General features: G+C 33.4%; 11 protein-coding genes across 13 annotated transcripts; 9 read left to right on the forward strand and 2 right to left on the reverse strand.

Moving 5' to 3' along the window:
* Window positions 1-4528: 4528 nt before the first annotated feature.
* On the forward strand, window positions 4529-5387 carry LOC100810644 (pathogenesis-related protein 10). Its single transcript, XM_003546294.4, has 2 exons — window positions 4529-4709; window positions 5095-5387. Exons 1-2 carry the CDS (start codon window positions 4529-4531, stop codon window positions 5385-5387), a joined length of 474 nt encoding a protein of 157 aa, XP_003546342.1.
* Window positions 5388-9754: 4367 nt separating this feature from the next.
* LOC100811185 (protein LlR18B) lies at window positions 9755-11557 on the forward strand. Its single transcript, XM_006597654.4, has 2 exons — window positions 9755-10035; window positions 11007-11557. Exons 1-2 carry the CDS (start codon window positions 9855-9857, stop codon window positions 11288-11290), a joined length of 465 nt encoding a protein of 154 aa, XP_006597717.1. The 5' UTR covers window positions 9755-9854; the 3' UTR covers window positions 11291-11557.
* Window positions 11558-12957: 1400 nt separating this feature from the next.
* LOC100812065 (major strawberry allergen Fra a 1.06) lies at window positions 12958-13827 on the forward strand. The gene is made up of 2 exons (XM_003546297.5): window positions 12958-13260; window positions 13415-13827. The coding sequence occupies exons 1-2, from the start codon at window positions 12963-12965 to the stop codon at window positions 13699-13701; spliced, it is 585 nt and encodes a 194-aa protein (XP_003546345.2). The 5' UTR covers window positions 12958-12962; the 3' UTR covers window positions 13702-13827.
* An 8364-nt stretch (window positions 13828-22191) lies between these two features.
* LOC100776973 (major pollen allergen Bet v 1-M/N) lies at window positions 22192-23547 on the forward strand. Its single transcript, XM_014767861.2, has 2 exons — window positions 22192-22494; window positions 23074-23547. The coding sequence occupies exons 1-2, from the start codon at window positions 22311-22313 to the stop codon at window positions 23265-23267; spliced, it is 378 nt and encodes a 125-aa protein (XP_014623347.1). The 5' UTR covers window positions 22192-22310; the 3' UTR covers window positions 23268-23547.
* A 1249-nt stretch (window positions 23548-24796) lies between these two features.
* Window positions 24797-29269, reverse strand: LOC100813502 (melanoma-associated antigen 10-like). Its single transcript, NM_001254351.2, has 7 exons — window positions 29102-29269; window positions 28949-28997; window positions 28594-28840; window positions 26448-26600; window positions 26101-26206; window positions 25870-25984; window positions 24797-25156 (listed from the first exon to the last, which is right to left on the reverse strand). Exons 2-7 carry the CDS (start codon window positions 28994-28996, stop codon window positions 25121-25123), a joined length of 705 nt encoding a protein of 234 aa, NP_001241280.1. The 5' UTR covers window position 28997; window positions 29102-29269; the 3' UTR covers window positions 24797-25120.
* A 5099-nt stretch (window positions 29270-34368) lies between these two features.
* On the forward strand, window positions 34369-35093 carry LOC100814044 (uncharacterized). Its single transcript, XM_003546301.5, has one exon. The coding sequence runs from the start codon at window positions 34692-34694 to the stop codon at window positions 34962-34964; it is 273 nt and encodes a 90-aa protein (XP_003546349.1). The 5' UTR covers window positions 34369-34691; the 3' UTR covers window positions 34965-35093.
* A 2202-nt stretch (window positions 35094-37295) lies between these two features.
* LOC100814569 (MLP-like protein 34) lies at window positions 37296-39885 on the forward strand. Its single transcript, XM_003546302.5, has 4 exons — window positions 37296-37576; window positions 38061-38375; window positions 38828-38989; window positions 39464-39885. Exons 1-4 carry the CDS (start codon window positions 37393-37395, stop codon window positions 39760-39762), a joined length of 960 nt encoding a protein of 319 aa, XP_003546350.1. The 5' UTR covers window positions 37296-37392; the 3' UTR covers window positions 39763-39885.
* Window positions 39886-41104: 1219 nt separating this feature from the next.
* Window positions 41105-42072, forward strand: LOC100815099 (major allergen Pru ar 1). The gene is made up of 2 exons (XM_014767629.1): window positions 41105-41288; window positions 41774-42072. Exons 1-2 carry the CDS (start codon window positions 41105-41107, stop codon window positions 42070-42072), a joined length of 483 nt encoding a protein of 160 aa, XP_014623115.1.
* Window positions 42073-45901: 3829 nt separating this feature from the next.
* LOC100306656 (SRPBCC domain-containing protein) lies at window positions 45902-46880 on the forward strand. The gene is made up of 2 exons (NM_001251335.2): window positions 45902-46207; window positions 46331-46880. The coding sequence occupies exons 1-2, from the start codon at window positions 46024-46026 to the stop codon at window positions 46627-46629; spliced, it is 483 nt and encodes a 160-aa protein (NP_001238264.1). The 5' UTR covers window positions 45902-46023; the 3' UTR covers window positions 46630-46880.
* Window positions 46881-50625: 3745 nt separating this feature from the next.
* LOC121173524 (uncharacterized) lies at window positions 50626-51180 on the forward strand. Its single transcript, XM_041009566.1, has one exon. It carries the CDS (start codon window positions 50626-50628, stop codon window positions 51178-51180), a length of 555 nt encoding a protein of 184 aa, XP_040865500.1.
* Window positions 51181-65471: 14291 nt separating this feature from the next.
* Window positions 65472-68893, reverse strand: LOC100777503 (probable polygalacturonase). Of its 3 annotated transcripts, none has more exons than XM_006597656.4 (6): window positions 68200-68893; window positions 67358-67722; window positions 67093-67213; window positions 66822-66996; window positions 66651-66721; window positions 65472-66521 (listed from the first exon to the last, which is right to left on the reverse strand). In XM_006597656.4, exons 1-6 carry the CDS (start codon window positions 68207-68209, stop codon window positions 65848-65850), a joined length of 1416 nt encoding a protein of 471 aa, XP_006597719.1. In that variant the 5' UTR covers window positions 68210-68893; the 3' UTR covers window positions 65472-65847. The 3 variants fall into 3 exon arrangements, with proteins under 3 accessions (XP_006597719.1, XP_006597720.1, XP_040865966.1); XM_006597657.4 differs by having other exon boundaries at window positions 67358-67669; window positions 68204-68564; XM_041010032.1 differs by lacking the exon at window positions 68200-68893 and adding an exon at window positions 68032-68127.
* Between the last annotated feature and the right edge of the window lie 1518 nt (window positions 68894-70411).

Below are 70411 nucleotides of genomic sequence, written 5' to 3' on the forward strand. Positions count from 1 at the left end.
TATTATAGCATCCTTTTTAATATATATATATATATATATATATATATATATAAATCATGATCCGTTGACAAAAATAATTTTTTCGTCAAATATAATTTTAAAACGAATTTCCAAACATACCTTTAATTAGAAGTTGATGTATCTTTACTATAAAAAATGTGAGTTCTTAACTGAAGTTTGAAAGAATGCTGCTATGTTACGTTTTAGTCCCTTGACTACATTCTTTAACTTGCATATCATTTTCTTCTTACCTCTTTATTTCCTTTTTATTATATTATTTATTTCCTTTTTATTATATTATTTATCAGTACTATCATTTTCTTTTTCTATATTTTCTCTTACTCTCTTTTCACTCAATTGCACACTTATTTTCACTCAATTGCACACTTATCAGGGTGCACATTTATCACCACTTTTACTTCTTCACCAAACCAGCACACATGAGCAGTGCACGGAACCCTAAACGGAATCACGTTTTGTTAGAACAAAAAAGAATGTGGATGAAAGTTTGAAAAAAAAAAGAAAAAAAGACTTCAAGTTCCACATCGCTCAGGATAAACACTTGAATAGTGTTTCACTCCCTATATATAGAGAGCTCATTTCTTCATTTTTCCTTACCCCAGTTGAGAAGCATTTCCTCAACTTTTCTTTCTCCCTCTCATATTTCAGCCGATGCATTTTCGGCAAACTTCTCCCTCTTTCTTTCTGTCGCTCTAAAATTACGGTTGACTATAATAGTGACTTTTTAAGTCATATTTTCGGTTGGCTATAAGAGTGACTTTTCAAGTCATATTTTTTGGTTGACTATTAGAGTGACTTTTCAAGTCATATTTTTCGGTTGGCTATTAGAGTGACTTTTCAAGTCATATTTTCGGTTGGCTGTTAGAGTGACTTTTCAAGTCATATTTTCGGGTGGCTTTAGAGTGACTTTTCAAGTCATACAAGTGGGTGTAATTCTAGAAAAGGTTCCCTCAGTGCAGTGGAAATCTTATACAGTGATCTGAGCTGTTTTATCCTGGGGACGTCGTTGTTGATAGTCTGCTTGCACAATTTTTGGCAGTGCCATGAAACGTCTTAAAGAAAGCGACATTGTCCGTGACTCAGCCAGTAATTTTTTCGGTTTGCCATAAACTATTGTTCCAACAATTTTAAGACGTTTCGGTTCTGTTATGGCTACCGTAGATATTACTGGCTCGAACAACAATGACCTCAACAAACCTTTTAGGTTTGAAGGATATCATTTCAAACGTTGGAAACAAAAGATGATGTTTTCTATGAAAAAAGTTGTCTATGTTTTGAACACTGATATTCCAGTGATGTCTAAAGATGTTGAGAAGGAAGTGAAGGATAAAATGACTATGGAATTAGCTCTTTGGAATGAAAATGATTACCTATGCAATAATTTCATTCTGAATGGGTTAGCTGATGATCTCTATGATTATTATAGCCTATATAAGTTTGCCAAATTAGTTTGGCTGGCTTTGGAAAAGAAGTATGATACTGAGGAAGCTGGAACTAAAAAGTATGCTGTTAGCCGCTACCTCAAGTATCAAACGACTAATGATAATCAGTAGAGTCTCAATCCCATGAGATACAGAAAATTGCTCAAGAGTCATACATAGCTGTGATAACTAAGATTAATATGATTGGAGGATCAGATGGATGGTGGGTAGACACTGGCGCCTCTCGCCATGTCTACTATGATCGTGTTATGATTAAAACATACACGAATGTTGAAAATAAGATAAGAAAGTGTTGCTGAGAGATTCTCACACCACTACTGTTGCTGGAACTGGAGATGTTGAACTGAAGTTTACCTCTGGAAAGACTTTGATTCTCAAATATGTGATGCATACTCCAGAGATGAGAAAGAATCTGGTTTCTGATTTTCTTTTAAATTAAGGAATAGTGGGGGTACTTCATCTAGTCATCTTTCTGCTATTAATAGTGAAAATCTTGCACAACCAGAATCAGATATAGAGCCTCGAAGAGGTAAGAGAGCAAGAATTGCTAAAGATTATGGGCCCGATTATATGGCTTATACATTAGAGGAGGATCCATCAAACCTCCAAGAAGCTTTGTCTTCTTTGGATGCTGACTTGTGGCAAGAAGCCATTAATAATGAGATGGATTCTTTAGAATCTAACAAGACATGGCATTTAGTAGACTTACCTCCTGGCTGCAAATCAATTAGATGTGAAATCATTGTTGTGTAACAACTTTGATATGAAAGACCTCGGAGAAGTAAGTGTAATCCTTGGTATTAAGATTACTAGGTCAAAAGAGGGAATTTCTCTGGATCAATCTCACTACATTGAGAAGATCTTAAAGAAATATGACTACTTTGACTGTAAACCTGGTAGTACACCATATGATCCAAGTGTAAAACTGTTTAAGAACACTGGTGAAGGTATACGACAAACTTAGTACGCAAGTATCATTGGCAGCCTTAGGTATGCCACTGATTGTACTAGACCCGACATAGCCTATGTTGTGGGATTATTATGCAGGTTTACCAGTAGACCTAGTATGGAGCACTGACACGCTATTGAAAGGGTAATGAGGTACCTTAAAAGAACCATAAACCTTGGATTACATTATAAAAGGTTTCCCGCTATACTTGAAGGATACAACGATGCAGATTGGAACACTCTTTTAGATTATTCCAAAGCAACCAGCGACTATATATTTAACATAGCTGGTGGGGCTGTTTCTTGGAAGTCAAAGAAACAGACTATCTTAGCTCAGTCCACTATGGAATCTGAGATGATAGCACTAGCAACTGCCAATGAGGAAGCAAGTTGGCTGAGAAGCTTACTTGCAGAGATTCCGTTATGGAAAAGATCGATATCAGCTGTGTTGATCCATTGTGATAGTACCGTGGCTATTGAAAAAAAATTGAGAACCGTTATTACAATGGTAAGAAACGACAGATACGTTGTAAGCACAGTACTGTTAGAGAATTACTCTCAACAGGAGCTGTTAGAGTGGATCACGTACGCACTGATGGTAATTTAGCAGATCCTTTGACGAAAGGATTAGCTAGAGAGAAAGTCCATAACACTTCTAAAAGAATGAGACTATTGCCCTTACTGCGATGATCATTCATGATGGTAACCCGACCTAAATGACTGGAGATCCCAAGAACTAGGTTCAATGGGTAATAACAAGTTATGAAGTGATATAAGATGAATATGCTGTTATAAGTGAAAGCAGCATGATTCCTGAAGTAACAAGAGGATGAGTTATGAAAAAAAATTGTAATTCTTAATGAGATCTATACTCTATGTTGAGTGGAGTACCTAGGCTACAGGAGTACTCTTGATAGACTCACCTATGTGAATGTTGAAGTGAGGGCTACTTCATATGAAATTTTGGGCAAAAATTTCTAGAGCATTCACTATACCGGGATAGACGTGCATGACCTTTAACGCACGGGCTTTATAGAATACACCTATGAAAAGGTTGTGTGTCGTTTGATGTCGGAGATAGAGTTCAAGACTTCGAGTCACTCTAGTAAAATCTGAATCTTACTCACTATGCAAAGGTTCAAGTTGTATGACACCTTTGTTTATGCACAATTTTATGAAATTCTCGAAAATCTTCTTTTCAAATTTCAAGTGGCGGATTGTTAGAACAAAGGAGAATGTGGATGAAAGTTTGAAAAAAAGAAAGAAAAAAAAAAAGAAGAAAAAAAGGCTTCAAGTCCCACATCGCTCAGGATAAACACTTGAATAGCGTTTCACTCCCTATATATAGAGAACTCATTTCTTCATTTTTCCTTGCCCCAGTTGAGAAACATTTCCTCAACTTTTCTTTCTCCCTCCCATATTTCAGCCGATGCATTTCCGGTAAACTTCTCCCTCTTTCTTTCTGTCGCTCTAAAATTACGGTTGGCTATAATAGTGACTTTTTAAGTCATATTTTCGGTTGGATATAAGAGTGACTTTTCAAGTCATATTTTTTGGTTGGCTATTAGAGTGACTTTTCTAGTCATATTTTCGATTGGCTATAATAGTGACTTTTCAAATCATATTTTTCGGTTGGCTATTAGAGTGACTTTTCAAGTCATATTTTCGGTTGGCTGTTAGAGTGACTTTTCAAGTCATATTTTCGGGTGGCTTTAGAGTGACTTTTCAAGTCATACAAGAGGGTGTAATTCTAGAAAAGGTTCCCTTAGTGCAGTGGAAATCTTATACAGTGATCTAGGCTGTTTTATCCTGGGGATGTCGTGGTTGATAGTCTGCTTGCACAATTTTTGACAGTGCCACGAAACGTCTTAAAGAAAGCGATATTGTCCGTGACTCAGCCAGTAATTTTTTCGGTTTGCCATAAACTATTGTTCCAACACGTTTGCACCTAACCGGCACAGATGATCAGTGCATGCAGGCCACCCCAGACTGTTTTATAATGTCTACCCTATTCACAACTCAGAAACCACACTGAAAGCAACCAACATCAAACACTTTCTCACAACCGCATCACTAGTCCTCTGTGTTGATTTTCCACAACCATCATCATCATCATCATGGGTGTTGTTACTCACGAATACGACACCCCTGCCGATGTGCCTCCTACTAGGCTTTTCAAAGCCATGACACTAGATTTCCATAATCTCTTTCCAAAGATTGTGGATAGCATCCACGGTGTTGTATTCATAGAAGGAAGTGGTGGTCCTGGAACCATCAAGAAGATGACCATCATAGAAGGCCAGTAATTGAATGCTACCTTTTTCAATTAATTACACATAATATTTTATAAATACTTGGTCGACACTTATCATTTCTCTCTTTATATCTTTCTGTGTCACATTATGTTATTTATCATATTTATATTTTTTTTCTTCGTATTATGTGTTTATAATCAATGTTTTAAAAAACGTCCCACAATCGTGATTTGGACCACAACATCAAGGTGTTTTATCTGGGATTGCATCAGTCATATTTGTCTGTACTTTATTGCAATATCAACAAACTGATGAAATCGCAATAATACTATTGCGACCAATATTTAAAACCTTAATTATAATACATAGTACAAATTAATGAAATTAGTCATGATTTTAATTAGATGAATTAATGGGTGCATATGCAGGTGACAAAACAAAGTATGTGCTGCACAGAGTTGATGCAATTGATGAGGCAGCCTATGTATATAACTTCAGCATAATCGGGGGCACTGCCTTGGCTGACACATTGGAGAAGGTTTCATTTGAAAGCAAATTGGTGGAAGGCTCAAATGGAGGATCCATTAGGAAGGTACATGTCCAATTTTTCACCAAAGGCAATGCTACATTTAGTGAAGAGGAGGTGAAAGCTAACCAAGCCAAGGTCGAAGGGCTTGTAAAGCTTGTTGAAGGGTACCTTTTGGCAAATCCTGATTACTGAAGGTCTTTCTTGTTAGTAATTAAGAGCTTGGCTATGGTGCAAAGTAATAAGCTAGCCTTGATGGATCTGCAAGCTCAGCACCAAGGCTTTCTTCTTCTATGATATCTTTTATTTATTTTTGTTCTTTATTAAAACATGGGCAATTAATCATAGATTAATAATTTAATAGTTTTTTTTTTAACTTTCTTCAGCTTTTGACTAATACATATGTCCTTTGCATTTGCTGCAAATTGATGTGTTGCCGCTTGCGAGTTGGGTAGAAGATAAGCTATAACATAAGACAGACAAAAAGAAACAAAGAAATTAAGGATATAATTATTCAAGTTATTGCTAATGGTTTAGTGAGAAAAAATTAGAAAATTAAAATTCGGATTGATAATTCACTGTCATATGGGACTGATTGGAGCTAATGGGATGCTGGGAAAATTTATCTGAAAATAGAGAAGAAGGTTGAACAAATTAATGCAAGAAAATTTAAAGATTATTTTAATAATCTTGTTATTGGTGTAAAATATTCATTAATTTTATTGGTATCTAATTTTTATTGTCCTTCTTTGTTAAGATTTTTTTTCTTATTTACAATTTTTTACAATTTTTTCATCTATAAAACTTAGTCTCAAAATTTAATTTTATTTAAGAAAACAGAGTTCACTAATTCAATCTAAACTAACGACTTGATGCTAAAAATTTGAAGACTTAAGTACTAATTAGCAATTAGGAACCCAAATAACTAATTTAAATTAAGAAAAAAATACAAACAATGATTAATTATTAATTTTTCATCTAATGACACTGTGTTAAAGGTTTTTTTTTGTAATTAAAAGGTTTTTAGATCATTTATAATAAATTTTACAAAAACGAATATGCAAAATGTAACTTAAATGAAGCTAGTTTTAACTAAAAAACCTTAGATAAATTCTAAGAGGGGGTATTTATAATGTTTTAAATTTTAAAATTCTAAAATTCTAAATATATTATTTTTATTTAAATTCTTTGAAATAATTTTTTTTAATTTACTTAGTATTTTTAGAAATTTTATGAACAAAATAAGACTTATTTTTGTGCAAAATTTGAATAAAGGGAAAATTGTTATCTAACATTTAGAAAATTCTATTATAAAACTAAAGTAATATATTTGAATGATATTTATAAATTTTTCTAGAATTAAGAGTTATTAGAGTTATTTGAATTAAATATTCATATTCTAGTATTTTACTTCTATTAAGGGTAAAATGATCATTTTATATTATAAATGATTTTTAAAATTTTGGAAAATTTTTTTAGGGGTTTAAAATGGCAACATTTTTCTTCAATAACACTTTTAAAGTGGAATTTGATCAGTTGAATTTATTATGTATTTTCTAATTTTAATAGTTTTATGAATATGGATATTTTTGTAAATTCCAAATTTTATATAAAGTAAATTTCAAAATTTAATATTCATAGAAAATGTTTAATTATAGTTAAATGAAATTATTTAAGTTTAAAAGTGAAAATAACTTGCATAAAATTTAATAAGGTATGTTATTTGTCAAAGAAAAAATGATTGAACGTTGGAAAGAAGAGTGACAACGAAATTTTTCAAGGAAAATTTTCGAAGTGTTGAAACCTTGATTAAGAGGTGGTAAAAATTTGCTTGTACACTATGGAGGGCTATAATGAGGTGTATAACATTCCGTTTTTTCACTCACTCTCTCTCTCTCTCTATAATCATTAAATATTTTATTTTGTTAATTTTAATTAAATAATTAATTTGGGAAAAGTGGTTGGGCCTAGGTACGGGTTTTATGAGTAAAAATGTTTTTAAAGCCTTTCATGTTGGGCCTTAGTCCCTTGCATCTATTGCTTGTCATGGAAAGCTTCTTTCAAGTTAAGGGAGGAGTGATTCCGAGTGAGATTGTCTCGCTCATGGGTATGACTATGGTGGTGCGTCACAGGGTTAGTTCTAGACCACAATTTAGTTGTGTATGTTTAGGTTTTGATTTGTATATTCGGAAGCACTTTTTTTATTAGTGTTGTGATTTGATTATATGAATTTTTGGTTGTGTTATGTTTTTCTTCTTTTGTTCCAATTAGGATTTTTTTTATGGGTTATGAAGGATTGTGTGTGGGCTGGGAGTTATTGAATCAATTGAATGTTAGGGATGTAGTAAAAGTGTTTTAGAATTTTTTTTCGATGTTTAAAAGGCGTGGGACCCATGAAAAACCTTCCCATTTGCAATCTTATGTTTCTACAAAATTGTGTAGGTTTCACAATGGCCATGTGAGAATGTACTTCAGTTAACATTCTTTGCAGTTGGATACGCTAAGAGACAAAACATTTAACTAGGAATCCGAGTTATATGAATAGCGAATGTGAAATCAACGGAAAAAAAACATGCTTTAGGTTGCCAATTTTGAAACTTTGCCGTCCTTGAACTCTTGGTGCTTTTGCTTTAGCTTTCCATCTTTTCTGTCTTATCTTCATATGTCACAACTTCTTCAATCTTAATGTGTAACATGATGCATCAAGTCGAAAATATATTAAAATTGAATTATATACATCATCTTAATTTTTTTCCCTTATTAAAAAATTAATATTTCAGAAAAATTAATAGTATGGAGAATATTTTTCTTATTAATGTGTTATTTTTTAATTAAGTGTGTATTTGGTTTAATGTTAAAGAAATAATTTTGAATTTTTGTATACATTTTTACATATTTGAATTCCTACAAAAGAATAATTCAGACTTAATTTTAGATTGAAATAACTTTGAATAGTTGCACTAGATCCAAAATTGTATATTGAATTTTACTCTCAACTTAATTTTATAATAAAATATTTACATATAAACCACATCACAAAATCAATTTTACAAAATTAATTTTGACAAAATCCATTCAAACACAACTAAAAGATAAGAAACAAGACATGAAGGGGGAATCTGAATTTGATCCATTAAAGCACTCTATGAATAAGGTTAATGTGCTAAGGACATCTAATTTTATATAGTATGATTTCGTTGTCGGTAAATATACTAGTACAAAAGTTTATTGTCTATACGTGAACAGTTTATTTATAAATTTTTTCTCGTCAATTTCGCGATGACTAAGTCAAAGTTCGATGAAAGCTTAGGTCCATTGATAAAAAATAAAAAAGGAATTGCGAATTTGCGAAAATTGATTTGCTTTTTTTTAAAAAAAATATAAAACTATTTATTTTATCAAAAAAAATTTTTTTAGAAAAAAATTTGAAACAAATGAACCCATTATTATATATTCACATTTCAAATATTAATTTAAGTAAGTTTTATTTATGTATATATCTTTAATTTAATCTAAATTAATTTAGATTGGTTAACTAATCCAACTACTTTTATAACGAGAGAATAATTCTTAGGATATTTTAATTTTTTAATTTTTAAGCGTCGGTGACATCGAACTTTTTAAATCATTTTGGATATTAAAATTAGTTCTAAATATACCTATCATTTAGTGGATCAATCGCTTCAATTAATCCATCGGGTGTTGTCTTTAAGCTGTTTGAATCTTAAAGTCCAATTTCCAGTTTAAAGTTTTGGTGCTACTCTTTAATCTGAATTAAAGTCTTACTTTAATAATCTTCATAGTAAATCTTTATATTAAAATTTAATATAAATTACGAAAAATAAAATTTTAATTTTAAAAGCCCACAAAAAATTACATCTAAGTATTTCATTTTCATTAGACGTTTGATTTGTCTCAACTACTTGCGCTGGATTATTCTCTTAATCTCGTTGGGCGCTTGATTTCATCGAACTCCACCAAACGAAGCTTAGTTTGGTGAATTCTGCTTAAATTTGAGTTTGGACATTTTATGGTTCAATCACTCTGATATTTGACTTTCTGGTAAGATTATGATACAAGCCCACAAGCATTGATCTTTTATATAGAAATTAAACATTATTAATTGAATTACACTCATTTGAAAAATGAGTTGAGTTTGGTATCTTACACCATGTGGAAGCCTATATTCTCCTTAAACATCTTTTTGCAACACAAACGTCATCAACGCACTATTGTTAATTTATAGATGAAAAATTATACGTGGACCCTATGGTTAGTTTTTAAGTATTAAAAAAAGCTTCATTATTGTTAGCCTTTAGTTTAACTTAGATGAATTTTATTAAGATATTCTTCTCTTTTTGACTAATTCTTAGTCTTCATTTCCCGGCCAATCCCATTAAAAATTTGCCAAATACGACACAAGGATTGACACGTTAATTAATAAACATCACGATCATCACCAACCCACACCACAGTGAACTTGTTCAGCTAACTAAGTAGCATTTATGAGTAAGAATTGTAGGTTGTGTGGCTATAAATACCATCCCTCCCTATGCCATAAACCGCATCACAAACTAATTAAAGTGTGTTATATTATTCATATACCACTCTCCTTATCTTGTAGTATTAGTTAATTTGCATTCTTTTGTTTCTCTATCGATCATGGGTGTTTTTGCTTACGATGAAGAAAACTCCTCCACCGTGGCTCCGGTTACTCTCTACAAAGCTCTGACGAAAGATGCCGACACCATCATCCCAAAGATTATTGGTGCCATCCAAAGTATTGAAATTGTTGAAGGAAATGGAGGACCCGGAACCGTCAAGAAGATAACCGCTAATGAAGGTCAGTGTATATATATATACTTTTTTTTTTTATATATCAGTGATCGCATTAAAATTTAAACCTATGATCTTAGACATATTATTTTAATTTCCTACAACTATATTAGTGAGTTAGGTCAGTTTATGTATATATATCAGAGGCATAATATTCGGTGAGTTAATCTTAAGTATGCAGTCACACTAGAATGATTTTATTAATATAATATTAATTATTCGTTTTAATTATGTGTTAACTTGTTTCTTGCTCATATATACTTTTAGCTTAAAATATTTGTATAAATATATAGCGAGAGGAGTCTATTTTGATTATGCATGAATTTAAATATATTTTGATATTTTATTATAATAATATGATCAAACTAATTCTTATGTAAGGATATGCACGATTTCTTAGTTTTACATAAAATCAAAATAAATTTAATTAATTCTTAATCAATTATATATATTAAATTCAAAATTAAGTTTTTATGTTGTCAAAACTAGTCTCGAACTAGCTTCTAAATAAAAATGATTTCTAAAAGTTCAATTTTAAAATTAAATCTTGTTAAAGATAAACTGAATTTAAAATCTATTTTAATCAAAACTATTTTTATAATCAATTAATTGAACTACTTATTATGTTTGATTTAAATTTTTTGTTTTTGTTTTCAATTAGCTTACGTTATCAGATATTTTTAAATTTAATTTAAGGTTTGTTTGAATAAACTTTTATCAAAAACTTATAAGAAAAGAATTTTTTTTAAAAAAATATGAAATAAATTATTTCATAAGCTAAAATTAATTTTTACTTCAAATAATTTCTAGAAATTTTTTCATATTAACTTATTCAAAATTTTATTTTTAATAAAGGGTCAGTTAAATTTTTGAACCCATATATGCTGAATGGAACAAGCTGATCATGATAAATAATATTTTTTAACTTTTTTTATAGGTCAACTCGTCCTGTTCTGCTATTAACGTGTCTTTAAGTAGGATATATGTTAATAGCAAGACGAGATGCAATCGACGAGGCTAACTTGGTATACGACTACAGCATAGTGGGAGGGACGGGGTTGCATGAAAGTTTGGAGAAAGTTACATTCCAGACAAAGGTGGCTCCTGGCCCTGATGGTAATGGCTCCATCGCCAAGGCCACTCTCACATTCCACACCAAAGGTGTTGCACCCCTCTCAGATGCAGTGCGTGATGAGACAAAGGCCAGGGGTGCTGGAATTTTCAAGGCCATTGAGGGCTACGTTTTGGCAAATCCTGCTTAATGATTCATGCCAAATAATAATTATATAAAGCTTATCTGGTTGTTGGAGTTCATTAATTTGTATCATGTGGCTTGTTCGGTTTTTAATTCATTTCCTTGTGAGTTGTGAGCAAGTGTCGGTTTTATATATAAGTAACATTTTTGAAGTGTTACTATTATGTCGGTGAATTTGGTTGAGTATACGTATGAGCATCTACGTGTGTTCTGTGTTGGTGTTGACGTCTTTCGTCATTTGTATTCTGTAATAAATATATTACTATAATCGAAAGGCATTGAATCTTAGTATATTGCATTTTCTCTTTCTGCTAATATATTTTGGGCCGAGCAGATTATGCATTTAATTTGCTCCACAAAGAAATTCAACTATCTAGCTATGTTCCCAACTGTGCAACCAGCTATTCAATTCAGCAACCTCCAACTACACATGCATATTTATCATCTTGATATTTTGTTATTAAAAGATAAGAAAAATTGTACAAAAATATTTGATGGACATCTATTAATCTATCTAATACCTAGAGAGAAAGATAAAAATAAGAAAAAAAAATATAAATATAATAGGATTTATAATTTGACATGAAGAAAGATAAAGAAAAATAAAAATATTAATAAAATATTTAAACTTTAAAAAATATTTGTGTATCACTATTCAAAATTGTATGGAGAAGAGTTTTGTGTATATATCATCCAAAACTATATATCTATTATTTTCTTCGGTCTATCCTTTTCCTTTTTCTCAAGAAATGACTGTATTTGATAATTCAAGACTACTGATATGTTTATGGTCTATCTAATCTAGGATGGAAATCACATGTTCCCGGAACTTGTCTCCATCATGTCTTAGATTATAGTGAGGTGGCAATTTAATTGAGATGACATTTTTTGATTGGTGGAACATGATTGAGAGACACTAAATTTCCGTCCAAGCATTTAATTTATACGTGATATGTACTCGAGTTTTTTAATTAACGAAAAAATACAAATAACATATATTGCATCATGTTACCTAAAATTTTACTTAAAAGAAATTCTGCCCTTTATCACTTGGAATAATAAATATTGACCAGGCATATTCCTTTTATCATGTTATAATAGGAAAGTATATATAGACAATTTAATTACTATAATTCATTAGTATTTTTGTAAGATATATTAAACTTGAATTTCCCCCATAAACGTACATGTGTAAAAGATCAAAGAACATCCAGATGTCTTGGTTTCACAAGAGAGAATAGCCATATTTTACGGAGTATTATTTCATTTTTTTAATATATATATATATATATATATATAAAAGAAGTTTAATTGACCTGATTTGGACACGTAGCATTTCCCCCAAAAAACAAAAGCATAATCTCTTAATCATTGATACAAGATAGACTTTACTGTATATTATAAATAAATATACGTGTACTATGTATATCAGCTTATATATGCACTACGAACTTTGATTCATAGATAAAGAAGGCATTAAACAATTTGACAAGTCATCTAGAAGGGCCTGGTTCCTTCTAAAGGTCGCCTCATTTAATTTGACTGTTTAATTAATTTATTCATTACATCGGCAGATTATTTTTAAAGTATTCAGACGTATTAATAATTAATTGAACATTGAGTTTGCGTATTAATTAGGGGAACTTCCAAGTTCCCAGTAACCCGGCAACGCCTATAAAATGCCATATCCACAGTCCACAAACTCACTCAATCAGAGCAAATTAAGCAATTTACAAACCCTAGTTCTCGTATATATTCTTCTTCTTTGCATCAATCCTTTGTCTCAAATTAAAATCATGGGAATTGTCACTACTGAATGCGAGCAAGTTTGTGCCGTGGCTCCTGCAAGGCTATACAAAGCCATGGCCTTCGATTTTAACAATGTTATGCCAAAAGCTATCCCAAATTTTGTTAAGAGTGCTGAAATCATTGGAGACGGAGGGCCGGGATCTATTAAGAAGCTCGTTCTTGTTAACGGTAAATTAAGTTTAATTTTGAAATTAAATTTATATTAATTTTATAGATGGAACAATTAGTCATTTTATGATTGTTTTCTAACTCATGGTGCCATGTGTTTGAGCTTATACCAATTAATAGAATGTGATAATTTATGGTTTATGAATTGGACTAGGATATGTGAATCAAAAGGTGGATGTGGTGGACGAAGAAAATTATGTGTACCACTACACGGTAGATGAAGGCAGTGTTTTATCAGATCTATTGGAGAAGGTGTGTTATGAGTATAAATTGGTGGCAAGTCTTGATGGAGGAGGATGCATCATCAAATCTACAGTCAAATATTACACCAAAGACGATACACAACTCTCAGAAGAGTTTTTGAAGGATAACAAGGAAAAATCTGCTGCGTTCACCAAGGCTGTTGTGGATTATCTTCTAGCTAATCCCAATTACAACTAAAACATGTTGATTGTGGTGCTTACGTTATGTGTTCTCTCAGTTGTCATGCATGTAGCTTCAATTACTAGTAGCTATTTGTGTGTATACATCATAATGAATAATATCGATCAAGACGCTTATTTGTGACATGATAATTGGTTATTGTTGTTGAAAAACTTTTTCTTGTCTCTAATATTCGTTACAGTTGATAATTTGTTAGTGGGGGTTAATTTAGGAAACTGAAAATAAATCTAAAATATGTCTATTCTGTTCTTTTATAATTGTGTAATACCAATCTATTTTTCTAGGATAATTGTATAATAATTAATAAGGAAATATGCAAATACAATAGACCCTATTTATTTTTTAGAAAAGTCACCTCACAACAACCAAAGAATGTACAAGAAAGGGAAAGGTGAGGAGGAAAGACAATCAATTTCCAGAGTCAAGAAAAGAATAAAGAATGCGAGAAAGACATCAAAATTTATATCATGAATATAAAAGTCTTTAACCCTTTATCATTAAAATATTAAAGATATTTCTTTTTTGAATTGAACTCTAGAAATAGAAATACAACACGTCTACACCTTATGGATTTATGATGATTGTTTTTGTCACAATATGATCAAACGCTACTCTTTTATGTCAAATGGTCCTTGTTGCTCCTCTTTTTTTTTTCACTTTATTTGAGTGATGTGATATGGAAAGAGGATACCTGTAAAAGATACTATGACGTTCAAGTAAGGATTCGATTTAAAGTAATAAATACGGATAATAAAATGTGCATTCAATGAATAGTGGTTTTTACCTAGGGCTCTATCCTTTTTATACCAACCTTATTGGGCCTTGAACCTTGGGCTTGTGTGCACTAATTACCATCTAGGTAATTTGTCCTCTAAGCAGGATTAGGTGCCTTAATCCTATGATTATTAGTAAATGTGACAATTGCCTCGTGCGGGTCCAAATAGGTACTTGGCTACCATGGCCTAATACTTATTCGGTATGTTGCTTTGGTCTCTTATGGGGTCGAATAGATACTCGGTGTCCTATCTAGTATACGTTCCCCCAAGCTTTTTTTAGTCTATGATGACCGAGAAGGACAAATTAGTTAAAAGGTTAGTTACATTAGTTAGGAAGTTGGTTACTCTGATTAGCTTTATAAGCTCTATTGTACCCTTGTAAAATGATCTATCTCATTTTAATACAATTCTATTTTTAAGTTTTGTAATTTTTTTCTAATTCTCTCTTCTCTCTTGAGCTCAATCATGTTTACTAAATACTAACAGTATAAAATGGACAGAGTGGTGTTGATCAATCTGATTATCTCACACATCATAACATGCAGAAAACTTGAAACAAAAGTATTTGGTGGAACTGATTTTCATGCATCATAGACTTCTTTAAGTGTTTTGAAACTGATTTTCATTTGGAAGGAACAATTTTATCTTAATAATCAGCAACTTTTTGATATCTACAAATGCTTGCAGTCAGATATGGAAATAACTAACCCAGTAAGGTCACCCAAGTAGTGAGAGTAATCAATATTTTGCACAAGGTATCAAAATTTGTTGTCGCAGATACACAATCCCAAATAACTTGTTACCCACAAACCAATTCATGGTTTTGTACATAAACCAACGAAATATGCTTCACTCCTTGTGGAAGCTTCATTTCAACCAAAGCCAATTTCTCATTAAGAAGCTAAAACATAAGGTTCTACACATGCACTTGTCCAAAAGCTAAAACTAACTTATGATAAACCTAATAAGAAAGTAGAAAATGAAACACAGAGAAAAATCAAAGAGAGGAAAAAAGAAACCTTACAAGATGAGAAGGCTAGGGTTTCGTTTGGCCTTCGAGGATGATTACAGGGTTTATTATAACTGCTCGAGCCTCTCACAAATAGTGGCCAAATATGTTTCACCTTTGAGTCACGGGGTGTGCCGGCCGGCGCAGAAGGGAGAGTACCAAAGAGGTGACTGAGGCAAGTGAGGTGACTGAAGCGGTGATGAAAGCTGTGTAGGGCAACTGAGTGAAGAAGCTAGGTCCTCAATGAGGTCTGAAATGCGAGTGAGGTCCACAATAACACGACAATATTCAAACGAGTGAGGTCACTGAGTGCCACGTGACTAGCTACATCCTGCACACACCACATTGGTCTTCACGAAACACAAGTTGTGGAAGTTTCAGATTTCTTATTTGAGTACGGCTTTCTACAGCACCGTTGTCGTTTTTTAACTGATAATTATGAAACTGCCACCACGTGTTATACTACAACGGTTATTTTTGACCGATGTCGTTACTGTGTTGTTAAAACTACTTTTTTCTAGTAGTGACTTTATGTGAAATCGTCTGTTTTCAGCATTTGAATCCATTTGATAGGTGTTTGATTTTGGACCGTCAATTCCTGGCGATGCTTGTGCTTCCCTAAAGGGTCATCGCCCTATTATTAGATTGTGGTCTGACACCACATCTCTTCAACTACCCACATTGGTAATTGAAACGCCCCTTCATTCCAAATATAGATCTTTGTTAATCTAAATGTTGAGATTCGTGTTGGGTTTGGGCACGTTGAAGGCCCATCACCTATAAAAGGGGGCACTGTAATGTTGTCGACCTTACATAACTTCTAATTTTTTCTTTTCTTAGCCAAATAATGTATTTTAGTCTTTCTTTTTGAAGGTTTGCTTGTAAAATTAGTAATAATGGTTTTGGCAGAGGCTTTGTCAAGGGAGACTGAAGGGGTTGGCTTTGAGGTTTAGGGGTTGAACGAGGAGGTTCTGGAGGTGTCCTCTAATACTTCCGTCTCGATGATGATTTCTTCAGCCTCTACTCCAGAAAAGGATTCGTCTTCCACTAGCAGTGGAGAATTTAGCAAATTCTCGACCTTCTTGAACCAACTTCCTAAGAGGGTGGTCGATAACATTGAAAAGGTTCCGGATGTGGGAACGAGATTCTGAGGCCTCCTTCTCCGGAAGCCAGGGAGATGGAGGTGAGTTCCCCTGACTCTTCTGATGAAGTGGTACCAAAGAAACGTCGGTGCGTGTTGACAGAGAAAAGGTATGCCCTCTGATAAACCTTTCGGGTTACACATGGATCAATAAGGAAGTGGGAACCTTCTTTTCTTGCTATAACGACAAGTCAAACATCATAAATCTTCTTAGTTGGCTTCTCATTAGTTCTATCCTAGAAGGCGAACACTGTCTAATTACACTTTAGACAGTTCGGTCAGGCGTTACTCCTCCACCCGAGTTTGCATTTATGAATAAAGAGTCGAAGAACAGGGATGTTTTTTATACGTACGAATTCCTATTCCAAGATCTGCATGTGAGGGTGCCCTTTAATGATTTCAACATGGGTATCCTCCACATTTTGAATGTGGCTCCATCTTAGTTACATCCGAACGGATGGGCTGTCATACAAGCATTTTGGGCCTTGTGTTTGTATTTATATACTTATATTAAGGTCACCCCGAGCTTGTTTCTTCATTATTTTTGTTGTCAGCCACACAAAAAGGCGTGATGGATGTCTCTAATATGGATTCTGTCTCACCCCCTCTATCGAGCATTCACTTTTTCATACAAAAAAATAATTCAAGAGCAACTACTTTAAAGTAACAATAAGTCTGGTTACTAGGAAAAACTTTTTCTTAAACATGAGAGGGAAACCGTTGTTCCCGTTTATTAGCAACAATGTCCTGGCTAGTATGACAAGTACTCCAAGAAGCATCTGACCGATGAAGAACTCCGAGACCTCGCCTTCCTCAAATCTTTCCCTGCCTGACCATTAGTTTCACTTCTTTGGTCTCCGAATCCTATTCGGGATCTTGAGGGTTAGTTGTTTTTCCTTTACACACATGCCAATTTTTTGCTCACACTTGCAACTTACTATTTTAGCTTGTTTCAAGGATCATGGCTCAAGCTTGTGCATACATGGTGACATTCCACCTAGCTCAAACAAACTGTGTTTCTTTTTTTGCCAGTAATGTTGTCCTCGTGACCCTACTGCTAAGGATCCCAAGGGAAAGGACAAACATAAGAATAAGAAGCAAATCCGTGATCATAAGAGTGGCTTGAAGGAACCTTCCAACACAAAGATCCTGAGCATAAAGAGTCGAAGAGGATGAAGCAACAATTGCTGGAGTTTCCTTTGGCCAACCTGTTGTCGTCCTTTTCGGCCTTGATGAATCAAGGATTCTTTGTCAAGGAGTTTGCTTCGAACTGTCTTGTCGATCCGAGCCTTATTTTGGATCATGGCGTCACATGTTGAATGAGAATGATGATGCGGCCAATTGGGCAAATTTATTGGCCTTCCCATTGAAGGCGACAACAATTGCTCAACACCTTTAATGTTCTTTGAATACTGATAAGTTGAAGGCTGACTTGTCAATCTGAGCCTTATTTTGGATCATGATTGTCTCTTGACTCGACTCTTCAAGCCAATATTACTTTGGTCGAAGACAATTCAAATTTAAAGGGACGCGTCTTGGATCTTGAGGCTGAGATGAAGGTGCTGGAGAAATGTGCTATTGATGTTGAGGCTTCAAACAAGTTTAATAAGAAGGAGGTTATGAGATTGGAGTCTGCTTTGGGTACTACTGAGAAGGAAAGAGATGCCAAAATAGAGGAGAAAATTTGGATTAAGCAGAAAACATATAACGAAGTTTACAAAGCTCATGATTTCGAATTCAATCACTACCTCCTAAAAGTACTATTCCATTGTGAGGTCCAGGATGAATCCATTTTTGACATCAATAAAGATGTCTATAATGGAGACTTCATTTTAATTTATGATATTTCGGAAGCGGGGCACTAGATGGTGGGCAACCAACTACCTCCCTGGCGAAACCCAAATGGCTAATCCCGGCGAGGATGATGTTTTATCTTCTTCTATCGGGTCCATCCTGATCTGGTTCTAGCCTCAATAAGCATCAAGGAAACTCAACGTTATGTATCCCACTGCCCCATCTACCAAGTGGTCGATGTTGGGAGGGTGTATGCATCCTTTGGGCAAGCTCAATTGAAGTCAATATAGTCTGTGCACATTCTCAATTTCCCATTTGGTTTCTTGACCATGACTACATTTGATAGCTATGTGGTGTAGTCTACCTCTTTGATGAATTGGGCTACCATCAGTTTGGAGACCTCTTGCCATACTATCTAACACCTTTCTTCCCCATCTTTCTCTTCCTCTAAGCTATGAGTTCGACATCTCGACATATAGATAATCTATGCTAATGGAAGGTCAAATTTATCCCTGGCATGTTGGTCGTGGACCGTGAGAACATGTTAGCATGTGCACGGATAACTTGTTGTAAGCTACTCCTATCTTCCCTTGATAGATGGTTGCTAAGTTAGGTAACCAATTCCTTTTGAATGTCAAGCTAAAAGGCACATGTTTCTTCATATGGTTTAACCCTATTGTCAGTATTAGTTCTTGGGTCCAGATCTAGCTCCTCAAACCCTTCGATCCCTGCCATAATCTCCACATAGTGCACAACTCGACATGGCTCATCTTTCATTAAGGGGCCTAGCTTGAGACTTTCCATATAGCATTCTCTAGTTGTTCTTTGGTCGACATGAATTGTTATGATGTATCCAGTATTCAAGGGGAACTTTATAGCCAAGTGAGGGGTGTACACTATAGCACCCAAAGGATTTAAAGACAGACAATCGGGAAGTATGTTGTAGGGGGTGTCGGCATGCACTATCACTATCAGATTTGTAGACCTTTCTATTGTGGTCCCTTATGGCATAACTTAGTGTATAGCCATATGTGTCCCTTGGTTCCCACCCTTTCTTTAACAAAGCCGAATAGTGGGTTGTCATGAGGAAAGAGCTCTAAGTTCGATATACCCAACTGCTTGAAAATGTTCCAGAATAAGATATCAGCCAAACTCCCTTGGTCAATAAGTGTCTTTCTCACTATAAAGCTTGTGATTTCTACACTTATTACAACAGAATCATCTTGATCTAGGTCTATTGCTTTGAAATCAATCGAAGTAAAGGTAATAAGTGACATGTTTGGAGCTTTGTGTGGGGAAACCATGTTCACTGGCCAGACCTATTGTAGATGTCTTTTTCGGATTAAGGTGGTTGTCTCTCTTCTAGCAAATCCTCTTACAATGGTGTTGATGACACATCTCAATTGATCAAGGGATTTTTCCTCCCTTTCTCTAGACCAGCTTTGGCTTCTTCGCCTTTTAGTCTGAGAGTGATGACTACAATCCCTTTCTCTTCCTTTGTCATGGTCTTGCCTATAGTTGTTGTGACGCCAATAGGATTGAGGCTTGTGGATAAAATCCTTTGGGTGCCCCATCTTGATGAGGCCCTCTATCTTGTCCTTCAAGACACTACACTCTTCAGTTGAGTGTTCTTGGTTGCAATGATACCAACAAAATTTGGAGAAATTATCCTTGGGCAGAGTGTTGACTCTTTTTGGCATGACTAGAATTTCGGTGGCCAAGGCTTGATCTAGGATGTGAGATTTGCTTGCTCTGAGCGGGGTGTATTGGGTGTAACAAGGTTCTCGGGGTGGTCAATCCCTTATCCCTTGTCTTGCTAAAGTTAGGCTTGTCGGCCTCCTTCTTGGTTAACGTAGCCTCGACTTAAACATGATTCTTGTATTCGATCAATTCTTCGATCTACATGTACTTGGTTGCTCTTTGCCACAACTTATCCATGTTAGAAGCGGGCTTCTTGCATAAGTTTTTTAGAAAGGGTCCCTACCTAAGTGTTGGTATCAAGTGGTTCATGGTGACTGATGAGTCTAGGTTTCGAATATTCAAAGCTATCTTTCAGAAACATTCCATGAAAGTCTGAATCGATTAATCTTTCTTCTTTTATCGTATGTTGACCAAAGCCACCAACGTCAAGTGATGAGGCTGAGTGATTGCAAATTGCATTATGAAATGAGTTGTCAGTGAGTGTATCAAAGGATTCTATGGTGTTGGGGGCAGTCAGGTGAATCAGTGAAGGGCCTGACCCTTCAAGGATGTGAGGAACACTCGGCATAGGACAACATCGTCAGTAATATACTGGTTAACTTAAGTGATGTAAATGTCAAGGTGCTCATCCGGGTCACTAGTACCATCGTACTTCTCAATAGTCAAGTTCTTCTAGTTGTAAGGGAAGGTAGCCTCCATGATGTCGGGGATGAAGGGATTCTTGAACTATTGTAGTTGCTTCCCCATTGTGTTTATAGACTGGGTGTGTGTCTTGCCAAAGACTAACATTGGTGCCTTTGGTATCTCAAAGGTTGTCGAATATGCCTTTGCTCTAATAGTTTTTTCATTTTTAGGTCACTAGGACTGGTTACCCTCTCGTAGTTATGCATTCTCCTGTCGAAGGGCCATGAGCTCTTCGATGTGGTGTTGGCACATATCCAATACTTGCACCTTGCAGCCTCCTCACCATTGAGGATAAGTCGGTCTGGTCCTCCACATGTGCTTTTTCATGTTGTTGATTCCTAGGTCGTTCTGTTGTTGTGTTTGTTCTAGTTCGTGTAATTGCCATAATTCTTAGGATCATGGACTATATTACAGGGCCCCACGATGGGCATCAAATTGTTCCTATCACAATCTGATTGAATACTACTTCTTATGCGGAAAGGTCCTTGTTGTTCCTTTTCCTTCTTCACTTTAATCGAGTGGTGTGATCCAAAAAGGAAGGTATATGCAAAAGATACTCTGATGCTCAAGTAACGATTCAGCCTAGAGAAATAAATACAGATAATAAATGTGTATTCAATGAACAATGATTTTTTACCTAGGAATCCTGTCATTTTATACCAATCTTATTGAGCCTTCAACCTTGGGCTTGTGTGTCCTGATTACCATTTAGGTAATTCGTCTCTAAGCAAGATTAAGTGACTTAATCTTATGATTATTAGTAAATATGATCATTGTCTTGTGTGAGTCTGAATAGGCACTTGGCTACCTTAACCTAATACCTATCTAATATGTTACTTTTTTTCTATTATTAGCGTCATTTTCTGATTTAACTCTAAAAAGCACTACACGTCTACACCTTACAGAAAATAATGCCATCTTGTGGTTGATAGAATATACCCAAAAACATGAGAATGCCATGTTTTACGGTGTAAACTGCTATTACTTTTGTACTAAAAAAATGTTCGGTTGACCAGATTTGTACACGGCATTTCCCCCGAGAATAAACAAAAGGATAATCTTAATCAGTGATTACCAAACAAGTAGATAGAGTTTAATTTGCTTTATATTTTAAATAATTTATGCTACCTATATGAGCTTATACATAAACTATTCGATAGTGTTAATCAAGCTTCAATAGACTAATTCACCTATATTTCCTATGAATTATTGTATGATAAAGAAGGCATAAAATTTTTTGACTAGTCATCTAGAAGGAGCTGGATCCTTCTAAGTTCTAAAGTCACCTCTTGATTTAACTATTTCATTAATAATTTATTTATTTGGAAGATTATTTTAAAAAATCAAACTAATTGAACATTAAGTTTGCGTATTAGGGGAACTTAATTTCCTCTTCCCGGTAACCAGCAACAGCAACGCCTGTATAAACTCTTCATATGCCTTCTTCATATGATCACTTCTTGCATTAATCTTCTTTTTTTTTTTCTTGTATCAGAAAATTATGGGAATTGTCACCACTGAAAGCGAGCTAGTTTCTGCCGTGGCTCCTGCAAGACTATACAAAACCATTGCCCTTGATTATAGCAATTTTTTCCCAAAAGTTTTACCAAACTTAGTCAAGAGTGTTGAAATCATTGAAGGAGACGGAAGGCCGGGAGCAATTAAGAAGTTCACTATTCCTGAAGGTTAATTAAGTTTAACTTTGAGATAAACTTTATATTATGTTCTTATATTCTTGTCATCACATTTTTAAAATATATAAGAATTTATCTAGAATATATTGACAATATTTTATCATCTTATGGCAAATTGCTATATGGTTAAAAATTATTGATTTTTATAACAATTACTTTAAAATTATGTATATATAGAGTATTTTTATTTGGTTGATAATATAATTAAAAATCTTTTGCTCACGGTATATCTTAAATTCATTAAGCAATAATACTTGATTTTTTTTTTAATTTACGATTTGTTCTTAGTGGATACTAGCTATTTAATGTGGTAAAAATGTTATACATGTCCTTATTTGATTAATATATGGGGGAAATGATTTAAATTTCATCTTTTTAAATTTATACATGGAACAATTAGTCGACGTATCTCGCTTATGGTGCATCTGTGCATGTGTTTGAGCTTGTAGATGATTATGGATATGTATATGATTAGGATGTGTCAACCAAAAGGTAGAATGTGATAATTCATGTGTGTGTGTATATATATATATATATATTAATTTATCGTTTATTTATGTGTATGATTAGGATATGTGAATCAAAAGGCAGATGTGGTCGACGTAAATAATTACGTGTATGACTACACAATAGTTGAAGGCAATGTGCTCTCTGATAGAGAAGATAAGATGTGTAATGAGTACAAATTGGTGGTAAACCTGATGGAAGATGCATCATCAAGGTCACACGCAAGTACTACACCAGAGGCGATGCTCAACTCATAAGAGTTTCTTAAGAGTATCAAGGAGATGTCAGCTGATGGATCATCTTTTGACGATCATCTTTTGGCTAATCCTGATTACAACTGAACCATATACCAATCTTAGTTTTTGGTGTTGATTGTGGTGCTCATGTGTGTCATTTGAGCATTCATGCATGTTACTTCAATTACTTTATTTGAGTGAGGAAGTGTGAAGTTGTTAAGGAGTTATTTGGGTGTACACATAATGTTGTAAAGATATATCCGTAAACTATAATGAATAATATAAAGACGCCTATTTATGACATGAGTAGTTATTATATTGTTGTGTAAAAGATTTTTATTGTCTCTTATTCCTTACTATTAATAATCAGTTAGTGGGGATTAATTTAGGAAATTGGAAATAAATCTAAAATAAGTCTCTTCTCTCCATTTATAATTGTGTTCACCAAAATTTTCTTTTCTTTGGGGTATATGAGAACAATTATCGGATTTCTTGGAAACAAATATGCATAATTACCAATATTTTTTTCTTGGAAAATTGAAAAAAAAATGTTTGGGAAAACAATAAAAGATAACTAGACCCTCTTCCTCTTTTTTTATAAGAAAAGTCACCTCACGTCAATCAAAGAAATTACAAGAAAGGGAACGGTAGGTAGGGCACAAAATCAAGTTTAAACTAGAATCAAGAAATGTATGGAAAACAATAGAAGATAGATAAACTCTCTTCCTTTTTTTTTAATAAGAAAAGTCACCTAATAGCAATCAAAGAAGTTGAAAGAATAGGGAAAGGTAAGGAGTGAAGAAAATCAAGCTCATGGGTACCAACATAGTTGGGATGCTTGGCCTGCTTTTGATGCTCATCCATCCCCTTTTCGAAAAAAAAAAAACAAAAAGAGGAAATCAAGTTCAAGAATTAAGGAAAGAACAAAGAATATGAGAAAGACACCAACAAATTCATGAAGTTAAGGTCTCTAATCCTTCATCGTTAAAATAGTCAAACTTATTATTATAATAGTTAAAATCCTGGTTTTTAGTGTAATTTCTGAATTGAACTCTAAAAGTACTAGATAATGTCATAAATTTTTTCAAGACATAATAATTGATAGTTGATAGAATGAGCTTATGTTTTAATAATATTTTGAATTCATCTTGTATGTTTAATTAAATTGTATGGCTTATTAAATTGTGTGATTTATGCAATTATAATTATGGTGTTGTTAATTAAATTAAATTTTTTATAATTATTGATATGTTAGAAATTATTGAATAAGAGAATAATGAAATTAACTTTTTATAATGTTGTGTATGTTTGATGGGCCAACTTCTAACTCCCCTATAAATAGAACCCCATCCCAAGCCTTCAACTCACACCTGCATCCCCTATAAATAGATCCATACAATTGTTTTCTTGTATCCATACATCACGAACACACTCCTCTCTAGACAAGAAACAATTGTATGAATCACATTTTACCGATTCAACCAGTTGTTCAACATATTAACGTTTCAAGTGTGTAAATAAGTAGAAAATTTTGTGACCAATTCAAACTCAAGTTGAAACTCGATTTCGTTCATTTGGTTTGTCATCTGCAAGAATTTCCAAACATCTAAACTAAAAAGTATTAGTTGCTTTCTGACAGATACATAACATAAAATTGAACTTGACCTTAACTATATACAGTACACAACTCAAATTCAAATTTACATAACTTTGGCAAATCTGAACAAACCTTTGAAAACATTCATACATCCAATCAGCAGAATTCGCTGAAGACAAAATTTAGATTGAGATTCTTGAAGAATCTAGGGCTTAAATTCAGTAATCAAATGGAACCACGTTAGTATCTCTATTAGACACTGACGAGCTAGCAACTCTTAGGCAGCACCCACTGAAGTGTTGTCCTGCACAATCTGCAAGAGGAACGATGTTTCAGAAAGGCACAAGTAAAATAGTAGGATTATTCAAAACCAACAACATTAGATGATATTTCTTTGACAAAGAGCAATGTTTGTTATCACTTGAAACAATATTTGAGTTATCAGAAACAGCAATCCCTACATTACTTGAAACAAAACTAAACTATATTTCTTTAGTTTTATTTTAAATAAATCCAATATTTGAGTTATCACTTGTTCTCTGTTTGCCTATATGTACAACTGCAGTGCTACATTGGAGACAGGGCACAAAATTTTAAACCTCCTTGGTCTTGCAGTGAAACATATCTGAACAATCCTCCACACACACTGCTCTATTTGTTTTTCTTTTTCCAATGTTGACTACTGCATTCAGCGACAATTTAATAATATAAATAGCAACATGGATCAACATTTGAAGGAGCTTATGAAGAACTTGTTTGAACTTATAAAAATAGCTTATAACTTCCATAAGAGTTTTTTAACTTATTTCAAGTAAGCTTCTTAGTGTAGCTTATCAAAAAAAAAAATTTAATTTATTCCCATAAGGTTTGAGATCAAATTTATGGCATAAATCCTTGTCTGATAAGAGCTTAATTGAACTGTATATTCAATTGCACCCTTATAGCATAACATTAAATTGAATTAAATGAATTAAAAAAGAAAGAACTAACCACAAACTAATAAAATTTGCTTTCCCAAAACACTACCTGAGAGATATATTCCTTAACCCTGTCGTTCATGGGTCCATCTAAAGCTCTCTCGGCAAGCTCATAATATACGGTATTGCCTTCAGGACCATTAACTTTGTCTTTCTGTAAATACCTATAAAGAAAAAGATGAATGAAGAATCACTTCATTGCTTGTCACTAGCATTCGGAGGTGCCACAAAATGCAAAGAATTTTGTAATTTTAAATCCATCACATTAAAAAAGTCTTACCTTTGCTGAACAAGAAGTTCCAATGCTTGCTTAACATTTCCAAGGACTGGATGACTTGCCTCAGTTTCACCCAAACCCATCCTCCTCATTTGGCTCCATAGATTTTCTACAATAGTCTCACCAGGATTTCCATTGTGTTAAAAAGACAGTATCAGAATTGCACTTGAAACTTTCAGTGAAGTTTTAAGCCAATAACAAGCAAAATGTAAAATGCAGAAGCTTTTTATTTATGACATTTGTCAAGAAACCTTAAAGAAGTAGCATTGACTTCCATAAGTTTACTAGGTACATATGCATATATGTAGATATATAATTTTAGCATCATGACACTAAATTAGCAATCATACCTTCTGGAATTTTGCCACCAGCAAGATATACAATACTAATTATCACAAAAGTGAATCCGGATAGATGCGCAGTATTAACATCCACAACATATTTTTCATATACATTAGGAGGAAGTTGACTTATGAGAATATATGATTTCGAATCCGCAACACCTGAAAACAACAACTAAAATATTGTTGGAAAATCCTGGGAATACAAACAGATTTGAACAAGAAAAGAGTAATTCAGTCTAAATTTACTTGTTTCCTCTTAATGTATATGCACAACATTTTTATAGATAGAAAAAAACAATGTTAAATGAACCCTGAGGATTTTGTAGTCTCTATGGGTTCCTAGGTAAAAGTATTACAAGGGCAGAGTTCTTCAAAGTTCAAATGATACTAAACATACAGCCAACTCAACCACAAAGGCAGATCAATCATCAATTATTAACTCATTGAATATACTAGAGTGCAGGATGATTATAAAGGTAGGAAACAGGGTTTTAAAAAACAGTCTGCGACAGTGATTGTGGCCACAACATCAAGTTTTTTGGGGTGTCTACAACAGTAATGCCACTGCATGTTGGGTTACAAGTGTGAGGTGAAGTCTCACATCGGACAAAAGTGAAAAAGTTGAGTACATAAGTGAGAAGAAGACCCATAAACCTGAGTTGCTGGTCCCCTTGGTTGAACAGCTATATAGAGTGCCCTATCTCTAACATCAAAGTTGTGCCTTCGTATGGGCTCTACAAGCCTGTATGGGACTTCCGAGTCGAGAATCTCGAGCCGCATCCTGTTTGCAGCCCTGTTGGTGGTCATGAGGTTGCCAGATGAAGGGATGACACAGTCCCTCCTAAGCCCTATGAGGTACTCTAGGTTATTGCATGGATCAATCAAGGAAAAGGAAAAGGAAAGCCCCAACCCGTTTCGTCAGGAGGGGCTAATGCAGCGACGCATGTTGCGGCAGGGGGAAGCATCATGAGGTCTTGGCACTGGTGGCTCATCTCCATGAATGATGAGACAAGCACATTGTAGTATGTGAACCAGCTCTGGCTGTTGTGAACATCCTCAAGGATTTTGTCAAAGCAGAGCCCTAGTCTAGTCTTCTATCATGGAATACAAGCATGACCACCAACCTAATGAGAGAGCTACTTGTAGCCATCTGGTCCTCTCCATGCCCCGACATTGTCTGCTCTGGTCAACTGCATGCCTGATAACTACCGTCTGAGCATGCTTGGCAAGGCAAATGGGAGCACAAGCATATTAGATAGACTCCCTAGGGGGGTCAAAATCACACTAAGCCTTAAGGTTTTGGGTTAAAGTGTGGTGTTAAGTTTCTTTATGTGGTGACTCGTGGTCCACCGGTGTAAATCTATCCGATGTTTACTTCCCTCTAATCTCCCCAACAACGCAATGGTGGTCACAGTTGTCTGCAATATCAAGAAAGGCGACAAAACCCCAACCACAATTTAAAACCTTGGTTGTCAAACAATTCATAGAATAGAAGCAGATCCATATTTGCTTACAATTCAAGAAGGCAGTCACTGGTCCTGAATTCAAACAATGGATAAAAAATACAACAACAGTCCGAGTTCATAACACTACATGACTCTAACGCCCCAGCAACAGCTCATTAAAATATTCATAATCAAAAAACAACCGAATAAGCAATCCAACCAATATGACTGTTTCACCATTTTCTGCATAAAACCATCCATAACCCATGCTCAAACTCTTGTTAAAAGTTCACAAAACTGAAGTCTAAAACAAAACAATTCTAGAACTCATTACCATGACATGTCAACTATAGTTCCTGTTTGGATAAATTTTTCAATAAACACTTAGAATAAGAAAACAAGAAGGTAAAATGAATTAAGCTTCACATATAAACTAAAATAAACTTTGTCACTTCAACTTAAATAGAAGCTCTCCATTAAAAATTCTGCAAAAACTGATTTTCACTCATGCATAAGCTAATTTTAATTCACGAGACACTTATTTCATTTTAACTTCTTATTTTCTTCTCATACAAACACTTATTGAAAAAGTTATATCCAATCCAATCAGAGTCATTATATGGGCTAAGAAGGCAAAAGTAAAGAGAGAGAGAGAGAGAGAGAGAGAGAGAGAGAGAGAGAGAGAGAGAGAGAAGCAAAATGCTCACTTTGTTGGGAGGACCGTGTCTGGGCTTTGGAAGAAGGGTGGGCCCTTTGAAGCTCCCTCATTTCATAGCCAAATACAAAGGAAAGCTTCTCCTTAGCCTCATTGATCACAAAGGTAGGAAGGTTACGCTGATGATAGTTCTTCGTAACAAGTTGAGTGAGTTCCTCTCTCTTAATGGGGCACCCTGAATTTTGATGGGTTTTGAAAAGCATGTACCTAATCAATTCCCCAACAAGCTTATCCTTTTCCTGAAAAATAAATATCAAAGTCAAATATAAAATATGCCCTACTCCCCAAAAAGTGTGCATTTTTAAGTGTCTGTGATGATGCAAATAAAGGAACAACAAGCAAAGTACCTCCTTTGAAATCCCGAATTGGGAGAAATCTTCTGCAGCATTTGCCATCCTGCAAGCAATTGTAGCAGAGAATGATGATGGATTGGTTTTAAATTGGGAAAGTGCGTGGTGAAAAAGGAATGAAAAACGAAAAGAGAGTGAGAAAATCCAAACCTAAGAAGGGTGAAGGGATCGTAATCAAGTGGAAAGTCGAATTAGGGATTTCAGCAGCACCTCACTAAAAAACTAATAATCTAGCTTACACTGGCGGGAGAGGAGCCATGTTTTCTTTGGGGGGAAGAATGAGAGGAGCGATGTTGACAACTTTATTTTTTGTGCTGTGAATGGAAAAAAGGGGTTCAGAACCATTTATATATGTACAAACACAAATATAAATATAATTATTTTACTAGCATAAAATATGTTTTTAATTGAAACATACATGGATAAATTTGTCATTAGTTTTTAAATTTTTAATAATTTTAAATTTCATAATTTTTTTTAAAATGACATTTTTTATATAAAAAAATGTAATTAGCATTTTACCCTACACAAGGTAAATATTAATTTTTACTTAATTAAAATTCATAATAAATAAAATTAAATATTATTTTTGTTCCTTTATTTTTTTTAATTTAACTATAAATGATAAAAAAGATAAAGAACACAAAATAACATATATTCAATAAAAAATATCATTTTGCATATTACATCTTTAGACTTTAAGTGTTTAGGATGGTTCTATATGGTTTGGATTTAAAAGATACTTCAATTTGAATCGATTAATGTTTTTAGGTTTTGCAAAATATATATATATATATATATATATATATATATATATATATATATATATATATATATATATATATATATATATATATATATATATCACTTAGAACCAAATCATCTTTATCATGCATGTTTAGATTAGTTAAGGTTAATTCAGGTTTTTTTTTTTTTTTACTAAAACATACTCATCATATTTCATTACATATTAATTTCTCAATATTCTTGTAGAGAAATTTTAATTGCACTCCTTTTTATTGGTTCACATCACCAAAATTTTAAAACACCTTAATGATTTATTGGTTGTGCAGGTTTAATTATTTTATATTTTATATTTATTTTATTTTATTATTAGAACTCAAACTGAGAAGATCATTTAGAAGTGAGAAGAGGTCTCTCACGCATCATTTGTTGAACCCTTTCACGAAGTCCAAAATCCTTCCACGCACTTGAAATTCAACATCTCAAAAGTTTAATATATGTCCTGCATCAAAATTGCGTAATCTAAAAAAAAAGGCAATAATTGTTCCCCAATCCGCAAATAATGACATATTATCTATAGATGAATTCCGTGTTGAGGAAAGTGGACAATTAAGCACACCACTATTTACTGGTTTGTTTAAGGCCATACAAAGATCTTTATAATCTACAAACTTGATTAGATTTTGTTGAGGGCATTCCAGGAGGCAAAGTCATGTAAACTTCTTCATTAAGGTCTCCATGCAAAAAAATATTATTTATATCTAATTGCTTTAAATGCCAGTTGTTAACAACAACTAAAACAAGTAACAATCTCACAGTAGTTATCTTAGTCATTGGGAAAAAGTATCAAAGTAGTCTTGACTCTCAATTTGAGTATACCCCCCTTGACTACTAACCTAGCCTTATATCTTTCTAGTGACCCATCAGCCTTGTGTTTAACTTTAAAACCCATTTGCATCCAATAGCAGATTTGTTAGGAGGGAAGTCAGTCAAAATCCAAAGTATGATTAGCCTCTAAAGCCTCAATTTCAGCATTCATTGCTTTGATCCATTTGTTTGATTGGGAAGCTTCTTTAAATGAATTAGGTTTTGTCTCAGAGGATGCACCCATAATAAAACTATGGTATGTAGGAGACAAATTTTTGTAAGATAAAATAGAGATTAAAGGATAACGAGTATCTAAGGGTTGACTAGTAACAGTTGATGTGAATATAGTGTGAAAGTATTGAAACTTCTTTGGTTTGGTTCTTTCCTTGTTAGATCATCTAGGAGCAACAATAATTGGTGAATTTGATGGATCGGAAGAAGTGTCTAAGGAATCCAATTGTGAATGATTAACAGAAGTGTTAGGCGATTGAGAATTATCAAGGATAGTAGAGTGTGAAGATGGTGAAGAAAAATCCAAATCTTTACCATGATCATAAATGGTAGGATAAGAATGTACAGGGAATGTGGGAAAAGATTGAGAGGCATAAGGGAAACAATCTTCATGGAAAATGACATGTCTAGATACCATTGTGGCTCCAGAGGAAAGATCAAAGGTAATATATCCTTTAGTGTGAGGCTTGAAGCCCAAGAAAACAGAAGCAGAAGCTCTAGGATCAAGCTTCTTCCTGTTATTAGTGAGAGTGTTGGTGTAGCACAAGCAACCAAAGATTTTTAAGGAAGAAATGTCATATGCAATGTCATATAATTTTTCAAAATGAGATATATTATTAAGAAATGGAGTTGGCAAACAATTGATAAGTAAAACAACATGTTGTAAAGCAAAAGTCCAAAAAATTGGTGGTAACTTGGACATAAAAAGAAGGGCTTAAGTAACATTTAATAAATGCTAATGTTTTTTCTCCACTATTCCATTTTATTATGGAGTTTCAACCCAGGAAGTCTGGTGTATGATACCAGTACTGTGATAAAACTGTTTCATGATAAACTCAACACCATTATCTAATTAAATAGCTTTCACTTTTGTATTAAATTGCCTTTCAACATAGGAAACAAAAGCTTGTAAATGAGTTTGACTCCCAACTTTTGAAGTCATTATAAAAATTCAAACAAATCTAGTATGATCATCTACAATTATAAAAAAATACTTATGTCCATTCAAAGCAATCGTGGCACAAGGTCCCCAAATATCTATATGTATCAAAGAGAAAGGACTAGAAGCATATGAGTCACTATTGAGAAATGAAAGTTTTTTCTGTTTTGCTGTATGACAAGTGTCACAAACAAAGATTTTATCAAGATAGGATAAGTTTGTTTTAACAATTGCATCCTATCATATGAAGGATGACCTAAACAAAAATGCCAAATATCAATGAAGTGTGGTTAAAGGAAAGTGCTTGAGGGTGTGAAGTTAGTATTCCTCATACAAGGAATATTCATGGGCAACTCCATTAACTTTGGTCTTCACAAAACCTATTATAAAGGTTGGATTTTGTAATAACACATTCTTGCATTCGTGAACTAAAAACCAAGCTTAGAATCATCATCAAGAGAGTTTTTAATCTTGTCCACCACGCTCTTGAAGTCCATCTTAAACTGAACGTGTTGCAACCCTTGGGATGAGACAAACTTCAAAGTTGTATGCAAAGCTCAAGCCTCTTCTTCTTGTATATCCATAACTGTACACCCCGCAACAGCAGCCCCTGTGTGATCACGCTCATGTGACGTTCTCGTGATTAAAAAACACAACATTAACACAACATTTCAAGTGCCCCAGCACTGGACGGGACCGGTTATGCATGGGACCATGCTCAGCTCCGTCATCTTAGCATGAACTCATGCACGCTGAACAATACTATAGTCAGAAATATCTATCTATGTTGTCCCAAAGTTTTTCATTTCTCTGCCGCCAAAGACACCATAGCAGCATAGCTACTCTCTTTCGCTTATCACTACACACTTGGTTAAATATAAATAACATCATCACCATTTGAAGGCAAGATTCTGCCTGAAGGGTAAGTGCATCTACAACATGTTTCATCTGCACACAATCCCAGCAACCAGCATTTGAGAACATGAAAAAACCGTATGGAAGGTGGACTCAATTTCATGCTCACATAACGGACAAATGAAGGAGCAATCTATTCCCCTAGTTCTGAGATTAGTTTTTGTGGGCAGACAATTACTACACAACCTCCAGAGGAATACCTTCACTCTCGGAGGCACTTCCAACTCCCAAATCAACTTCCAATCACCACTCATTCTCACTCGATCTTTCATAGTCAGTGAGCCTGTGCATAATCAGTTTATATGCTCTCTTAACCGTATAATGCCATTTCTCGTAGGAGCCCAAATACGTTTATCACGACTTTGGAGGATGGCTTGAGCATCATGAGGTTCAAACAAATTATTGATGAGAGGCACATTCCATCCACCCGAAAGATGATCCACAAGGTCTTTCACCTTCAGCGTTTCCATTCCTAGATACGTGGCAGATTGTATACACGAGTTGGTTGCTAATCTAAACCAAGGTTGCTTCCATACGTCAATACTAACTTCTACCAAAAGCCCTACCTCTCCACCACTTTAGAAGAGACAATGTTTCGTCAAGTGAATGATGGATTGTGTCCTACCAAGGCTTCCATGAAATCCCCTTTTGGAAAATATTTGACTTTGATAACTCTTGACAACAAAGCATTAGGGACAGCAATTCCACATCCATGCTTTTATGGCAAGATTAAAGACAGACATTCTGGAATCCCATAACATTAAGGCTTTTTGTTTAAATATACTTTTGATTCTCGTAAATTAAGGCTTTTTCATGTTTGATCCGTGTAATTTTTTAAAAAATTTTAGTCCTTTTAAATTGATATTTTTTTAATTTTGATCCTGTAAAATATTTTTTATTTATTTTTAGGACCCCTAGGTTTACATTTTTTTAATTTTAGTTGGTATAAGATTTTAATTTTTTTATTTATAATTTTCATAAATTCGTGTTTATAGAAACCAACAATAAAAAATAAAAACTTATAAGAATTAAAAAAATAAACTTACAAAAATAAAAAAAATACTAACTTAAAAAAAATAAAAACACATGTAAGCTTTTTTTTTTATATATACTTTGTTTCCACTCAATCTCATAAGATTTTCTTTTTCCCAGTTTGAGAAATGATTCGAACATCATGACAGGGCTATTGAAACGGAAAGATATTAGAGTCTTTGGAATAGCTACGAGAGAGGAGAGAACCTTTTTATTTCTTTAAAAAAAATTAAAGATTAAATTACAAAAATATTCCTAAATTTAATTTAGAGAATCAAAAGAACTAATTGGTCTTTTTGTCCCACATATGTTAACAAACATATAATTATGGAACATAAATAATATTTCTCTGAAAATGGTATAGGTTAATGTTGGTAATTACAGCTGGATTTTATGAACTCTTTTCTGTAAATTGAAAAACTCAACTAAATGTCATACAATAATTTCTCTTACAAGTTACAATGCAGATTTAAAATACAAAATATAAAAGAATGTCTAATTAAAAAATGTAAATTATGTATTTTAATTTATAATATAAGAGTAAATATATTATTATAGTATAAAATTTATATATATGTAACGTTATATTATATGGAGCAAATATTTTTGTATTTTCAGACTTGATTCTCTTGTAAATATCTTTTCTTTATTTTAATTTTTGTAAGAATATTTAAATAAGGAAAAAATAATGATAATTAAAGACAAACATTCTTATTTTTATTTATATTGAAAAAGATAGTTATTCTTTTTTACCATTATTGATTAATTTGAATACATGAAATTTAGTAGATGGCTATTGTTAAAAAAAAAATTGGTTGTTTTGATTTACATCTGTATAAAATATTGATTAATTAATTGTTATGAATTTCTGATTAAGTTCAAATTTATGGTCTTTCTTTGGGGTAACAGGTAACTGGTACTAACTAGCATTGTAACAGAAAGAGAGACAGACCCAATTACGTAGTGGTTCGGTTGCGTTGCGTTGCGTGCGATCTGGAAGGAACGAGAAAGATGAGAAGAGAAGACACGTGCGAGCGCGTGGAGAAGGCGCTGCGGGAGTGCCACCGGCGAGTTCCGGCGGGTCCGAGTCGCGACTCAGCGTGCCGGCACCTTAACCAGGGGCTGGCGATGTGCCTCGTTTCTCTGGCGTGTCCTGGGGAATCGGAGGCGGTGCGCACCCTCTGCTCCAGCGCCGGCACCGCTCACAAGCGCCACCAGTGCCAGCAGGCGCAGCTTTCTCTCTCTCTATGCCTCTCTTCTCGTCAAAACAATTCCCTGACCTAATTTTCGCTATTTTGATTTCTGTATTGTGATTTTTACTCAAGATAAGCAATTATTCTTTTTCCTTATTATGTAATGTAATTTAGTTTTGATTTGATCTGTAATTGAAAGTGAATTTGTTAGGGAAGAAAACAAACTATTTGAATTACAGCACTGATTTACCTTACTCAGCACCTGATGAGAGAAAATGAGAGGGGGTGCCGCCGCAAAGGTTGGAGTCAGAGAGGTTACCCGTCACCGTGGCTATGCATTGCCGTGCTAAGGGTCCGATAATAGTTGGAACAATTTATTTTAACAAAATTAACTCTTTTTTTTTTACAGGATTAACAAAATTAACTTATTAAATATGAAAAATGTTAAAAGTTAATATAATGTTAGTTTGATAGAAATAATCAGAGTGGAGAAGTGTTTATAGGATCAATCCATTAGAAATTAAAAGTGAATATAATGTTAAATCCTGTAATTTTGTTAAAAGTGACAATTATTTTAGAACATATTTTCAGGACAATAATTAGAAAAGTTAAAAGAAATGTTTTCACTTTTAAATCCATTACAAATAATTATTCCTAATTAAATCACAATATAAATGAAATATTTTCATGACCATTGCATATTACACACTCCACACTCCAGTCCATTATAATTGTTGTGTAAAAGAAAAAATATATTTTAAAATAATTTTAATTTTAATTTTTAATGTAACATTAATTATCTTTTTGTATTTATATTTTTATAATATTAATGATAATATAAAATTAATTTTTTAAAATTATTAATTTTTTATCGATATTAAATAACATAGGACAATAATTATTTTAGGATGGAAAGAGTATTAATTTATTTATTTTTAAAAGGTAAAATTAATGTATTTTTATTGTCATTTTTAATGTATTTATAACATAGTTTTTAATAATAAAATTATTATTAATTTTTTAACTATTAAATATAATTAAAATGTGTATTTAAATTAATTTAATTATTAATGTTTCAGTTTAGTAAAAGAAATTTATTTCCTACCACATAACATGATAAATCAACATTCGAATATTTATCAAAACAGATATTTATATTTAGCGTTTGATAATGTCTAAAGTATAAATGCTTTGGAATCTAATACTTGTGAGTTGTGAGTAACAAAAACAAAAACTAATTTAATTGTTCTTTTATTAAATACAGGATTTTTTTTAAGTAAAAAAAAAAACACAGGAAGAATTGGAAAATATTATTAGGTAATTTAAAAGAATTTTTCTTTAAAATAAATTGAGTAATTTTTTTAAAATTACCCTTTAGATTAACATTACTTTTGTTCGTTCTTTAGCATTATTTTTCCTTAACAGAGAGAAAGAACATGCCACTGATGCTGAACTAAGATAACAAATATAACGACCACAACAAACTATTTCGGCCATTAAAATAGAACAAGTTTCGATCAACTTCTAAATTTCTACATATATAGATTTTATTTTATTCCGGTATATAGTCAAACAATTAATTAAAACTTCAAAGCAATCTGTTACAACTTACAAGGTAGGGCTGGGAATGGGAACTCATCAAAGAGTACGATATTAATTTGTTGCCTTAAACAGGCAGACACACTAGGTGGTTGTGTCTATGGTGTGTAAAAATAGCAACTATGCCTATGATCACTGATGGCTATGAACATGCATGATAATAGGGAGAACAATAGACAATAAGGAAATGAATCTTTATTGTGTTAAATGTAATTTGGTCTTGTATTAAGATATGCTAGAGCCATTTCTACATCATTTTCACTTTTTAAGATGTTTCTATTTGCTTCTTAGTTTGAAGTTGAGACCCTTGTGGCTACACACAGTAGATTCATGAATGCAGCCAATAAATTCTCAACTGAATTAGAGACTCAAATAGAAATCCAACCCCCACATTTATTATGTTTGGCTGTGATTCTCTTAACTTAACATAGCGGTGATTCGGTGGCCATATATTCAAGTCATGCTGAAGGAAATATTGGAAATTTGAGGCATCAATTACAGATTGGACTGGCCTTAATGTTTACACACAGAGGTTTTAATACTGATAAAGAAAACTTAATTCCACTATAGACTTCAAAGCTTTCAAAGTATAGTTGAAAAAAAACAGACAAGAGTATTTTTATTAATTAGCCTACAGTTTGCATTGTTTGATTAGATGTTTACGTAGGTAAAGGAAACAAAGACTTTCATTGGAATTAATAAGGCATGCAAGGGGACGGTCCATTTTACAATAGTGGGACATGCACCTTGGAAGTTTGTTGGAATATTGTCAAATGTAACATTAATTGCTCATTTATCCTCTTCATCTATAAATACTCACATCTCTGATATCTCACATCACTGCATTTCCAAGTGCTCCTTATACTTAAGTTTCTATCTAGCCATATCTTGTAGTAGTTTACTTCAAACTTCTAAGCAACATGGTGGTCCTCACTTTCACTGATGAGTTTACTAGCAATGTCAAGCCAAGAAGGTTGTTCAAGGCTTTGATCCTTGATGCTCCTAACCTCATTCCCAAGCTGATGCCGGAAGCCATTAAGAATGTTCAACTGGTTGAAGGGAATGGAGGCCCTGGAAGCATTCAGGAGATAACCATTGCTGAACGTAAGTTGCACCATTTCACACTAATTTTCACTTTAGCATTTATTTGTTATTATTGTTGTTGTTTGTGCCTAAGAATTAGGATAAGGGTGTTGAAGAAATAGGCATGAGAGCTCAAAATACCCACCCAATTGCAAACCTGACCTTAAAGGCCAGAGAATTTACAATTTGGTGAAATTATTACATCATTCAAGTATAATATGGTTTTGGACAATCTCCACATTACACATAATTGAGTTTTATTAACTCCTTTCATGAATTGAAAACCTTGATTACATGTCATGTGGAAATTAAGTAAGATCATAGGCACCTGTTTTAGACCATATAATAATATGTGAGCTGAATTTCACCAATCATTAGATTTCATCTTTATGTCCTAAAGAATTGGTTTTCTACATTTATTGTAACCATAATATGATTTGTCTTTTGGTAGGTTTCAAAATGAAATGACTAACAAATATCATTATTGGTTATGCCCTCGATGCAGGTGATAACATCAAACACTTGAAGCATAGAATTGATGCAATAGACCTAGAGAAATTGACTTACAGCTACGCAGTGATTGAGGGGGATGCAGCACTGGAAAAAGTGGATTCAATTTCACATGAGATCAAGTTTGAGGCCACTGAAGAGGGAGGCTGCAAGACCAAGAATGTCAGCAAGTACCATCCCAAAGAAGGGGTTGATGTTAAAGGGGAGGATTTCAAGGCTGCAAGAGAGGAAGGTTTGGCTCTGCTCAAGGTAGTGGATGCCTATCTTGTGGCAAACCCTGAGGCCTATGCTGAAGGAAATATAAATAGCGGTGAGTCGGTTATCATATATTCAAGTCATGCTGACAAAGAAAAATTAATTCCACTTTAGACTTCAAAGCTTTCAAAGTAGTTGAAAGAAACAGACAAGAGTATTTTATTCATTAGTCTACAATGTATATGATTTCGTAATATCGCTGCATATATTAGGATAAATAGGCCCACAGGTTGCAATGTTTGATTATATATTTACGTAGGTTAAGGAAACAAAGACTTCCATTGGAATTAATAAGGCATGCAAGGGGATGGTCCATTTTACAATAGTGGTAGTTTGTTGAAATATTGTCAAATGTAACATTAATTGCTTATTTAACCTCTTCATTCATAAATACACACATCTCTGGTTTCTCACATCACTGCATTTCCAAGTGCTCTCTATACTTAATTTTCTTGCCATATCTTGTAGTTCACTTCAAACTTAACATGGAGGTTCTCACTTTCACAGATGAGTTTACTAGCACTGTCCAGCCAGGAAGGTTGTTCAAGGCTTTGGTCCTTGATGCTCCAAACCTCATCCCCAAGCTGATGCCTGAGGCCATTAAGAATATTCAACTGGTTGAAGGGAATGGAGGCCCTGGAAGCATTCAGGAGATAACCATTGTTGAAGGCCAGTTGTACCATTTCACACTAATTTTCACTTTATCATTTTTGTTTTTGTTTTTTGTGACCTAGAATTGGGATCCAAGGTGGTGTGGGGAAATTGGCATATGAGAGCTCAAAATACCCACCCAATTGCAAACCCTGACCTAAAAGGCCAAGGAATGTACTATGTGGAGAAATTATTACATGATCCCAGTCTATTATGCTTCCAGATAATCTCCACATGACACGAGTTTTATTAACTCATTTTGGTTACATGTCATGTGGGGATTAACTGAGATTATAGGTACATGGTGGTTCTAGAACATATGATAATTTCTCATACCATGAGGTAAAGCTCACCAGTCATTAGTTTTCACCTTTATGTCCTAATCAATTGGTTTTCTAAATATATTCTAACCATAATGCCATATATCTTTTGGTAGGTTTCAAACTGAAATGACTAACAAAGATATCATTGTTGGTAATGCCTTCAATGCAGGTAATAAGATCAAACACTTGAAGCATAGAATTGATGCAATAGACCAAGAGAAATTGACATACAGCTATGCAGTGATTGAGGGGGATGCTGCACTGGAAAAAGTGGATTCAATTGCACATGAGATTAAGTTTGAGGCCACCAAAGAGGGAGGTTGCAAGATCAAGAATGTCAGCAAGTATCATCCCAAAGCAGGGGTTGATGTCAAAGTGGAGGATTTCAAGGCTGCAAGGGAGGAAGGTTTGGCCCTCCTCAAGGTAGTGGATGCCTATCTTGTGGCCAACCCTGAGGCGTATGCTTGAAGCATTGAAGTGATCTTATAGGGCACCTTTGCATTACATTATATTTTGATGTTCTCTAAACTCAGCCTATAGTCTACTTTGAAACCAAATATGATATGGCTTATAATAAAAATGAGTTACTTTGATGAGGCTTGATAGTTAAGGTACCAGGAGATATTACATTTATACTATCCACACAATTACTAATTAAATGACGGGATAATCAAAGACAATGGTTATATGGGACACTTCTTAACTTATAATTACACAATGATTAATTATGCCACCAATACAGATGCAAGAGTGAGTGAGACAGTGGTGTCTAATAAGCACTTTCCTTTTTTCCCTGTAACTGCTATTAGAGATTGACTATGCTAATGGTGTCAGTCATACCAGTGGTAAATCAGAGTTTATATGTAAAATCATGGACAGAAAATGAATCAATGCTCCGCAGCACGAGATACCTTATGCCAGTAATCAAAATATGTTTGTTCTACAAGTCATGAAAACGAGGTTTTATAGTGTATATTAATTGGTCCTTCAAGATGAACATAATCCCTCATGAGAAAACCTCAATCATCATCCTCCACAGTAGTTAACATTTGAATTACCGGAACTTGGACCATTACCTATGTCTCAGTTCTTTTTTTTTTTTTCTTTCTAATCTTAAAAGCAGCTGATCTGAGCAGAGTGATGATGCATTTTGGAACTAAAAAGCAATGTCTACTAAAACCATTTCCATTTCCGATTTCTTCTAGGCAAGAACTAAACAAACTGCCAAGGATTTTTAAGGAATATTTAATTATATTACTGATTATTGATATTCTGACATATGGAAAAATTTACTGATTACTAAATATAATATGAAACAATTTTATCCTCAACGAAGAATTTTAGGATATACTTCTACACAAAAATGGCAAATCCTTTCCTTGAAAGTTCCGAAACAAAATTGACTTGTTAGCAATTGTGAATTGTCCAAATGCATAGGATCACTGTATCCTATAACCTCGTGCTTCCACAATGCATCTTGGTTACGCCAAATCATTTAACTGCAATAACTATATAGACCAATTAGAAACTTTGATTTCTTATTCCTATTAACATTCCATCAATCATGAATCAGTTTATTATGACATACGGATAACTTTATTTAATTGAGCCCCTATCATATGATAGAGATGCAAAGCTATTGAGATATTCTAAGCTATTGAGCACCATCATTTTGTTCTGTTGAGTCAAAGGGGGGATGAACTTGGACAATATAAATAACTTTATAAGAGTCCCTTAACAGCTTATTCTTGCCAAGTTCACCGAGCACTTACTAGTCCCTTAGCAGTGGTGTTCTCAAGCACTTTCTAGCATGGGTGTTTACTCTGACACAGATGAGTACCCCTCTCCAATCTCTCCATCAAGGTTGTTCAAGGCCTTGGTTGTTGATGCTCACAACCTCATTCCAAAACTTCTGCCAAATTCTGTGAAGAGCATTGAAATCATACAAGGGGATGGGGGGGCAGGAAGCATCAAGCAGTTTAACTTTGTTGAAGGCATATAACTTTCTAGCACAGACTTATAGAAAAATTTATACTTACTAGCATCACATTTGTTGGTATAAAGGATTTGGCTACTCTAAAGTGAGCTTGAATGAAGTAATATCAGTTGCTGATGAGGAAAAAAAACTGTTGATACGACGTATTCATAATTTCCTATGCATGTATGCGTGATATCAACTATTGATTTTCTCATCAACAATGAGATTTGTTACTTTATCTTATAGAGTAAATAGTTCACTTTAGAAAATCAAATTTGTTGGTAAAGAATTTGATTCCTCTAAAGTGAGCATGAACAAATTAAGTAATATCAATTGTTGATGAGGAAATAAAAAGTTGATATTTCCATACATCCATGATTTGTTGTGTATGTACATGTAATATTGACTGTTAATTTTCTCATCAACAACTGAGATCTGTTAATTTACCCTCAAGTGAGTTTGAAGTTTTAACTTATAACATGACCTTCCTTTTTCCTGCAGGCAACCAAGTAAAAAATATCAAGAACCGGATTGATGAGATAGACGAGGAGACACTTACTTACAATTACACACTGATTGAAGGGGAAGCCTTGAAGGATAAGTTTGCATCCATTGCTCATGAGATTAAGTTTGAAGCAGCACCTGATGGTGGTAGCATAAGTAAGGTAACAAGCAAGTATTATCTTAAAGGTGATGTTGAGATCAATGAAGAGGACATTAAGGCTAGCAAGGAGATTGTCTTGGGCATTTACAAAGTTGTGGAAGCCTATCTCCTGCAGAACCCTGATGTGTATGCTTGAGTCATTAACTAGTCTCTAGTTAATAATGCCACTATCAGCATCAGAACTCACAAGTCTGTTTCATGGTTAGCCTTTGTATAATAAGGGCCTGGAGTGGATCTGGAATATTTGAAATTTGGGTTCTTCAAATATTTGTAGTTACTTCTTATGTTTGACAGTGGCGTTGAATTTCAAAATGAAATTGTTGTTATGCCAAGTGAAATGGTTTCCTGCTTCCAGCTTAATGTTCTCTTTTATGCTAGTTTAGATGTTAGAACCCAAAATTTATATTATTTTTGGGGATTTTAGATATACAAACTCGTCCTAATTAGCTAATCCAATAGCACTTTGATGACAAAAATTTGGGTTGAAAAGGGTGAAAGCAATTGATATTACTACCATCCACCAAACTACGGAAAGTTAGTCAAATATTTCTATAGGTATGTAATATACAAAGACACATACATTTATAACGCATAGACCAGTCATCATATGTCACTGAATATGAATATCTGCATGTTTTTAGTTATTTATTTAATTAAATATCAAATTCTCATAGATAAACCCACAGACATTAATATCAAGTATAAATTATTTTAAAGCAATTTGTCTCTATATATTAAAGTAGAACGGCTACCTTGTATGTTTGTGTCTTTCCTTTCTCTAATCAGGCAAGCTCTCCTCGTAAGAATCAAGGTCCAGGAACTGTTTTTAAGTGGTAATTAAATGTCTAACATCATGTGCCACAATCATTACGCTTAGGCAAGCTTATCACTTATCAGCTAACTTAAGGTTAACCAATTACTCAGTTTTGTATTTTTGCTCAATTATTAGAAGTTGAGTAGTTTGTCACATTTTTCCTTGCCTCCTCTTTGGCCACTGCTCTTTGGTTAATTGCCTCAAGGAAATTTGATTCCTCAAAAATGGTGAATGATGTAACATCCCAATTTTTATAATCTAGATTAAAAAGGATTGTTATTTATAAATAAATAGAGTTTTAGAAAAATGATGAGATTTTATAAATAAATAAATAAGGAGATATAATTATTAATTAAAATAATGATTTGAGAGAAAATAAAAAGGATATTTCATTTATTTGTTTGATAGAAAATAAAATAGAGTTTGTTTTTATAAAATAAATAAATAAATAAATATAGAGCAAATAATAGGCTGAATACCTAGGTATAAATAAATAATTATGTTAACTCAAAGTGTCTCTTTTTGGTCTCATTCTCGTTTTTCTCCTTCTCCTCTCAAAACTCTTTCTTTTTCCCGCAGTCCACAAACATGTCTCAGAAAAATGACGATCTTGAGATATGGGTACCACGTTCGCAACCCAATTTCGAACATTCTCACCGTTGGGAATTTCAAAATCATATCTGAGCTTAGAGGAAAACCCTTCGCATTGTAGCATTTTAATTTCCCGCAGAAACCCAAAACTGTCTCGGTAAAACTATGATCTCGGTTTCGTTAACCGTTGGATTTTCATGAAATTTGGATATGTTGTTCGAAATTCAATTGCGTACACTTTCACCGTTGGGATTTTCGAGATAATATTCGTGGAGGGAGAAAAAGGAATCGCATGAAGATAATACAAGTGGAGGTTTCAATCTCTTCTCCGTCTCTTTGACGTTTGGGAATTCTATCGGAGTAGTAGGAGGAATAACTGAAAGAATCTCAGGAAACCGTTAGAGATGTTACTATCGCTGGCTGAAGACACGTGAGTCCGCTAGGTAAGGGATGAGTTATTCACAATTGGGGGTTAGTGAGAACATGTCTAGGGATACTTAGAGAACTAAATTTGGATTTATTTTAAGATGTTTATTGAATTATAATTTTTCTTTATGATTATGAATGCAATATTATTGTGTTCTATGTACCAATTGATGTCCTGATGAGAATTGATTGATAAACTTGAGTGCTCTTGATGTCTTTGTGTTTAACCCATGATTTTGATTAATTGATTTTGATACAATTGTGAGAAACTATTTTAGAGGCTTTACATCTCATGTTGTGATAAAATCTTTTGTATAAATTGTTATGTTGAGGTTATGAAATGATGATTCAAACTGTGACTATGTGATAAATTGAACATGTGACGGATGATGAAATACATGTGTATTGAGATGAGATGTGTGTATTGAGTTGTGAACTATGAACTGTGCAATCACACAATTGTAAGACCCTTTAAGGGCGACGAGTATTGTGATGGGATCCACTGTGGGAACCCGACAAGTTAAAATGATTTTGAAAACAATTGAGTAAATGTGTGTATTGCATAGTTCATAGATAAAGTGTATATGATTCATGAGGTGTGATAACATGTTAAATTGAGATTATACCATTGTGATTGGGATTAAGTGTATGTGATAAATTGCGTATGTATATGATTGAGATATATATGTGCATTGAAGTGTTGTGTGCATTGAGTTGTGAACTATGAATTGTACAATCACACGATCATAAGTCCCTTCAAGGGCGACGAGTTAATGCTAAGTCCCTTTTAGGGTGACGAGTTGATGCTAAGTCCCTTTTAGGGCGACGAGTTGATGTTAAGTCCCTTTAAGGGCGACGAGTTAATGATAAGACCCTTAAAGGGCGACGAGTTAAAATTATTTTGAGAACAATTGAGTAGTCGTGTGTTTTGTACAATTCATAGATAGAGTCTGTATGTTAAAATATTTTCTGGGTTGGACCTGAATCAGGAGGGAGAGGCCCTGACGGACTCTTTGGAGTGTAGGTCTTGGGGATCACACGGTTTGAGTGCTCCTTTAAGCCTATGTTGATTCCATATGGTTGGAGCATTCTCGCAAAACACTGTGACCCTGACTGGTCTCCCTATGATATTACCTAGTGAGAGTGACTTGACTTATTATTGTGTGGTTTGTCTTGTCATGTACTCCTAGGCGTCCGACGAGGTTTTTCACTGACATGGTACCACATTGCATATAGGCTTGAGTCTTAGCATAACTGTCGCATACGCTTGCTAATTGTTTATTATGAAATTGATGTGTTATTATGTCTTGATCGGAGTGTGTGATTCCTGTGTATAGTGATTGATGATTGAAAGGTGTGATTGATGGATGAAAAGTGTGATTGATGAATGACAAAGTGATGAAATAATGTGAGATATGCTAAGTAAACTGTATTTGGCTACTATATGTTGTGTTGTTTCTCTCTAGTAGTTAGAAATGTGATAACTCACTCTCGGTTTGTTGTTTGTGTTTGGATCCTGTGATGATCTTGAGCTTTGTGTTCGGGGGAGCAGATGAATATGAAGAACCTCATGCTAGAGGACACGGGAACACCACGTTCTGATAGGATGTGACATTAGGATATAGGTTCTATATTAATTGTATGAGACTTAGATGACCTTCTTTGAGTCAAGATGACTTTATTATTTATTTGGACAAGTTTGAATATGATGTAGAAGAAAGTGAATGTGAGCCTTTTACCCATTTGAAAAGCTTGTATTTAAAAATGTTTTAAAATAATTTTAATTAATATTTAAATTTTTATTCCTTTATTAATATATATGTGAGGGGTAGAGGGTGTCACAAATGAAACTTTGTGTTTCTAACTATACATTAGGTAGGTAATGCAATATTTTCACTTGTACGAATTCAAGTCCATAATGTTGGCAAAATGGTTTGATTCTACCAATAGCCGCCCATGTGTATTTACAAGTTTGATTAATACAATTATTTGGAAATATGAAATACTAAACTTATTAATCAGCCACTAACATTGAAAGTCTTCAAATAAAAAATTCTCATTCTTAACTACCAATGAATGCCCATTTTTTATCCAAGCCGCAATTATTAGTATATCCGTTTTCATCAAAGTGATCATTCATACGAAACCTACTTCCTATAACCACAGGACCTATATAGTGCTATCCCATAGGATCCAACTTTCACAACCTTGAATTTTCTGTGATCTTTGCAATCTACACAATATTCAGTATTCACCATGGGAGCCACAACTTTTACACATGATTATTCATCCCCTGTTGCTCCATCACGCATGTTCAAGGCCTTGATCACTGACTCTAGAACTTTGCTGCCAAAGCTCTTACCACAGATCATAAAAGAGGTCAATCTGATCCAAGGAGATGGGGAAGCTGGAAGCATTGAGCAAGTTAACTTTGCTGAAGGTTAGCACAAATACTTTGACAAACTAAAGTGAAATTAATTGATTATGAGGTTATATATATGAATATATCTCTATCTGTTGGTTGAAAATTTTCTTGTATGTGTCTTTTTTTTTTTTTGTGCAGCTTTCCCCTTCAAGTATGTGAAACACAGGATTGATGAGGTTGATAAGGACAACTTTGTGTGCAAATACACTATGATTGAAGGAGATCCATTGGAGGACAAGCTTGAGTCTATAGCTTATGAAGTTAAGTTTGAGGCCACTAGTGATGGAGGTTGCCTTTGTAAAATGACAACCAAATATAACGTCATTGGGGGTTTTGAAGTCAAAGAGGAAGAGATAAAGGAAGGAAGGGAAAGCTCTCTTGGAGTCTGCAAGGTTGTGGAAGCCTACCTGCTGGAGAATCCACAAGTTTATGCTTAATTATTCATTTGTTTTTGTCAAGTATACAGATACTGTTTCAAGATTAAATTCAAACTTATTCAATTTTTGAATGATATATATAGTGTGCAAGCAAATATAGGCACAATTAGAATGTTTGCAATGTATTGAACTCCTTAATATGTCCTTACCCTTCAAGGGCTGCTTTGTGGTTTGGCAAAGTATTTGTACTTTTGTAGTAACAAAGAGTACTCTGATGGTAATAATTCCTCCTAATTAATCATTCTGCCAAATCATATTGTGCAACTAGTAAATGTTTATGTTATGAAACATCTTACATATACTCAAGGGCTAAGGTTAATTTGGAATATGGTACCAAGAATTTGTGTTCAATCATGCATGATAAATTCAAAATAACAAGGCAAATCACGGTGGGATTTGAAGTCTGGAGGCCATAATTGGCAAAATTCTCTACTGCTTCACAGCTGGATTGGAGTGTGGAGACCACCAATGCTAAATTTGTCTGAATTAGAGATTTTTCTTTTTTTCATTTTGGATTTTAGATATAATCAGACAAAAAAGCATGACAATTCAACGCATGCATAGCCAGATTGTATATTCCTCATGATAAAGAGAAGATATGTCACTTCTTTCTTGAACTTTATAAAAGTGCACAACGTTTTGAACCAAAAAAAAAAGTAGGAGATGACCACTTTGTCCACCTCAAAACTTTATGGTTCATGAGAATTCTTCTATGCTGGTCAATTGGGTGAAAAGGTAAAGAATTAAAGCTTGATTTTATGTGGCTCTAAGAGGCATAAAGATGCTAGGCGTCATAACTAAATGGCAACTAATTAACATAGCATGCGAACGTAATCAAAGAATATATATATACAAGTTAATTACTATTACCTTAAAGTTTTGAACTGATGGTACGTGTAGCTTTATTCTTAGTTCAAATAACCAAAGAAACAAACAAAAAAGTTTCATGGTAAAAAGAGGAGGAAAAATTAGCCCAAAACACAGTCAAGTTCACAGGGGACTAACTAAGATGGAGAAATCTAATGGCTTAACAGCTCTAACTCATGATATGAACCAGAGACCTAATAAGTCAACCTCTTTTTGCGACTTTATGTCAGAGAAGATGTTTTTGTTAGTTATTTTGCTTCTTTGACCGAAATAAGTTTCGGGTTAACTAATGATTATAACATTCGGATATTGCTAAACTAATGCCGGTTCTTATATAGGACAATTTTATGGTGCAATGCCTGATATGATAGATAGCTATTACTTTACATGTGACAAAAAATAAAATGAAGTGAAATCAGACGCAAAATTTGTTAAAAACCTAAAAACTCATCGACACTAACATTTTTAAAAAGACAAGAAATTGTAAGTAATAATTGGTACTAAATTCTTGCTAGTAAACTCTAATAATAGATACTGAGATGTATTCTAAATATTCCTCCATGCATATGTAGCTATTAACTGAGTTTCTCCTAAGTTCTCAAATCTTCCTTTAGGTAGTACCTTTGTGAAGACTTTTGCAAATTGTTCTTTCTTGCAGTATTGCAGTGAAAATTCTTCTTCCTTTTATGCTTCTCTAAGAAAATAGTTTGACATTGAAGTGTTTAATCTTTCCATGGAAAACTAAGTTGGATATGGCAATTGCTATTTGCTACTTGATTATTTACTAATACCTTGCTTGAATCTATTTGCACCACTTGTAGGTCATTTAGAATTTTTCTCATCCACATAACTGCAGTAACGACTGTGAACTCTGCATCAGTAATTGATTGTGCCAAGATATCTTGCTTGGTTTTTGAAGTCCACGAAAGGACTCTAGAATCAAATGTATAACAACTAAAAATAGCCTGAAGTGTTTTTCTGGCCATCCAATGAACCTCCCCAATTATTGTCATAGAATCCATAAAGACTGAATTTTTTTATTATACCTAAACTAAACTCCATAACCAAGAGTTCTTTTGACATATACAAGACCACATTTAGCAGTTTGAAGATACACTTCATTGCAAAATGTAAAAATACTGAAAAAAACACTTCCAACATGGAAGGTATCAAGTTTTGTTGCTGTTAGATACATGAGATGATGAGACAGCCAATAAGATTTCTGAAATCAATCTCATCCCACTTTTCTACACCATTTTCCTTGGATAGCTTCAACTTCTAAAACATTGTAGTACTCATAGGATAGTTGTTCTCTATCTGAAACTTAAAAATTTCTTTACATATTTCTTTTGACTAATAAAGACTAGTCATCTTGCTTGATTCCATTCCCAGAAAGTCATTTCTTAACAATCTGTCATTTCGAAGACCTTCATTATTTGATCTGTCAAATTGTTTTTAAAGATAACAGCACAATTCAACCCCTCATGTTTTGTATTTGTCTTTTTCCAAAAAAAAGGATCTTACCAAATGGTCCTGTATTGACTTTCTGTTCCAATTTGAATAACTTAACCAAAACCCATGAGCATCAAGCAATTGTATGAGGGAGTCTGCACTTTAAAGAAAGCAAACACCATAAGAAAGATTATTGGATTTTTTTTTCTTGAAGAAGGTTGAGTAAACCGTCGCAAGGAAAAGCATTTTGGACTTGTGTGGTTGGCAAGGATTACCAAATCTAAGAACAAAGTAACAAATTCAAACAATAAGGAAATCCAGTGAATAAGAATTATACCATTTCTGCACACATGGCTCCCACAATATAAGGACTGTGGACTTTACTACTTTAGGTAGAACCTTCAAATTTTTACCGGTTACATTCATGAATTGTACTAGTCCTTGGTAAAAAAAATGAAACATTTTACTACTATGGCTAATCAAAGTGAAAGTGGAAAACAAAAGTTAGCACACTTGATTCCAGTCAAAATAAATCATACTTCTCATCCAAAGATATTTTATTTCTTTTAAATTGTTGCTGGTCAGTGTACCCCAAAAAAGAGGCATTATGGTGCACCTTCGATCCTTGTATAAGTCGTCAACATATTAATTATTCCTAACCCCTACCTTCATAAATAGAAGTTTGTTTAAGAGAATCTGTTTATAGTCACCCACAGTTTTGAGAGATGAGATTAATTTGAGACCAAGAAAAACATACCAGACCTAAAACACAAACCATAGTTTCTTTTTCATTTAATTTGTATATAAAAACTATCATTTTATAAACTCACCCTGCTGATCTTTCTTATGATAAAAGGAATCCTAGGGAGTAAATTCTTCAAGGAAAAAAGCTAATTTGGTCTTTTTTGACTGTGATAGCATTCATGTATTGCCAATGTTCTACCACTTCAAACTCAACGTTGTATGTACATTGTGAAGAGACAATCCATCATAAAGCAAATTCCCTTTGGCTCATCTTTACAAATACTCATAATGCCTACCCTCTTTCCTGCACCCCCCCTTCCTCTTTTCCACATCTAATATTCTAATGCTCTAATATAAGGTTTAGACAATGACTTTCATGGACCAATCAAGCAATACCTACCCTTTCTCTTTTATTTCTATCTTTCCTGAGATAAAAAAAAAAAAAAAAAAGATAGATTCCTTGCATGTCCTACATATTTTTCCTTACATATTCCCTGCCCACGTACAAATATATACCAGTCACATAATTCTTCACAGCCATAATCTACTGCTTTCATTAGACAAACACGTACATCCCTTGGTTTTTCTAATTCCGCTCCATAGTTCCAGAGTTCCAGGTACGGCATCTAAAATCCATGCATGCATACTTCATAACATGTAACTGCAATTGTAATGATCAACCCTTTAAATGCAGAAACCTCGAGTCACAGAGATACATGTCCGAATGAATTGTAATGGATGCGTGCGGAAAATTAGGAAAGCACTCAGTGGCATAAATGGCAAGCATGCTCCACAATCTCCCTACCAAGGGAGTCTAGCTTGGTTGGTTTAGCACGGTGTGTGAGTTGTTGCAAATCCTTCGGTACCTATCTTTGATTCTTATGGATAAAAAAATGTTCCATAATCTCCCTACTAGTTGATGACACAACACACATGAATCATTATTTTTCAATTGAACTTTCAACTCTTGCAAGTATATATGATCTCTATATTGACTTCCCTCAACAAAAAATAACAATAATTGGGTGGGCAGATTCTGAAAAAATAGCGAAAGCAATTAAGAAGACAAGGAAGATTGCCACCATTTGCAACATTGAACCAATTGAGTCTCCATCTCAACCAGAAGAACCATCATCTCAACCAACAGAACCAAAACCTGAAGAAAATGATGCACAAAACCATGAAGCAACACAACCTGTAGAAATTTCACCAACTCAAGCAGAATCCCAAGAGGAGCCCCCAAAAGAAACACCACCTGAGGCAACACCATCACCAATACATGCAGGGAATAATCAAAACCAGCAATCACCAAGAACCAAGGATGTAGGAGAGGTTCATGTGATGCACCACAATCCAACCAACTTTGGAAACAGATTTGGTTCTGGCCACAACTATGCTGGACATTGGGGAGATAGATATAGATACCATAATAGTCCAACATTTCTTCAAGAGCCACCCCAACCAATGTATGTGACACTCAGTTTATAACACATATAGGCCATCACCTTATGTCACTGAATATGAGTATGTGAGATCACCTCCAAGGCTCACACATTACAACCGTGTCGAACACTACAGTGGAGACTACCAAAATGGCAATGGAAAAATCACATCCATGTTCAGCGACGAAAATCCAAATGCGTGTAGGATAGTCTAGTGATCAAGAGTTACCCTTGAAAATCAAATTAAGCTGAGAAACAATTCTGCTTTCGGATGTATTAATGAGTTAGCTTAGTACGTGGCATATTAGTAAAATGATAGATCCTGAAGGTAGAAAATGGAAGAAAAAAAATGGTGTGCATGTGAAAATGAAAAAGCAAGAATCAGATTCTTATCTTGTGGGTGCCAGACTAATTTATTAACACTACTAGAAAAAGAAAAAAAAAAGTAACCGATGTACAATAATGGCAGTGGCAAACTTTGTAATTTTCTTGAAGTTGTCACATTGTTTATGCTTAAAACCGAAGTGGAATATAATGAAGGTCAAATGAAAGTTTATTATTCTTGCTTTTTCTTCACTGAAATTCAAAGTTTAGATGCACTTTCCTTAATTCCTTTCTGAGGTGGAAGATATGAGGCCCGAATATGGAGAAAGAAACAACTAAAAGGGTCAGTGAAGCATTTTAATTTGGACCAAGTTGCACAACTCAAATAGAAATCTGCAAAATGATTTTAGTTCAGCCTTCAACAATGGCATGACTTATGATTTTATCTTCATGTTTTTGTATACACTTGGAAAAATAATACTTAATTGATGGAATTGTGGGTGAGTTTACTCTTGCTAATTTTCCTTTATGAATCTTCCTGCATTAAGAAAGTGGAGCCTTTTGCTGCTACACAAGTGGAATTTTTGATGGCTTTACTTTACTGATAATCAATTTTGCTTCATCCTCTTCCCTATTCACCTATTACAAGCTATTAACATAAAATATCGAAATGGAACCAAGCACCATGTTTTGCTTGTTTGCTCCTTTTCTCTTCATTGTTCTGTTCCAGTAACTGCTCTAATCTTTCCCCTGCTAACACCAGAAGCAATTGCTCCCCCCTGATTCCATAGGTCGACCTTACATGGGAGAAACCTTTCAAATGTATTCTCCAAACCCAAACAATTGGTGCTTTGTTGGCCCTTTGAAGAATTGATGAGTTTAAGTGGTGTTTGTTTTTGAATTGTTGTTATTGATTTTTTGGTTGGGTTGTTACGTTTGGTTTGTTTGAATTGTGTTGTGTTTGCCTTTTGCTTTTGTCGTAATGTGGTTTCATTGACATGTTGTAAATGGATTATTCTAAAGAAGGACAGGAAAGAAAGGTGCCAAGAGGAATTGGAGGAGCGCCTTGTATCACTGATTGAGTATTATTTGGTAAGCAGGCAAGTAAAATTTTTATTTCAGTTTGGCTTAGGATGCCTTGTTTGGCAAGGGACTAACATTTTCCAGATTGTATGCATAATTATTTTTTTTTTGCTAAAATATGTTTGTGATTCCTAACAATATTTAAATTTTATGTTTGTTTCCTAATAAATTTTTTCTTTGTTTTTGCTCTATGATAAAAATAACAATTTTATTTTTGGTCATTTGCACATTTTTTTAGTCCTTAATAAATTAGTGAATTTGTGTTTATTTCCTAATCAATTTTTTTCATTTATTATTATCCCTTTGAAAAAGACTAATAACAAATAAATAAAAATTATTAAGAAATAAATACAAAATTTGTTAATTTATTAAGGACTAAAAAAATAAAGACAAAAAATAAAATTATTATTTTATTAAAGACGTAATGGAAAAAAAATTATTAGAAACAAATACAAAATTTGGATATTTATTAAAGATCACGAACATATTTTAGTCTTGTTTTTTTTTAATGGGTGAGAACATAGATTGGCCTATAAATCCTTTTCCATAACCTTGACAACAAAGAATCATGCTCGCTAAACGAAAATTCACTAACTCGAGCTCAGCGAGACATGCTAGCTGAGCGAGCCATCAAAAGCTGAAAAGTCCAATAGTCTTTAAAACACTGAAGTTGGCTGAGTTTCAAAGGAGAACCAGTAGAGAGTAGGTAGAGAACGAGTTTTGAGCAGCAAAGAGAGCTTAGTTCGGGGGAAATAGAGAGATTTAGGGTTTAGAGGATGGAGAAGACATTCTCCATCATCTTCTTCTAATTTATTTCCCAAAAATAGTTTCTTTCTTGTATTTTTGAAGCTTTGCTTGTAATGGAAGGCTAAACCTCTTTGTTGGGGAGTTACTACTGAACCTCTTGATGTAATACTCTTACTATCTATTTAATGTAATTTCTCTGTGTTTATTGCTTCTATCTATGCTTATTTTACATGTTTGTGGCTTGATCACTCATTTTTATGTGCAGTTAGACTTTTTAGTATTGGAAAATGATTTAAAACCTTAGAACTTGATAGAGCAAGCTAGAAATCTGTATGTCTAGGAATGGAGTGCAGTGATCTAGTCCATTTTACATTGTAGGCTTAGTGCAACTCTTTTAGAACAAGTTTGTTGAGGAATCAAAGACAAAGTTTAAAGAGAGTTAGGCTCATTCATGTGAGGAATCATGGTTTGAGTAGTTTCTCGGTATAAGAATACTATGATAATATTAGAGAAAAATACATTTGATACAGCAAGAGAAATTCAGTAGGACACTCCCCAACCCTTTTAACTTGATAGTTATCACTTTTTATAGCTTTAAATATTTTGTTTATGTTCAAATAGATTTTGTAGTACAAAACTCAACATTTACTTTATTTCAACCCTTATAAGTGTTTACATACTGAATATACATGGTCTAGGTGAAATAAATTCCCTGAGGATACGATACTCGGTCTTACCGTTTTATACTACTTGTGCGAATCGATGCACTTGTCGACACACGAATAGTCACTCCGTTTTGCGAGAATGCTCCAACCATATGGGATCAACATAGGCTTAAAGGAGCACTCAAACCGAGTGTCTTTACCCCCAAGGCCTAGACTCCGAAGAATCCGTTAGGGCCTCACCTTCCTGATTCAGGTCTAACCCCTAAAACAATTTTTACAAGTAGACCCTGCTCATGAATTATACAATACCTATGACCTCACACTCGTGTTTCAAACACGTTTAACACATTGCGCTACAATTTAGCACTAGTTCCTAACTAGGAACGTACACTTTCTCTTTAACACTGCGCATAAACACTTTTCTCAATATAAACACTAGTTGGGTTATTGTATAATTCACAGCTCACAACACAATTATTATCACATCATGTGTTAAACACACACTTATTCACAATCAAATATCATACCCACAATTTAACATCTCATAATGTCACAATCCACCATCATAGGTTTACATGTATCTCACAAATTATCACATGTTCAACTTTGTACTTATACTCGATTTCAACAACAATATTATAAGCAAACGCTGCTCATGAATTATACAATACTCACGACCTCACACTCATGTTTCAAACATGTTTAACACATTGCGCTACAATTTAACACTGGTTCGTAACTAGGAAACCTACAATTTTCCTTTAACATTGCGCATAAACATTTTTCTCAAGGTAAACACTAATCGGGTTATTGTATAATTCATAGCTCACAACACAAATATTTTCACATCAAATGTTACCCACACACTTATTCACAATTGAATCTCATGTTCACAATTTCACATCTCTTAATGTCACAATCAACCATCTCATGTTTACGTGTATCTGACAATTTAACACATTCAACTTTGCACTTATACCCAATCTCCATAAAAATATTATAATCTCAAAGTAATATATTATTCTACAATACATCATAATTTCATAATCCCAATATAACTATTTATTACGCTAATCTTATTCAAAACACAAACAAATTATACAAAAATATTTCTCAATCCATGGGGAGTAAAACCCCTCAAACAATTTCACATAATCATACAATAAGAATTTCAATACAATAAACATCCCAAAATAAACCCCAGTTTGATCCTCTAAGAATTCCAACACATGTTCATTTTAATCCCAATTGCGATAAACTCATCATTTACCTCTAAGCGGGCTCACGTGTGTAGTGGGATAGCAATAGTAGCAACTCTAGCGGCTTCCTGAGATTCCTCAAGTTTTTTCTCTGATTGCTCTTATAAGGTTCCTAAACGTTAGAGAGAAGGAGAAAGGATTGAAGCCTCCATTTTACTGTCTACGTGCGATGAGTATTTCTCCCTCCACAAACGTTATTTTGAAAATCTCTACAGTGAAGATGTGCGGGAATGAATCTCGAACCACATATCAAAATTTCACAACAATCTAACGGTTAACGAGTCTGGGATCGTAGTTTTACTAAGACAATTTTGGGTTTCTGTGGAAAAAGAAAAAGTTGTGATACAAAGGGTATTTCTCTCAACTCCGACATCTTTTCATAATTCCCAACGGTTAGAATGTTCAAAAATGAGTTCCAAACTTGGTGCTCAAATTTCGCAATGATCCAACAGTGAATGAGTCTAAGATCGTTGTTTTTCTGAGATAGATTTGGTAATATGTGGGAAAAGAGGGGGTTTAAGGAGAAGGAGAAGGGAAAACAAAATTGAGAAGAAGAAGATGCATCGTCAGTCTCAAAACTGACATAACATGTCTCTATTTATAGCTAGGATACTCAAAGCCTATTATTTACTCTATCTTTATTATTTTATAAATAAATACTCTATTTTTATTTCCTATCAAATAAATAAATCAAATATATTTTCTTTATTTTTTTTCCTTCAAACCATTATTTTAATAAATTTATTTCTCCTTATTTATTTAATTACAAAAACCTCATCATTTTTTTTCTAAAACTCTATTTATTTTAAATGAAAAACTTTTTTAATTTAATTCACGAAAAATGAGATGTTACACTCTACATATGAATCAACTATTAAAAAAATGTCTTCCTAAATGGGATATGGTCACAACTTTTATGAAAAAAGTGAGATCTTTGTGCATGATATAACTTTGTGAGTATCACAGAAGAGGAAATATGGATCAAAGTTGAATGAAAGCAATTTGCATCACTAAGGAGTATGAGAATGGGATTGAACAATTTTTGGAATTTACTCAATGAAGTTGGATGGGAAACATTGTTGTCCTTGTGTTAATTATTTGAATGGGAGACAATATGTAGTGAAAGACATATGAGTACATATCTTCTTTGTGATGGGATTCTTTAAAATTATAAAAAATGGATATGACATGGTGAATTGATAGACGGCATGCCAACGGTGTCTCACACTGAGCATGTTGATGTAGAAATGAGAGATCAATTAGAGGACATGACCTGTAATGTTGGACAAGAGCCTTTATAGCATGTGCATGCACCTTTGTATGATATGATGGATAGAGATTCAAAGAATCCTTTGTATCTGAGGTGCACTAAGTTCACATGGTTGCCAACGATGTTAAGTTTAGTCAATTTGAAGGCAAGATATAAATGGAGTGATGAAAGCTTTACCGAATTTCTTGAGGTGTTAAAGAGGATGCTTCCAAAACAATGTTGTCAAAAAATAACTATGAGGTAAAGAAGATACTATGTTCGATGGGTATGGAATACAAGAAAATACATCTAACTATCTAGGCATATGACATTTGAGGCAACATGCTAGATTGCTGAAAAAGTCAATTTTAAGTTTAAAATGTAACTCTAAATAATATAATAACAACACTAGTTGTCAAATTTCTCTTTTGTTGGTTGCAAGATTCCCTAGTAGAGCAGTGCAGATAGGGTAACTTTGTTGTCTATGGATGTCAGGATGTATTGACTACTATCATTAGGCGATTAAAGCACCTTAGTCGTGTTTGTGTTGATGGATTGGTGTCACCATTAGCCAATACTTTTGACCATCATCATGTGGCTCCTACACTTCTACATCAATGAGCCCAGAGGAGTTAGCACTGCTAAAACATGTTATTAAGGAGGATATGAAGAAAGATATCTTGAAGGAGTTGAGCCAGATGCAATCCTAGCAACATCCTCTAGTTGAACCAGATGTTGCTCTTTTCGGTGCCTGTGTGAGCTCAAAGGGAAGCTATGCTAGTATTGTTGTTAATCATTTAGGGAAAGAGCTTCATATTGATATCTCAAATTAGTGTGGGTTGTACACCGATAAGCATCATCCTCATTTGGTGGCCCTTGGGGAGTTTATTAGCAGGCATCAACTACACACCACGTGCGTCTGACTAATGATATAGTAAAGGTGGGGGTTGAAGAAGTTCGAGATGTTGTTGCTTGAGTCCTTATACCTACTATAGAGATCCAGTTAATGATCTGAGATGAGTTAGCATGGCTACAAAAGATTAAAGAGGACGTGAAGAGAGATGTCTTGAAGGAGTGGATTCATATGCAATCCTAGTAGCATCCTCTAGTTGAGTCAGATGTAGCTCTTTTTGGTGCCCATATGAGCACAAAAGGAATTGTGTTGGTACTATTGTTAATTCTTCAGGGAAGGAGTTTGATTTGATATACCGTATTGATGTGGGTTGTATGTTAATGGGCATCCTCCTTGCCTGGTGACCCTTGGGAGAGTTTATCAGGAAGCGTCAACCATACACCATGTGCATCTGACCAATTATATGGTAAAGGTAGGGGTCGAAGAAGTTTGAGATGTTGTTCGAGTCCCTATACCCATTGTAGAGGTTCAGTCAGTGGAGCGTGCCCTTAACACCTTTATTGCATGGACGAGACATCTTGTAAAGTCTATTTCAGACGAGATATTTTCTTTAGTTGTGTTTTTTTGTATTATGAAATGAATTGGGCAAAATAAAGTGTACACTAAAATTAACTTATGTTTATTGGTTGTGTAGGATGCATAAGGACCAATGAAACTGATCAAACATGTTGATAAGTCAAAACCTGATGATGATGCCTTTATGGAATTGATTGTGGTTAGCCAGAGTCTTTTTAGGAAGCCTTTCCAGGTGTTATGGGATGCGACAATGTTTAGGGTGTACAATGATCAGTTCCCCTTGTACATAAAGAACAATGATCTTGTGGAAATAACACATGACAATTAACCTTTAAACATCATTGTTTTATAGTTGTGGATCATGTAAATACATTTTAATTCTAGGTTCATTAGCTAATTAATTGTAATTGATTAACAAATTACTTTTATTTGAACAAAATACATTTTGTTCCTTGCACAAGAAGCCCAACACAAACATTCAAGCCATAATTACCGGATAAATTTTGATTTGTAACATATTTAATCTATCTCCTTAGTATTATACATGAATGTTTTGATCTTACAATATATGTGCATGCTTCTTTTAACTAGTGTTTTGAAGGGATTGGATGATAACCACACAAGTAGATCCAAGAAAGTTGATTGGATTCAACTAAAAATAAGTAATTTAACCAATGCTCGAATCTTCAAAATGATATTTTATTAGTTTTTACAATAATTGTGGGATAAGATTAAGTTTTATATTGAATTAATGTAATGTACAAAGCAGAGTCACTAAGTGTGGTTATTACATCATGCATTGGATGTGGACCATAGTCGGAGGGGATGTCAAGAATAATAATTGGCAAACGGTAATTTAGTTTTTATTAATTTAGTGAGTTTCATTTTGTTATAGTTTTAATTATTTAATGTGATTATATGTTGCAAATGTTTAGGGATCTAAAACCATTGCAACTAGGGAAAATTGAAGAAATTCGCCTTAAGTGGGCAACATATTTTTTTAAAAGTTAGAAATAAAGCATTGAATGTTTAAGGAGGTTTTGAATTGTTAAACTTCTGCTTAGCATAGCTTATTATTGAACCTTGATTGTAAATATGACATTTGTATATTGGTTCATTGATAGATGTAGTTCGATATAGTTGTGGCATCATTTAAGTGTTTCTAAATTTATTAATATTTTATTGATAATAAATTGAATATAAATATATATCAATATCATACAAATTGCTTGGGTCTAGTTCTATTTTGAAACTATAGGTTGGGGTTCATTGTGAAATAGAATGTACATTAAAAAAATCTGCACAAACTAAGTGGTTTCAATTGATGTAAAAAGTACTTTTACAACATTGATTCTCGACATAATTGATGTAGTAAAAGCATTTTGTGTATCGATTGAAACCATATTAGATACAATAAGTCATACATATTTACACATTTTTACTCGCTTTTTACATCGGTTGAAGCCACAATTTTTCACATCACTTAACAAATCGGCATCGAGAGTTGTTCACTTTCTATGTCGACCGATTTAACATCAATTCTAGAACGATATTAAAGGCCCACTGCAATCAATGTTGAAAGTGCATTATGTAATACTGTTTGGATTCATTTTGTACTATAAGGTAAAATTACACTACCTAGTATTTCATAATAAGCTTCATATTCATATAAATAGTAACCAAAGAAATCCTATGATTTTCTTGTTTTAAATCATAGCTTTCAAGGATTTCATATATAAAAAAAATTCTTATACATGAAATCAAACTGCAAAAAAATATATTTATGTTACAAGTAATATATTATATGTTAAAACAAAATAGTCTGACAATATTAATGAGTTTAATTAAGATTATATATATATATATATAAGCTTTCAAGATAATAGTTAAATTGATACAGTTTATTTATTTAAGAAGTTGTTAAAGGTATAATTTGATCTTGTTTCGTACAGTTGTCCAGAATTTGAAAATTGATGTGTAAATGGTGAAAATTAGAGTTATTGCCAAAGTTTGTATTTTTTGTTTTCATTGTAACATTGTGTGCAGTATCCAAAATAGATATATATTTAGAAGTTGTTTCAAACAAGACAAGTGCAGGTCCAAAACACAAGAGTTAGTCTACTTCAGCCCATAATGCACACCAGCCGAAAGCCCTTGAAAACAATTAGGTCGAAGTCTATTGCACGACCCAGATGAAAGGTGAATTTAATACATCTTGGAATAAAGAACCATACCTCAACCAAGAGTAAACTAATAACATATATTACTTCCAACTAAGTGAAAGCTTCCCAATAAGGCGATGCAACATAAACCTTAACTCACCTCAAAATATCCTTATAAATAGGTTATAATTTGCAGTGTCAGGTAGGCAGTTGGCATTTACTAGCATTTTATTAAAATTCTCAATAACTTAAGTTTTAGAGTTTTACCACCAATCCTAATAATGTATAATTAAAAGAAGAACCACCACACTAGCACTTCAAAACTCAATCAAAGTCAATATCATACATTTACGATATTTATTTAATCATAAAAACAAAGTGTTAAGAAAATGGTGTATCAAAATAACATAATTATTTTTAGGTTTGAACATATTTTTATCTCTAATATATAGTCGAATTTTGTATGATCTCTGATAAAAAAAAAATTTACATTTATTTTCTTATATGTGAAAAGTTTTGTTTTAGATCTCTCTCGTCAGTTAAGTGGTCACATATTTGTTAAATAATTGATAACGTGATTTATGTTAGCTCAAAAATCGTCCGTATTTATTTCAAAATCAAATTTAAATTTTCTGACAATTAAAAACTATCATAATCAATTTCTCACTTTCTTTCTTTCTCTTTGTTTTTAACTTTCAAATTAGGAACATTTCTCTCCATCATCGATCTTTAACTTTCAAATCTGAAACAACTTTGTCACCGTCTTCAAAGTCACCTCCACCATAGAGCAAGACTACCAAAAGAAAGTTGACTGCAAACGCAACTTTCCCATTTTCGACTCTTCCACCGCCATCTCTGATTACGTCAACGGGGAGGTCACCAACATCAAGTAGTTCTTCTTCAATTATTATGGGTTACTTGGACAAGCCTTTTGCAATCCCTCCCTTCGCACCTTCCTTTCCCACCTCAATCTAGCTGTGAATGTCATTCACAACCATTGTTGTTGCTTTGATTGGATTTGTCATTCGAAAATTTGAATGTATTGATTAATTTTTGGAGAGTTGTTGATTTTAAGTTAATAATATTAATTCCTAAATTATTTTTTTTTCGAGTTTTTAACTAACCCACTACAAAAGCATCCACTCCAAAGGCATTGAACAAAGACGACAAAACATGAAAGAAATAGACCAAAGGCGTTCATGACAATAACTATGGTGATGTGTTCATGACAAGATGAACAAAGAGAAGATGGCAGAAAAGAGAAATAGGTGAAAAAGAAGGGTGGAATAGGAGAGAGAAATAAATTCATTTTTAATTTGATTTTGAAATAAACATTCATAATTTTTTACCCTCCACAAACCAAGTTATCAAATATTTAACGGATACATCATTCACAATCATTATTGTTGCTCTGAATTTTCTCTGAGTTGTAGAGATTAATTGGATTTGTAATTTGAAATTTTGAATGTATTGATTAATTTTTGAACATTTGTTGATTTTAAGTTAAAAATATTAATTCCTAAATTATTTTTTTCTGAATTTTTTATTAACCCACTACAAAAGCATCCACTCCAAAGGCGTTGAACAAAGATGACGAAACATGAAAGGAACAGACCAAAGGGGTTCATGATAATAACTATGGTGATAATGTGTTCATGATAGGAGAAAGAAAGAGAAGAGGGCAGAAGAGAAAGGCAAAAAAAAGGGTGGAATAAAAGAGAGAAAGAAATTCATTTTTAATTTGATTTTGGAACAAATACTGTCGATTTTTGAGCCACTACAAGTTATTAAATATTTAACATATATGTTATCACTAAATTGATGACAGGAATCTAAAACAAAACTTTTCAAATATCAAGGAACGGATGCAAAGAAAAAATTTATGAAGGATCAAACACAAAATTCGATGTATATTAAGAATCAAAAACATATTTAAGTCTTATTTTTAATAAAAAAATTGGATTATAAAATAATCTTGGACATATAAGAAAAATGATATTTTAAAAAAATCATGTTGCACAAGGTTTAAAATAACAAAAAATATTCTTACATTATAAATTAAAAAACACAATTTGGAGAGTAGTGCTCTTACTCTCTGCATTCTCTCAATTACACACTCTTAATATTCTTTAATTTTTGTTCTCCTTTGAAGGTTCATTTTGAATACTACCTCCCCAATTAACTAAAAAATTTCTCTCAATTATTTGAAATCATTCTTTTGTGTGTTTTTGTGTATGTCTATGGTCTTTAATGATTTCTTTCAATTTATCCTCTTTTATTTTCATCTTTAAATTGATTTTCAATAGTTTTCCTTTAAAATAAATTACCAATAATTAAAAGTAATCATTTCAAAAAAATTTAATTATTTATTTTAAATTCAAATATATATATATATATATATATATATATATATATATATATTACAAATTATAATTATAATAATATATGTATTAGAAAATAATTATCTATTGTAAAATTTAACTATGTAAAAATATATTAAATATATTGTTGTTTTCTAATAAATAACTGTATTTCTGTTTTAGTTCCCAATAATTTTTTTAACATTTTGGTCCTTAATTTAAAAAAAATCCTGTATTTGTTTAGATAACACCTTGAAAAGTGATTTAAATAGCGCTTAAGGGACCAAAAATAAAATAAAAAGTTTATTAGGAACCAAACAATTAAACAAAATTTTGAGGAACAAATAAAAATTGATTATTTATTAGTGAAAAAAACATAATTAAGCTTATAAAAACAAACTTATATCATGAGCAAATGACAAACTGAAATACTAGTTAAATTTGAGTACTTACAATACTTGAGAATGAATAATCTTATATTTGTGGGATCATTGCACAACATTAAAAAATGTTTGTTTTTATTTTTTTTATTAGAATGAATTTATTGAAAAATTAAGAAAATAATTTTAATTAATAAAATAAAAGAATAGTTTTATTTTCAAATAGCATAACTATGTATAAGCTCTTATATATGATATATATGTACAACACTTTTTTTTATTTGAAATTATATGATCAACACTTAAATATGGTGAATCATACAATCAGCAAGGTAAATCATTACATGAATTAAAACATTTAAACGAAAATTATGGACATGTTAAGAGAATATTAAAAATGACAATACTTTTAAAGATGATACTATAATAAAGATAGATATGCAGTTTAAAGAAGATGATTCATCATGAATAGAGCCAAAGTATGAGGAGCAAGAACTAGATAATGAGGCTAATGATGTTAAAGTCTACCAAATAACAAGTCAAATAAGAAAATCATTGTAACACTCAAAATATGCATGTTATGACAAGCCACAATGCAAATTATTTTCTAACAAAAGAATAAGAAAAAAAAACAATCAACTATTCAAGAGAACCCAAGGAGTTCAAATTCTTTTCTTTGGGTGACAACAATGTAAAAAAAAAAATGTATTGCATATATACAAACAAGGCATGGGATGAGTTAGTTGCACTTCCAAAAGATTGGAAAGTCATGAATAATAATCAAATAAAATAATATTGTGCAAAACTAATGTTCAAAGTTATTTTAATGAAAATGCAATCTCTAACACACTTTTATAAACACACTATCTAATTGATTAAAACTTATTAAAAATGATAAAATTGAGAGAATAACTAAATTTGATATCCTATAAAAAATACTTAAATTTGAAGTCAGAGTCGCAAATTTTTGTCACTTTCAATAAATTTTAACCAATAAAAAAAAACACATTTAAAAGAATGTGATAAAAAAATGTGTTATTAACCTTTCTCAAAATATTAATGTCAAAGGTAATATTATCTTTGTTGTTTAGACTCATCACTCTTGAGTAATTCTGAATACATCAGACAAAAAAGTTTCTATTTTGACTATCTCAAATTACCTTACTATTCTCTTTACCGGTATATTCAATATTTTGATTATTTTTTAATATTTATCTCTTTTAACCTACCCTCTTTTATCCTCATCTCTTAACTGTAGTTTAATAATTTTTTCAAAGAATTTGAGAATAATTAAAAATAACTTAATATCACAATTTAAGTTATTTATTATATTTTTAAAATATAATTTATATATGCAAAGATATTTATTTATTATAAATTTTAATTATATAAAAATAAGCATTTATCTTATGCATTATACATCCTAAAAGAATAATTTAAAATATCCTTGTATTATTTAACTAGCTTAACAAAAATCTTAATTGAGTGTAAGCATTAAATAACATGGATGAAAAAACTCAATAAAAATTTCTTCAACATAAAGATGTTATTTCTATTTAGCCATGGGTGGTTGAGGTTGAGAGATGGGGGATGATGGTAGGGTAGGATCATGAAATGCAGGGATCTAATATGCTCCTTTCAACACGACCCCCTGAACTATCAATGGGTTCACTCAGCAGTAAATTGGCTATGACAGTTTGTGGATCTCCCAAAATTGGATTCAATAATTTGGCCCAACACTATCTCCTTGATAAATGCCTGTTACGGAAAGTCTAGCAAATTATAACCCTTCATGGCTTCACCCCAATTGCACAGAAGATATCAACAACAACAACAACAAAAGCAAATATTCTGGGTCTCAAAGTCTGAAAGGAACCCTCGTATCTAGTTTTGGTGAAGTGGGAGCTTTCTTATCTGCTTTTGGTGAAGTAGGGTTTGATATATATACTTCCTTAAAAATTAAAATGTATGAAAACATAAATAATAGGTTTGAGGCCTTTTTGAACAGGTATAAAAGGTGAGATTTAAAAAAATTATACATAAAATAACCAAGGCTTATGTTTAAGTGAGGGTAAAAATTAACAATAATTTCTTGCCTTTAATTTTTTAAATTATCCTTATATTGTACCTTAATTGAGTTTGCCTTCTTTTTTTTAACATAAAACAATAAGTAGGGTTGGCAAAAATATCCTTACAGTCACTGAAAAAGGAGTCCCTTTATAGATTTTCTCTGTATGTCTTCGGACTCTCCAGACACATAAGCAATAAGATGATGTATAAAAAGAGAGCAAATGTGAGACATGACGCTAGACAAATGCAATCGTGAGGGAAGTGAGGTAATTTGCTTACCAAAAGATATGATATATTTATACTAGGTGGCAAATTGTAAAGTCACCCACTTCATTATTTGATGTCAAGTCACTTTTGTTGACTGTCACATTTGAAAATAATCTTGTCATTGTCATCAAATTTCAACACAAATTAAGCTGTTACAATCACTTATCTGATCCAATTGAATCGAGACAGATTGATTTGTTGATCAACAAATTAAAGCATAAAAATGTGGTATATCAAGTGGAGAATTGAGAGGTTCTAAACATCTTCATATATCTTTTCTATGACTCATTGAAAATTATAGTGATTAAATATTGCAGGCATATGACATCACTACCAAATGGATAACGATAACAAAAAGTTGGAACTTTCTTTAATTGAAGTATCACCAAATCCACTACATGCTTTACAGTGAAATCACAATGGAACTAATGCAAAAACTATCAAACTTCTTTTTGAGTCCATTTGTGGCGGCACTACCAAAATTTCCTTACACATGAATGAAGAAATGAAGAAGCTGTACAAATAATGTGATGGTAGGAACATGCAAGAATGCAAATCTAAAAGGATGAAAAAATGAATAATCCTCACAACTGTCTTATTGGAAAAGAATGTAGCTTAAATCTTTGGATGGGAAATGGCCATTCACTTTTTCATCAACTTCAAGCAGCAGGGTACTCAAGAATAAGAATCTTCTTCTGTTGAGAAAGGATTATTATTATCACTGCACTACAGTTTTGCCACTGACACTCAGCAGGTAGAAACATGATGAGGAAGAATCATATGAGGGGTTGCCAAGTTCGGGACAAGGTTCTGGGAGCACTGAGTCTGAAAAACCAGACACATTTGAGCATTCCCAAGTAATTGGAGAAACAGAATTTGTGGACAAGGTTATGTTGGAGAGGCATATGTTTGTGAAAGGGGATTCTTCTATTCCAGCTATGTTTCCAGCAATGGAAATGTTTGTACCTGTGACATCCTTCAAGGTAATGTGATCCAAATGTGGGAGTGCATTTGGATCAAACTTGTCATCAGGATGAGACCCACAATTACCTGTGGCAGCAATTGCTGTGTGGACATTCTCCATTTGTATGTCTGACATAACAATTTCTTTCATATAACCACCTCTTCCCTTGGTGGTTCTGAACTCAATGCCACTTTTTGAGTTGAAAAGATGAGCATGCTCCACTAGAACATTTGAAATGCCACCAGACATGTCACTGCCAAATGCAAGAGCAGAGCCAGAAAATGCATGTAGATGCACCCTTCTGATGTGTACATTCTCAGTAGGCCTGCCATAAGCAATGCCATACTCATCCCAGCCACTTTTAAGAGAAATTGCATCAAATCCCATGGCAACAATACAATCTTCTATACACACATTATCAGAAGAATCTGAAAACATGAAGTGCACAAAAACATCACCAAAGTTTGGTAAGGTAATGATATATTAGAAGCAATGTGATTTTCACAACAAAGACTAAAAGTAGAGTTCATAATAATGATAATATGTTTGTTACAAACCTGGCACTATACCAACAGTATAAGGGGATTCTGGAGGAGTAGAGATTGAAACATTTTGAATATGTACATGGCTGCATCAAATTACATAAAACTAAATCAGTTTGACCCTTTGTTTTCTGGCAAAATAAGCATAATTTCATTTAATATCTAGAAGAAGCACAGAGCATGCACCTGCAATAAACTGGGTGTATGCTATAAGCTGGAGCATTCAAGAATGTAAGATTTGAAACTACCACATAATCAGATGCCACAATTTCAACCAAATGAGGACGACTGTGGTTCAAGGAATGAGTGCTATACCAATCCCACCATACCATTCCCATGCCATCAATGGTTCCATTATTACCTAAGGAATCACACAAAGACATGAAAATTCAATCAAGAAACAGACCCTGAAAGGCTTGCTGAAAAGAAACAAAAAAACCTTGGGAGATGACAAAACCTGTTACGACCACATCATGTAACATGTATCCATTTATCAAACTCTGATATCTTCCCCCGGGAACTTCAAGCCCTCGGCCATAAGAAGGCAAGGGTTCAACAACATCCCAATGCGATGGATCCTAAACAAGTAATAACAATATGAGAAAACTAAAAGCCTTATGAAAAACGCTCTCAATGTTAAAACATGAACCATCTCTACATGCAAAGGATCAGCAAAAAAAAGACAGAGCAATCAAAAGCTAATGAAAAAAAAGAAGCAATACCTGAGTTCCAATAATGACAGCACCTTTTTCCAAAAAGAGGGTGAGATGGCTTGTGAGATTGAAGCTTCCAGTGAGCCATTTTCCCGGAGGAACATAGAGCTGAGCCCCACCCTTATCAGCAAATGACTTGAGATAGAAGATGGCATTCTGGAATGCAATAGTGTTGAGTGTTTTACCATCTCCAACTGCACCAAACTCCAAAATGGAGACACTGTGAGGTCTAGGGTCTAGTCTTGGGTTGGAACCACACTGCCCACCATTTCCATTAACTCTCACGGCATTGCTCAATGCCACCAGCAAGAGCAATGCCACCTGAAAGAGGGTAGAAAAAGCAAAATGCAACCCATTGATTCTCAGAAGATATCCTACAAATACAATAATGAACCACAGGATTATACCCCAGATTAAGACTCAAGAGCCACACACAGAAAAAAGAAAAAGCCAAATCCAAGCACAAATCAATTGGAATTGAAATAAATAAACATTCTCATCATTGACCCAGATAATTTACTTCAGATAATACACATCGGATGACTAAGAACTTGAAAGAGAATTCCAATCTGAAAGGATAATGCAAGTTCATCAGATCAAATGGAATGAAATTTGATCCAATTGCAACATGTCTAACAAAAGCATCAACAAAACAAGACCCAACTATGACCCATCACACATACTTTGACTTAACATCTAAAACCAAACCAAAGATTGAAATTTGAGAATGCCCTCTTAGTCATCAATGAGTCCCAGATTTGAAAGAAGGCCTAAGGTCAAAAGGGCAAAGACAACATAGCAAAAACAAAAGCAACAAAAAAACCAGAACAAAATGAACCACGAAAACGTACTTACAAGCATCTTCTTGAGTCAAAGCTGGCAACAGGGTCAGAGTCCAAGGGAGACAAGAACCGGCACTAGTGCCAAAGCCGAAACAAGTAATCAAAAGAAAGAAAAAAAGAAAAAAGAAAGAAATTGCAGCAGAAGCTGAGAGAAGAGAGAGAGAGAAAAAGAAAATAGAGGAAGAAGAACCAGCCACGGGAACAGAAGCAGCTTTATGCAGTTTTGCGAGTATTATTATAAGCATTAATCTACGCACAGAAAAGGAGAAGATTAATAGTCCTTTCTAACATGGACATGTATATACAAATATTTGCTAAGAAATTTCTTTTTATGTAAATAGCAAATCACAATCTACACTATAATGACAGCTTTTCCATGTCCATGGATATATTAATTAATTATCTATACTGGTATTAGAATGATATTTTTTTAATGGATAAATATTAACTATTAATTATTAATTTTTTATTAGAAAAAAATCAAGCTCACATTCTTTTATTTCGTAATAAAATATTATTGAGGAGGGAGAAAAGATAATAACAATAAGGGGACAAAAATATAAAAGCAGAAAAAACAACAAGTAAATTAATGGCAATAATTGGTGATTGCCCCTGTTAATGAACATGACTAATAACGTCTCTCGCCGACAAAATCGTTTTGAAACGGCCCTCATAGATTGTGGCTGCAGTGCAGATAGAAGGAACAGTAGTGCGTGGTGTTTTTTACATGTCAGAGTTTTACTAGGCAAATTGAAGTGTTTTTGTTTTTGTATTACATGTAAGAAACAACCTTATTTTTGTGTTAGTGTGTGTTACCGGTGATTAAGTGAGACTTGTGAGATGGGAAATGATAGAGTTAGACCAGGTGTTGTTGCGGGAGTGCCACGAGGCGAGAAACAGGAGGGTGTGGAGAGGAAGAGGAGGCTCCCCTGGGTGACACGTGGAGAGTGATAGGAGGGAGGGGTGGGTGAGGGAATGAGAGAGTTTGGGGAGTGCATGGGGCACAGAGATTAGAGGGCGCATGTGGATTGACAGAGCAGAATTGGGGAATGGTGGGACCCACATCAATCATGCCAAAGATGCTAGCCTGGCTTCACTCACTTGACAGAACATTCAGCATATGTATCAAAAAAACCATACCCACTCACAATAGAGTATTTTGCAATTTTAGTCAAAATTAGTATAAGTGCTTATGTGTGAATCATACTATGTAAACGTAATGACTTAGAATAGAGGATCACAAAACTCTTGGGTACATATAAACCTAACATGTTATTTTAGGTACAATAAATTAAATTTTTATAATTAATAAAATAAAATAAATAAAAATTAAGTTGTCAATAAAAAAATTGATATTCTTTTCATTTTTTCATTATTTTCTTTCTGATATTTTGCTAACTCGTAATACCACTATTGACTCTTAGATCCTAATTATATTAATCAAAGCTACAATAGCCAAATAATAATGTTAAATATAATTTTGATGAGCTTATAGTAGATTCCAATATTTTGACGTATGAAGAAAAAATGATGCAGAGGAGGAAAAAAAATTATGAAGAGAAAACTATGCTTAAAAGGCTAATTTGATCAAAATTAATCCTCCCGAGCGTCTGATGATGTTCGTCTTATCTTTCTCCCTTGGACAAAAAAATGTTATTGAATTCGAATGTACTTGAATTTATTCATTTCATCCAATTTTTCTTTTCTTTTTATTTGGTTTGTTAATGAATTTTAGGTTAAAAGAAATTAGGATATCTAAGAACCAGGAAGAAGATAATGGTACTGTGATTTAACAAAAAATCAAAAGCAACATAACCAAAAAAGGGAAAGAATATCAAACCTTTTTTTAATTGACAAAACCTGGTTTATTTTATTAGTTATAAAATTATAATTGATTGCGCTTAAAAATGATGTATTGAGTTTGTGTCTATCAAAAAATTCCTCTCACATCACACCTTTTTTTTCCGCTAGAGATTGGAGTTTTGGTTTGTAGTTTTATTAGGTTGAATAAAAGGTTGGTGGAATGACTTGAAAAAGAAATTGGTATGGGAAACAATTTTTATTTATTAGTACTATATTAACTATTTTAATTCATGTACCCAAAAAAACTATTTTAATTCAACTTGTCAATATATATCTAATTAATATTGCTATTAACGCATACCAAATTTGGCAATATTAAAGATCAAGCTTATACTATATATTATTTAATACTATAATT

The sequence above is a fragment of the Glycine max genome, chromosome 15 (genome assembly GCF_000004515.6).
Source record: "Glycine max cultivar Williams 82 chromosome 15, Glycine_max_v4.0, whole genome shotgun sequence".
In the NCBI taxonomy this organism is placed as follows: domain Eukaryota; kingdom Viridiplantae; phylum Streptophyta; class Magnoliopsida; order Fabales; family Fabaceae; genus Glycine; species Glycine max.

Excerpts from the sequence above, each read along its gene's own strand:
- LOC100810644 (XM_003546294.4), top strand. The coding sequence starts at position 4,529 with ATGGGTGTTGTTACTCACGAATACGACACCCCTGCCGATGTGCCTCCT. Across the intron at positions 4,710-5,094 it reads GAAGATGACCATCATAGAAG|GTGACAAAACAAAGTATGTG; the intron begins GCCAGTAATTGA and ends GTGCATATGCAG.
- LOC100811185 (XM_006597654.4), top strand. The coding sequence starts at position 9,855 with ATGGGTGTTTTTGCTTACGATGAAGAAAACTCCTCCACCGTGGCTCCG. Across the intron at positions 10,036-11,006 it reads GAAGATAACCGCTAATGAAG|GATATATGTTAATAGCAAGA; the intron begins GTCAGTGTATAT and ends GTCTTTAAGTAG.
- LOC100812065 (XM_003546297.5), top strand. The coding sequence starts at position 12,963 with ATGCCATATCCACAGTCCACAAACTCACTCAATCAGAGCAAATTAAGC. Across the intron at positions 13,261-13,414 it reads GAAGCTCGTTCTTGTTAACG|GATATGTGAATCAAAAGGTG; the intron begins GTAAATTAAGTT and ends GAATTGGACTAG.
- LOC100776973 (XM_014767861.2), top strand. The coding sequence starts at position 22,311 with ATGGGAATTGTCACCACTGAAAGCGAGCTAGTTTCTGCCGTGGCTCCT. Across the intron at positions 22,495-23,073 it reads GAAGTTCACTATTCCTGAAG|GATATGTGAATCAAAAGGCA; the intron begins GTTAATTAAGTT and ends GTGTATGATTAG.
- LOC100813502 (NM_001254351.2), bottom strand. The coding sequence starts at position 28,996 with ATGGCAAATGCTGCAGAAGATTTCTCCCAATTCGGGATTTCAAAGGAG. Across the intron at positions 26,601-28,593 it reads GACACGGTCCTCCCAACAAA|GTGTTGCGGATTCGAAATCA; the intron begins GTGAGCATTTTG and ends TGTTGTTTTCAG. Across the intron at positions 25,157-25,869 it reads TTAAGGAATATATCTCTCAG|ATTGTGCAGGACAACACTTC; the intron begins GTAGTGTTTTGG and ends TTCCTCTTGCAG.
- LOC100814044 (XM_003546301.5), top strand. The coding sequence starts at position 34,692 with ATGAGAAGAGAAGACACGTGCGAGCGCGTGGAGAAGGCGCTGCGGGAG.
- LOC100814569 (XM_003546302.5), top strand. The coding sequence starts at position 37,393 with ATGGTGGTCCTCACTTTCACTGATGAGTTTACTAGCAATGTCAAGCCA. Across the intron at positions 38,376-38,827 it reads TGAAGGAAATATAAATAGCG|ATGAGTTTACTAGCACTGTC; the intron begins GTGAGTCGGTTA and ends TCACTTTCACAG. Across the intron at positions 38,990-39,463 it reads GGAGATAACCATTGTTGAAG|GTAATAAGATCAAACACTTG; the intron begins GCCAGTTGTACC and ends CCTTCAATGCAG.
- LOC100815099 (XM_014767629.1), top strand. The coding sequence starts at position 41,105 with ATGGGTGTTTACTCTGACACAGATGAGTACCCCTCTCCAATCTCTCCA. Across the intron at positions 41,289-41,773 it reads GCAGTTTAACTTTGTTGAAG|GCAACCAAGTAAAAAATATC; the intron begins GCATATAACTTT and ends TTTTTCCTGCAG.
- LOC100306656 (NM_001251335.2), top strand. The coding sequence starts at position 46,024 with ATGGGAGCCACAACTTTTACACATGATTATTCATCCCCTGTTGCTCCA. Across the intron at positions 46,208-46,330 it reads GCAAGTTAACTTTGCTGAAG|CTTTCCCCTTCAAGTATGTG; the intron begins GTTAGCACAAAT and ends TTTTTTGTGCAG.
- LOC121173524 (XM_041009566.1), top strand. The coding sequence starts at position 50,626 with ATGAATCATTATTTTTCAATTGAACTTTCAACTCTTGCAAGTATATAT.
- LOC100777503 (XM_041010032.1), bottom strand. Across the intron at positions 66,997-67,092 it reads ACATGATGTGGTCGTAACAG|GTAATAATGGAACCATTGAT; the intron begins GTTTTGTCATCT and ends GTGATTCCTTAG. Across the intron at positions 66,722-66,821 it reads ATACACCCAGTTTATTGCAG|CCATGTACATATTCAAAATG; the intron begins GTGCATGCTCTG and ends AATTTGATGCAG.